The following is a 70,701-nucleotide window of genomic DNA, read 5'->3' on the forward strand; positions in this document are numbered from 1 at the left end:
ATAAAAGTGTCCCTAGCACTCCCATTCAAAATGCCATTTGACCGAAAAACCAAAATACGGTAAATCTTAAAAGTGGCGATTCCGTCCTACATATGCTTTTAAACGAAAGTTTGACTCGGGTACAGTCACAAAAAGACCCTAGGTTGCATTTTGGCGAGAGTTACGTTTTAAGTAGCTGTTCTCAAATCTTGCATATATTCTATAACAAAATACTTGCTTAAAGTCAGAGAACACCATCGTTATAGTATAATTTAATAATAGTTCACCACTCAAAAACTCAGCGTAATCTGCTTCAGGGAGAGGCATACAGAGAAAACACTAACACAAATCTCTCGAAAAGTCACAGAAGCTAAGCTACTCGTAACAACACATCTAGATACTGGGATGTTTGTTTAAGAGACATTGAATAATGCACTTCTTACTTGTGAAATATTGAATTTTTTTACATATTTTGTGCATTCTGTAATTCAACACTTAAAGCAGAGACATGTCAAATGGACTTATTTCAGTGAAATCAGGATTCACTTTTTACCACTGACTGTTCTCCTACAGGATGCCGCCACATGTAGTTTCATAACTTTCAAGAACTGCTACTGTTATGAAAAGTTACATGAATGCAAACATGATTCACTGTATTTTTGGTCATAAAAAGAATATCTTGTCATAGAAATTATCCAGCTACAAAAAACACCAAATATGGTGTCTCCCTGCTTTTAAAACAGTCTGGAAGTAACAGTAGTAGTAGCAGTGTAATACATCCTGCAAGACTTTATGTCACAATTCATCACAGCAGCCTATTTATTTAAAACAATTGATTTATTTTAGTTCATGTGGACCTGCCTCTAAAGTGTAGTGGGTGTTAAAATGTTAAATAGTCATGGAACCAACAAAACATTATGAGAAGCAGACCATCAATCAGATTAAGTTTACTGTGAAGTTTTCTGGTGAACTGCAACACCGGCACACTGATAGAATACTGTATGTTGTAGATGCATTCGTGTTCGCACGTAGTCACACACCATGGAATGCTGGATTTACTGCCACAGGCAAAAAAAATCCCCCGAGGCTCAGTAGAGAAAGGGAGAGAGAGAGGATCAGAGAGGAAAGTCCGTGTTAAAAGAAGAGGAAAAAGAGAGAAGGGCCCAGAGGAGCTGAAGAACAGCTGTTCAGAACTGCTCCTTGGAGAACTTCTGTACATGCTCCAGGCTCCTCCCATTGGCTAACATTACAGCACAGCAGCTGTCTGGAGAATAAAACACACCCACACAGAGACATGCACACTTGTGTTTTTGGTGATGTTTCACACTCAGAAACGCGGCATCCCCACGTCGACACACACAGAAACTAAAGTTACACACACACACACACACACACACACACACACACACACACACACACACACACACACCTCTCCTAAATGTATACTTGTGTTAAACTAAGGCTCCTGAAATGACATACATACCCAGAAGCATGTTGAGTTGTGTAGCCTAATGAAAGAGTAGCCCATTCTTTGCACTTGACCTTGTTGGCCAACTCTCAATACACCTTAAAACACACACACACATACACACACCTGCTTGAGGCCAAACACACACAGAGCCAAGAAAAACAGCGGTTGCATTTTTATCATCCAGCCAGCATTCATTGCTCCTTCACTCTCCTCACTTCTCTTGGTTTCCTACACACATGCACACATTGCGAAAAGTGTTGGTTTCCCTGCTGTATTGTAACAGTAATAGCGGTGGCAGTGAGAGGGACTTAAGGCATCCCAAGAGTACACCTGATAATTACTATCATATGCTCCACTGACTTACTAATGGAGCTTTGCTATTATATCCCACCCTGTCCTCCTTTTTTTTCATTCTCTACCGCTGTCGCCCTTGTCTCGCCTGCTGTCGGAATAAACAGGATCTCATATATCGCTTGTTGTGTTAAACAAGGGCAAGAGTGTTTGGAACAACCGGGATATGTCTTCTTTTTCCCCCTCATTTATTCCCTCTTTTCCATTTTCAATCTCCCCCTTAGACCTCAGCTTCTATTTTATACCACTCATTCGCTCTTGTGACCTTCCCCACTTCCTTTAACTTAATGGAAATAAACTACCAGCTATCTAGTGATGAGAGTGCCCTGCTTATTACAGAGCCAGAGGGGTCCCATCAAGCTGCTCTGTGCAGTAATGGCAAATGCTGCACAGCGTTCACTCGCTGACAGCTGCTGTGCCAGTGTGTCTATCTGTGTTAAGGTTTTCCTTCCCCTGCGTCGCCTTTTTGTGTGTGTGAGTGAGGAGCCCTGGCGTTTCTCTGAGCTGTGTCCTTATCAGCTTATCAGACCTGTCCACTTTATTTGATGCTGGATTAGAGGACATAGCTCTGCATAACCTCACACACACATACACAGGAGAAAAAGGTATGTGTGTGTGTGTCTCATAGACTGGGTGTGTGTAGTGTTTTGTGTGAGATGTTTTGCAGATGCTTAACTACTGTGTTAGTGTAAATTATTTACTTCCAAAATCCCCCAGACTCTTCTCCCTCTTCCTTGCACCGCATGGCCGTGTCTGTACCTTACCACCCTGTTAATGCCCACAAACACACACTTTATAAATCTGCAGTATGTACTGTATATTTCCTTCCCATATTTTTTTCCCCACAACTTTGACCTATGTACAGAGAATGGCAAGAAAGTTTTCTGGTCCTCTGGTCACGACCCATACTGTATAAAAAAAAAGCTGTCTGAGCTGCTTCTTTTCTGAGCCACATGCTGCAGGGTAAGGGGCAGCACGGGTGGGGCAAGAGGGGCTAACATTCCTGACTAATTGTATGTGTTCTCTGTCCCACCCTCAGTATGTGTGTGTGTGTGTGTGTGTGTGTGTGTGTGTGTGTGTGTGTGTGTGTGTGTGTGTGTGTTGTCTGTGTTTGTGCTTCGTGGTGCAGAATAGTTTGGAAAATTTCCGCCAAGACATGCGTTTGTAAAGTTGACCTTTGCCACACAGGGTCAGAGCCGGGGTTAGGTGTTATGTTTCAAAGGTTAGCTGTTACGCTACAGTAAGAACCAGGTTGGGGGTCATATCAGGGGACATTTGTCCAACTGTGATTCTGCTTGAAGGTGCTTACTGTGTCTTGTAGGAATATATTATATATATATTTCAAAATAATAATCTGGCCATATGAGGCGACGTTAGTTTTGCTACATTTGCTGCTCTATTGGCAAAAGACGTAGAGCAACATTGATTCAATCTATGCACAGCTCATGAAAGATTTTACATTTGCCTGTTTAAACCCTCAGGAGAACAGGTCTTTCCAAGTAGAAATCCTTTGCTGCACGGGAAATTATGCATTAATCCATGTGACAGCAGCAGCAGTTTGTTTAAAATAGATAGAAGAAGAAGTTGGCTACACAGACAAAGTTATTGCTACAAAATATCACAGAAAATGTGGAAATGTAAATGATCAAGCATCAAGTTTATGTGTCAGACAGGATATTCTTTAGATAAGTATAAGAACCCACTCTCACTGATAAATCCCAATGATTCACTAGTATAAAGGTTGTAGTTGATCATATGCCTAATATGCTCTCTTTCCTTTTTACTCAAGGTAACATAGTAACAAGCTGCTTTTTTTTCCAAAATATTGTTATCGAGCGGAAACCAGATATAATCAACCTGTTCAGTATGTCCATGTTTGTTAATCATACATCTTTTGTGTTTGCTTTTCTTACAATTCTACAATAAGGAATTGTACAGGCTCTACTACTCCTGCTCAACTATAATTGTATGTTACTGTAAATTATATACTCCCCAAACCCACAGACTCTCCTCCCTATTACTTGCACTGACAAGTTATCTATTGTTTAAATTTAATTACAATTCTTAGGAATAAAAAAACAATTCTGACATTAAAAACATAAAAAAAAAAAAAACCATGTCATTGTTTGTGGAGAGATCAATTGCTCAGTGTGCAGAAATAATCTTGCCAATTGATGTATTATTTATGTCTCTCAGGCATGAAGCAGGGAACATTGGCTACAACAGAACCACTGATATGAAATAAACTATGATCAGCCAGCCGTTCACTCAACATACCTTTTGTTAACTCCCAGAAAAGTTACACTGTCTGTGGCATTTTCAGTATTCTGTGGAGGGCATTTTCTGCAGGCGGGAGTTTCCAGGTCTGCAGTGATATATGAGTCGACTTTTCTCCCCTGTGTGACAGACCTATCAATGAGTCCCGGCTTAGCTCAGGGGAGTTTGTCAGGCTCACCTGGTGTAAGCGATGAGACATCTCTCACTCTGCTTGGGGTTGTGTGTGAGTATTGAGAATACATACACATTCCATATCACCTGTTTACTGCAGTGAGCAGCTGTTAACAGCATTACACACTATTTATCTATTTGTGTAGGATCTGTGTGTAGGTTTCCCTGAAGTAAAGTGTGCCCTCAGGTGATGCTTTCTTGCTGCATTCCTCACACATAAACACTTTTAAGACATGCTTACATGCAGGAAACCACTTGTTCTGGTATGTCGCAGGAGTGTTAACCAACCCATAGGGATTACAGGTCTTCTAGAGAGATAGAAAGAAGATACGTTGGAAAAATGACAGAGTAAGAGGGAGGGATGAAGTGGCATGTATCCATGGTAACGGCACCAGTTCATGGTGTTTTTAGAGAAGTGTATGATGATTGCAAGGGAAGGCAAATGCATGCCCTGTGGGGTTTACTTCTTTGTAGCTGTGGCCCCTTTTGAGAAAACCATTACTGAAAGTGTGTGTGTGTGTGTGTGTGTGTGTGTGTGTGTGTGTGTGTGTGTGTGTGTGTGTGAGTGAGACATTTTAAGTGTGTGTGTTCTCTCAATCCTTTTTATGGCATAAAAGCACCCTCACTTCTAAGGCTTGATTCCCTATTTGGATCGCAAAAATCAAGGTGTGAAAAAAGTCAACTTGAAGGTATGAAAGACATTTTTGGGATTTATTTTCCAAAGTGGTGGTACGATAGAGTGCAACCTGATCCCACACTGAGAAACTGAAAAGATTTAATGTGCCTAAAAGACGAAGAGTCTATGGACAAAGAAGAAGTTTATTGCATGCTTATAACTGCAACGAAAATGTAAAATGTGAAACAGTTTCAGTACAGCATGGCTAAATGATTTGTCAGGTACCCTTGATCTTGGAAGAATCAGGTTTTCCCTGCAGGATAAATTTGATTAATTTAGAAAAATTGTGTGTGTCCCTTATTGCTTTTGTTTTGTGTTGTGCTGGCTTTACTTTATAGAAATTGGAAGTAATTCAAGTGCATGTGAACATGCAGATATTCAAAACAATATGTATGATTTTTATTAAAAATCACATTCACATATGAAAAACATATGAAAAGAACAGTACAATCAGACTGAGTAAAATAAAGATTATTATTAATTCATATGTTCATTTGTATTGCCAAACTGTGTTTATGTAGCTCTGTGGTCATTTTTGCAGGTGTGCATTGTGTTGATGTATTGAGAGTGAAGCTAGTGTATAGCATAAAATGCTCCCATTATTGTATCCACCCCCTATATGTAAGCACTCATGGCACTGCAATGCACTTTGTAACTGCATTTACTAAACAGCTTGTGTCCATCAGAGTGCACATGCTCATTTAAATTCACAGCAATTTCCAATATGAATGCATAATGCCTCCCCGACCTCGCTCTCTCTTTCTCTCTCTCTCTTTCTCTCTCTCTCTTTCTCTCGCTCTCTTTCTCTCGCTCTCTCTCTCTCTCACGCTCTCCCTCTCTCTCTCTCTCTCTCTCTCTCTCTCTCTCTCTCTCTCTCTCTCTCTCTCTCTCTCTCTCTCTCTCTCTCTCACACACATAAAACCTGCTCAACTGTAGTGCTAACTATGATGGAGGGAGTGGGAGAAAAGTAGAGTAAAACTGAGTGAGGGATTGTGCTAATAGCCACAATATTCATTATCCCATTAGCTTCCATATTATCACCACACACACACACGCCCTCATAAACACTGGTAACAAAACATAATTTTAATCACTTATTCAGTCACTTACAGCCTCTCAGAGGCACATCCCACACCTTTAGACCCACCACATACATGCACAAATACACACACTTGTACACACTGTTGCATCGCAGTGTGCTCTTGTAGCTATTAGGCTAGTATCATTAAAGCTCTTCAGTCTAATTATCTCCCCTGATGAGCCACAAGTCTCAATGGGACGATGGGGAGAGATCCGGCATGATTGACTTGACCTGTGCTCTTTTCAATGAGCTATTAGTGAACAAGAACACAGAGTATATACACACACTCACACACACACACACACACACACACACACACACACACACACAGACCTGTGCTAATGTAAGTCAGCTGCCTATATTAATTTACATATTTGTGAAAAAAACTGTCAGTTGTTTGGAATAAAAAAATGTGTGTGTGTGCGGTGTGCACTTTCTCTCTGTTTGTGAAGGTGCATTCGAGTGCGTGTTCGTCACTTTTCCTCTCTCATGAGCCAGGTGCCACAGGGGAATGCTGGGAATGTAAGCCGGCGATGAGTGATGGCGACAGTTTGCCACAGAAACAGAGCGATGGAGGGAGATGGAAGAAGGGAGGGAGATGCCTTGTGCTTACTCTACAGATATTGTACCAACCACTGATGAGCACTGTCACGCCCCAGGAAAAAGATTTCCCCCTATGTATCATCGTTCATTTTAATTCCCTCATTAATCAGTTTGTGCCACGGTGTTTGGGCAATTGAGGATGATATTTGTTTTCAATGTGGGCCGTGCATGCCTGAGTTATGAAAGCCAGTAGAGAGAGAAGGTTGGAGGGTGGACATTTAGAAATTGGGAAATCATTTACAGAAGTTGGAAGCAGGGAGTGAGGTAGGAAGGAAAGGAGCGATTAATAAATGTAGGCATGTTATGACTAACTGGGCTTGGATGGAGGGTTTAACAGTCTATACACAATTTGTATGTGTGCACAAAAAAAGAAATCCAGTGGGACTTGTGTCTAGAATTTATTCCAAGGCATAGAAATCCCTGACCACAAAGGTCATCTTATCTTTACAACTTCTGATTATGTTGGTCCATTAAATTTTGAGTGGGAGTTTTGAGAGATGCATCTGACCTCTACAGGTCAAGAAACAATGTGTCATTTTGTATCCCTCTGTCACACACACACACACACACACACACACACACACACACACACACACACACACACACACACACACACACACACACACACACACACACACACACACACACACACACACACACACAACTGTGCTGCTTGACACTAATTATTAAAGTAAAATTTAAGATTTTCTTTTTTTTCTTATTTTGGACCATTAGGCAGAGAAATGTTGAGCTAAGATGTAGTGAATGGCACTTCCTCCTTTGTAATTTGTGGAATTGACTTTTTTTAATTTGTCTAATACTTGACCAAAAACCTGCTTAACTAATGGTATTTATATCAGTCTCTACTATACTTTGGGCTAATTAGCAAATGTTAGCATGCTAACAGGCTAAACTAAGATGGTGAGCATGGTTACTATTACACCTGCTAAACATCAGCATGTTAGCATGCTGACATTAGCATTTAGCACAAAGCACCACAGTGCCTAAGCACAGCCTCGCAGGGCCACTAGCATGGCTGTAGACTATTAGTCCTGTTAAGTCTCAGGCATTTCCCTTCTACTTTACTGTATATCACTTTTTGACCTTATTGAATGGCTTTGATTTACTTTACTTGCAGAGGAAATGAAAGGTTGAATTCTAGCTAGAAATGTCAGGGAGGAAATGGGTTGTGGTGTTTGCAGAAGCTCATAAGATAACCCATTTCAATTACCGGAGAGTTCAGGTGGAAATTATTAGGGAGATGCTGTGGATCTCCTAAGCGCCCCGGTAACACAGGAACCACGCCCTCTTTGGAAGGTGGTAGACCACATACTATGAGCCATAACAAACTGCAGATCATTTGGGATTCAGTATACAAAGAGACCAAGGAGGTGTTTGGGGGAAATCCCACATGGTTTCAGGCTTGTTGTATTGGGTATGCTGCCTGAGGGAATGAGTGAAGTACCTATTGTATCTATTAATAAAGCTAGAAATTATTAACAGACTGGCTATTACATTAACTTGGTTTTAGTCAAATGCCTCAGAATTATAAACGATGGCTATCCAAATTGAAAGAAAAAGCTGCAGCTCTTAAAACCCACACCAATTAATATCACACTGCTCTTTAAAGTGACATCCCAGTTACTAAAGTCAGCCCCTCAGTGTGTCCTCTGTCTCCTGCTGATGTGGGAAAAGAGGGAAACAGGGGGGTGAGGAGGAAAGGGAGAGAAATGGTGGGAACAGATGGCGAAGTGGCCCCTATGTTCAGCTGCCTGGGTGATTATGGACACAGCTGTCAGTCATTTTGCATCTAAGTGTGTGTGTGTGTGTGTGTGTGTGTGCGCGCGCGCGCCACGCGTGTATTTGTTTTTGTGCATATATGCAGCGTCTGTGCCTCGAACTCCCCCATGTGTTCTTCAGTCCCTTTGTAATCGTTGCGTCTCGGTAAAGTTACATTAGATCAATGTGTTTATTGCTATGACATATTTTTGCGATCATAATGGTGTCGTGGCAGAGCTCAGATCAGAGTTCACACAAAACCTCGCTAAGAATGTACGATTGATGTCACCTGTCCACACTGTCAAGAGCAAAATCTTTCCCTCTAGCTTTCTCTCTTTGGGACTTTGGCATAATGTGTTTCTTTACCATTGGGGCTTTACCTCCATCTAGTGGCGCTTCACATTAACGCTGCCCACACTTTGTCATATGGGAACATTTGCACAATGCAGAATTCCCAGGCACACCTTATTACCCGGCTCATTCTATTTGATTTGATTTGATTTGATTATAAATGTTATAAGAAAGTGTAAGAAACAGAAGTGTTTCAACTACACATGTACAACTTAAAGGTCAGTTTGCTGGTACTGACATTATTATCTAGCTTGACCAACTTACAGAAAAATTACAAATTATCAAGTTTAAAATGATTAAATTTCCATTGTTTGATCATTTTGGTCACTTAGGGGTAGCAGAACACTGTAATAAGGCAAACTTGTTAGCAAACAGTTCCCGGTTTTACACATGCTGGAAGCTTTTATTTATGTAGTCATTTGATCTATTGTGGCTAATATAACAACTATTAGAGCAGCTTAAAGTATGATTTTGGACATTGTCCTCATTTGTTTTTTTGAACATCAACTTGTCTCACAAATCAAAAAATAAGCTGCTAGTTCTTTAATCAAGGAGCCATCAGTCACAAGATTAAGTGGTTTTAGTGTTCAACATGTGGAACACAAATATCCACTGTAATGTCTAATTCACCATCACTGTCACATACACAGCAGTATGTGTGAAATTATGATCTACTGGGGAAAAAAATCAGAGCTAATTAGCAGTGGCTATTAGCCAGCTGTTGAAACGTTTTATTACGACAAATGAGAAAAAAGGGAGGAGTCACATCGTAAAGGGCACAATCAAATTCATGCATTAGACAGTGTCGAACACATGACATTTTATTTTGTTGTTGTTAATATCTACAATTTTGAGTTTGCATGCAGATTTTCTTTTGTAGCTTAGCGTACTCCATAATGTTTATGAATACCTTCATAAACAGAACCCCTAAACTTTGGGTTTAAGTATAGTTTCCACAACACTGAACCTTCCCAGTAAAGTGGTCAGTAGGTATCATATAGTTACAGTATGTAATAGTAGTTACATTTGTTTTGTGAACACGTCTCTCAGCTGCCTTACGTCATCACTGGAGTGGTTTCAGTTGGCAGAGTGGGCGCGTAGCGGTCCATCACATCGTGGATCCAGTCATTGTACATGCATAGCTTGGTGTAGACGCTGGGGTCAGCTGGGTTTCCGCAGCCGTGACTGTACCACTGCACACCCTGCAGCTGGCCATCACACACCATCACACTGCCACCATCGTGCTGGAGAGAGAGAGGGGAGAGAATAGGAGGCTGTGTTGGGGTTGTGCGAAATGGTTGCGAGTAAGTGAGGTAAAACGAAAATGCTGTGATACAGTGGGAGGTAGAGAAATACAGCTGTGTTTATCCACCGTTTCTCTGGGTTATGACCATTCTCACCATGCAGTTATCTGTGTTTGCTTGTCCAGCGCAGACCATGCCCATGCTCCAGAACAGGAACTCAGGGAACGTGTACACGCAAGTCTGGTCATCCACAATAGGTACAGTTATACACTTCAGGCGTTGAGAACGCTCATCTGTTTCCAAGAGCAAGAAGGTGGGTTATTATTACCATAGACTGTAAAAACAAAAAAACAAAAAAAAGGGTTATTTCTCTGATTCGTTCAGGTACTTCAAATCATAGGTATCTCATCTGAGTGTGTTATATTCTGTACCATCACTCATCAATCTGTTCATCATTCGTTGAAAAAGGCTTCCTCCCTTCCCCTCTTCAGGTCTATGGATTACTTCCCATTTTTACGCATTACCACTTCTTGCACTTCAGCATTAAGGTCTAAACCTTAAGTAAATACTATTGTCAAGGTTTACCTCATATAATTAGTCCTGATCACTGACATGGGCATTTTGACAAGCAATTAAAAATGCCTCTGATTAAAGAAAGCCATTTGTAGCAGTTATTAGAACTGAATGTTCACGCCTTGTTAGCATTGCAATGACCAGAATATTGATGAGCTTTTTAGCAAGTACTAGCAAGCTGACCTGTTGATCAGAATCCAACATTTCCCTGAGTCACGGTGCAAATGTAAAAGTAAAAGTAGTGCAGTTTGAATTTATGTGTCTTTATAGCCTACATTTCCGATAAATGATTCCTGTTGAAGCGTGAGTGGTGCTATTTGTTCCCTGGTGTCACTCTATGTGCATTTATTTTAAAGCGCACTAGAACTATTTGCGACCAATAATAACAGCAAGCATTTCAACATGCAAGGCAAGCTATAGCACACATCTAACACTGCATTAATGTACTTCAGTAGAACAGGAAGATCCATTAAGTGTAGGACTTTACAATACATGTTTTGTTTTTGTTTGAATTGTTAGTAAAAGTCTGATCCATTTAGTCCAAAATATGTTTCACATTAAGTTTATTATTCAGTTTTGCTGCTTGAATTCAAAGTCTCACAGTATTTGCAGTAGTGGCATATTTGTGGGCGTCGAAGCATTCTCATATACAGGACGCAACCTCTCTAATCGTTCACAAAATATGACAACAAGATGTAACAATGAACACACATTTTGCCTTAAATTAATGTAGTTAGATAAACCTATCATTACGGGTGGACAGGACATTCAGTGTTTATTTGGGGCATTATTGTGTTGTGAATCTTCGTGCCTCACAGAGATGAAACTTTTTCCCTATAAATTTCCCTATAAAAAGGGTCAGTTTACCCAAATTACTACTAAAATTACAATTTTCTAAATAACTTCTAGTGGTATCTAGGATAGGGTTTTTTTGTCCATGATTTGTAGGTTTGTATCAATGGAATTTCATTTGTTGCACACAGCATTTAAATAAAAACATTTAAAATGCAACATATACAATCCAATACAATGGATCTGAATTGATAATCTACAATAATACACTATTTTCATGGTAATATTTTCTACTGAAGAACCAGTCTGTAACTGTCCACACGAGGTCTGTTTAAATTCCCATCTCTGTCGTATTGGGGGACATCTCTAAAATTCAAAGCAGGTTTGAAAACAACCAAAAATTGATTTTTACAAATGTATTCAACAGTTTTTTTCAGGCCTCAAAGATGCACACAATGCATTTAGAATGTAAAACAACTACTACAAGAAAAGCTCTACAGTAGACCTTTAGTTAGATAGGAAACATGGATAAAAAAATCTTACAGAACAAGGAATACTTGTGGACTGGATTAGGGAACACTGGCATTGCAGCAATTCTATGAAAGTCGTAGAATTGTGGTGGCGAGTTAATGAGGTGTAATAGCCACAGTAGCTCCTTTAAATCCACTTACATTGATTTGGGATGGTGGATCCCCAGCCGCTGACATGGCAGGTCTCTCCAGGCTGTGGGCAGCGGCTAGGCAGAGGGATGGGCTGGACGTGCTGGGTGAAGCGGGCGGGTTCGGCCAGACGGACCATCGTGAGGCTGTGGAGGGACGAGCGGTAGGGACTGTGAGGGATGACGTCAGCAACGTAGATGTGCTGCTCGGTGCCCTCTTCCACAGTCACGTCATGTTCCCCAAGAGATGCGATGGTGCTGTAGGATCTGCTGGGACAGGGGAAGAAAGACTCTAATTTGTTAAGCGCAAGCAGACCTTTCATGCCTCAGGCAGAAACAGACCCATGACTGAGGAACAGTACTCCTTAATCAGACATGAGCAGCAGGTCAATGAATGTGGTTTAATTAAGGAGGAACACGAGTGAAATGTGCACTGGTTCTGCCAACAATATCAAGTCTTTCTAACACTGACTGCCCAAGTCATTGCTGATTGAGTTGCCAAGACAGATTATAATGATGTCTCTAGACATAAACGAGTATTAGAACAGCATGAGCAGTACTACAAAATGGTTAAAAAAAACAGCTGACAAAAATGCCTAACCCTTTTTATGAATCACCTTTGTGAGCGAAACAAATACAAAACATTTTGCTTTTTATTTCTTCAGGAAAGTTGTGCCAGACGCTGGCAAAGCCGAAGACTGAAGGTCATGCGGAAAAGGCTGCAGGAATGTTATTACAGGTAAAAATGAAACAAAGCAGACTATGTCAAGCACCTCAGCCAGGTCTTACCAAGCACTAATGTAATTTTTACTGCTGATACTTAAAATTGGGAAAAATTGGACGCACATTAAATTGCAGTACTGCTATAGGATGAAAATGATGCCTAACCAAAACAAATGTAACTTTTTACATTAAATGTTTTGTTTGGACTCTTTGAACAGTCATAAAGAGCAAGACACAAAAAAAGTATGACTTTAAAAGTAGGACAACTTCAGCTGTACGTTTTCATTTGGCACTAACATTCACTAGTACCTACGTGGGTGCACAGTTGAAAGAGGTTACTATCCACAATGCGTCGATAAGAGCTCCACTGCAGGATACTCCTCCGCCATGCAGATAGACCTGCCAGGGTCTGGAGTGAGGCTGGCACACCTTGGAGTCCCCCAGGGGAGACGCTCCTGTAAAACACCAACAAGACCAAAGAGAAACTAAATGACTACTCTAAAATGAATATCTTTTATTTGACACACAACATGGTAAATGTCTACCTGTGAGTCCCAACGCAAGCAGCAGAAGGAAAAGATTCATGTTGTGTTCTTCTGTAGCTCTGTTAGTGTGTGATGTTCAGATTAGTCTGGAGTCTTTATACCTGCAAACCTTTTAAGGACAGTGGGAGGAACAGACTGCTTTATTACTATCCAGCATCATTTCCAGTCCAATCTTTGCAATAACCTTATCAGAGACATTTTCAACACAATATGTTCAGTTAGAGTGACACACCTTGTTTACAAGGAACCAGGAAGATCCTCATTTATGGTTTATGAAAGATATTGTTTAGACATGATAGATTACAGTGACAGTTTTTGTACTTTGGGGACGTTTATGTCTTTTCCATAGCAGAAATCTGCTTTTCACAGATTCTTTTAGCTTATTTTTTTTGGCTAGTCTGTGCAAAGTGCACTCTAAAATGAATAATGGTGTCATAGATAAATGAACATGCTTTTGTGGCACCACCAGAAGTAATAATAAAGGCGATACGAGTGGAGACTGCTGTTTGTAATGTTAATATTTTACCATGATGCAATTTGAAAAGGCTTGTCACAGATTGCATAACTCAGACTGCAGTTTTGGGAAACGAAGTTATGTAATAGTTTTCTCTTCTTCTTTGAGTTGCTGAAAAGATGATTAAAAATAAGTCAGTTGATAAATAATGACTTCTTTATTTTTATTTTATTTTATTGGTTTATTTGATAGTGACCATGCATATTCATGAACATTGTTGTATAAAAACACCATGTAAATATGCCAGAATTAGTAAAAATAACTACTTTTCATCTGCAGTCCCTAGGCAAGTAACATAGGACTAACATAGAGACAGTCAGCAGTCATAGAGCACTCCTTCACTATACATTAAAAGGTATACATAATGGTGACATATACATTGACAAAACAAAACAAAAATACACGATGACAAAGAAATTATTCATCCACCTCTATACTGCACTCAATTTAACAGTGAAAGTGTATGGGTGGTGAAATGTGTGACAGTTAAAAGTGAGTGCATCTCTGGTTTTCTAGAAGCCACTGTTTTAAGTGAGTTTTAAAGGTGCTGAATGTAGGACCCTCTCTTATTGGGAGGGGCAAGCTATTCCAGAGTTTACCTCCTATTATTGACAATACGTTTTGTCCAAAAGTGGTGCGTCTAAATGGTATCACAAAGTCCCCTTTTACAGAGGCCAGTGTACTACCTCCGCTTTCAAGTCTTTTGAAAAAGCCATGCAGCGGAGGGGGGGGGGGGGGGGGCAAGATTATGTAGCACTTTATATACCAAACAAGCATACTTGAAATTTTTAGAATTTAAAGCTTAAAAATGTATGTCTCTTTAAGATATCGCAATGGTGATATGACAATGCCTTTTTATCAATTGTTTCTATGGCTTTCTTAAATAGAGATTATTAATAGAGAGATAAAGATTACAGCATCATCTGCATACATCTGGACATCAACATTTTTACATGCCTCTGGCAGGTCATAAATCTTAAAAATTCTTAAATTATTGTTCTGGTAGAGGTACCCTTACAAAGCTGGTTTACATTTCATGCGTTTAGTTTTGAATTGATTGAAGTACAAATTGTGGTACTCAGACTAAGGAACAACTGATTAAATTTGTACATGTTCGTATGTTTTGTGGACACTTTTTACTTAAAGATCAATTTGACCCCAATCGCCTCCCTAAAACTTAATGAATTACTAATGTTTTGCATATTATTACCTTCCTCAGTTGTTTGTTTTTTATACAAAGAGCACAATTGGTTTATTTATTTTGTTTATTTTATTATTATTATTTTGGTTCCCCATTAACTTCTGACATAGCAGTTCCTACTCGTCCTGGGGTCCATGAAAGCAAGGTCCCAAAATATCAATAATTACAATAAATGAATCAAATTACCACATATAATATAAACAAAATAAAGGCAAAACTGATCATTACAACAATACAGCTCCATTTAAGCACACAAAGTGTGTTCAATCAATATGCATTTGTTTTTTTTTTACGTGTAAGCACTTTTGGATTCTCTACAACTAATACTGTTTGATAACTGGTTCCTCTCCAAGCCCTGTACATCACTGTGTTCTCTGCATCTTATTGTTTTGGATACTTTCCACTGAAATGACAATACACTTGTGAAACAGATGTTTAATATATGACATGTGGGAAAGATTGCCAAAGATGGGGGGGTCATTAAAAGTCAAACTACATTTTAATTTCCCAATTTTAGCAATATTTGAACCTTAAATAAGATATTGATTAAGGTAATTGTCAATATCTGCTCACTCACGCATACAATTATACCCATGTCCACACTTACTCACATGGTTCAGGCACAACAAAGCACATGGTGACTCCTACTCACTCCTTCCAGGCACCACTCACTTGGGACTTTAAAGTGAGTATTCACTCACTTTAAAGTCCCACTTCTTTCAGTGTGACTGCTTCAGTGGCGTTAAAATGAACAGCTCTAATTAAAGACACCCAAATGCACTCAAATCAAAGCTGAGATTGGAATCCAAATAATCAAATAATCATAATACCAAAACCTCAGTTTTTGGATTGCCAGAGCAGTCTATAATTAGTTTTTCCCTGTTTTGCAGCAACTGCAGATGCCCACAGATTAAATCATGTTAAGGTGGAAGTTAAATCTGATCACAGTCTGCAGTTGAGAGAAAACTTTGACACAAATTCTGATACCAAACACAGAGTGCAGTTCTTCTCAAATTGATCTGGATACAAATACCAACAGGGCTGCAAACACAACAATCAGCATTTGCCATTATATATAAATTATATAATTATAGTAGTTGTATCGTAGTAGCAGCAGCAGTAGTAGCAGCAGCTAGAATACTGTTGTCTTTAAAATACACACAATTGTGTTTGTCCTGCGTCTGTCTGCTACCGTATACATCTTTTGTAACACCTAAACAAGATGATACTTTCTCTCTCTCTCTCTTGTTTGTGTTGGTGAAAGCTTCAGAAGAGGCCACATGTTGTGGATTTATGCACTAATTAAAAATTGCAACATTCTTGCATCATTGCTTGTCAGAATCCTCAAAACAGACCTCACAGTGTTGTTTATTCATCTCCGCGCTCACATTTTACATGTTTCTTTTCATCCATTATTAATCGCAACAGAAGCCTCTGTTCTGGTGCTGCCTCCGCTGATAAAAGCAGGGCGCCTCATTGCAGATTCATACAGACATAAACATGTGATCGTTTGCATCAGTGAGATTAAATGAAACACAGGTCTTACACAGCGAGACAGGAGAAATAGGCACAATTTACTATATCAAACAGTAAACTAAATTCTCATTTATCCACCATAGACACCAGCTTTGTTTTTGTATAAATATTTTATTTCAAGATATGACACAAATATTTAAATTTATTCAGAGGTGGGATGACTGAAAACACCAGTAGGTGGCGATAGATCATTACATTATTTGCATGGTTGTTTCTTTACTCTGAAACCCAGGAAGAAATTCAGTGGTACATGATAAGGTGCTGTGTGCTCTTTCCCTTGTGACCGCCAACTTCTTCTGTCCTGTTCCTCTGTACAAGCTGTTAGTTGTTGTTGTTGTTTTTTTTCCAAAGGATTACAGTCCCCGTTGGGTGGTTATCATCATTTACCACCAGTGCAGTGGCCCAAGAAAGCGCCACAAAGAGCAGGGGGTCCACCATTTTTCTTTTTGAAGATGCTGTTTGTCGGTTTTGAGGCTGGGGTGAGGTGAGATATGAGCAAATTCGAAATGCCAATTGACGTTTGGGCCTTTCGTGTGGAGCTTGAAAGTTCTCATGTTGTCAGAAAATGTAGCTGAGGTCATTGGAAATCAGTTTTTGTTTAACTCTGGTAAAAGATGTGGTACATCTGGTCGTGTAAGATGCCAGCGTATGTGCTCACGACTGTGGTAGTATCAGTGTAAAGATTCCTGTGGGCAACATGCAGAAAGAGAAGAGTTTAAATATGAATCCACACATCTTTTTTTTATAAACTGCATCAGTGAATATACATTTAAAATCTCTTACTTTGCCTTCTCCTCCAGCTTCAGACCCTTGATGCTATCCAGGTATCCATTGGCAGTGTTGACAGCGTTGTCATAGTAGGACCTTATGGTGCCTGTGATCTTGGTCAGGGTCCCCTGCTCCTCCTCAGCCTGCCTCGGCATACGGAAGCTTTCAGCGCCTGAGCAAGACAGGTCAGAGGTGTCAAAGGGTTCCACATTTTTACCAGGAATACATTACATATTATCCATCACTGATTTATACTATTCTGAATTCAATTCTATGTTCTGAGAATGTCCTTACTGAGAGCGAGGAGCGCTACCAGCCCAGTAATGACAAGCAGCTTATTCATGGTGTCACTCGTATCTGTGAGGAGAGAGAACAGAAAGGGGCATTTAAAGCTTACCTCACTTCATCCACTAGGGTGAGACATTGGCATACATTTCTCCGCTCATGTGTAGCTGATAGATTTGTGGTGATATCAACTTTCTATACATGAAGACATTTTTTTTTACTCTTCTAGCATGAACACAAACATTTTTTTTTGTATTTGCAATTCTGTTGAACATGCAGCTTATGTCTCAAAATATGCATTCAAATGTTCTCATAGCTACCGCAACATTCATGCTTTTCTCAGACTCTATCCCACTCAGTAACTGAAGTAAAAGTGTGAGTACTCACTGTATTCCCTCTTCTCTAGAAAACAGAGTAAGAGGCACCACTGGCCCAGCCTGTTTATATAGGAGGGTGAATGTGTTGACTTGTCGCCCCCAGAGACAAAGTGCACTCTGTGGTAGATAAACCAGCACTGTTGCCTGGTGTGTGTTTGTGGGAGTATGTGTGACATTGCGTCTTGATAAAACGGACATAATGGCTAACTGTGTAAACACAAGGATTAACAAAGTATAAAAAGTTGCATTAGACGTCATCAAAAGCCACTGATTGGATTTTCTAAGCACAGAGGCTGATGGGGTCGTCATGTTGGTACACTTCCCACTAAGTGTACAGTATGTATGTGATGCTAATTTTGATTACACCCCAATCAGTTATATTCCATTGATTAGGTTAGTAGTTCATTAATGCAGCACACTCTTACACGTTGCCCTGTTCTCATTCTCTATGAGGAGGCACTACTTGCATAATGGTGGTGATGCGTTCATGTCACATTACAATAGTCCTAAGTCCTATTAAGATGGCCTTAAGTCTAGAGTGTGTTGAACACGTCATCCGGGTTATTCAGGTTATGAAGTATTTAGGTCAGCTATGAGATTTATTGGGCTGCAGTTTAAAGACATCTTGCAGCTCTTTTTATGGAAGTATTATTTGTTATGTTTTCCACTTGTCTGTGTCAAAGATCCCTGAACAACTCCCACTCATCAGTGTAATCTTAATCAGAAATAGAGGAACTGTTTTAGTACAGGGTTTGCTGGCAAAGGCGCATATCATTTTTGGTTTGTTTTATGGTAATTGATATCAAATGAGTACAAAATGCAGACACATTTTTGTTATTTTGTGGTGTGCTCATGCACATTACTTATATTGATTGTATAAAAAAAATGTCTCTCATACTCCAACCAAAACAATACATTTTTTATTTTTATTTTTTTATCCATCTGTTTATTTATTTTTGTTTGTTTTGTCTTTTTAGCCCCGATGTTTTGACTCTATATCGATGGTAAATATTTGCTTTTTTGTTTGCCGTGGCAAAACCTTTGTTCACAATTTTGTGAAGAGCAGTCACAGTGTTTGCTTTTGAAGTTGTTTTTGTCAAAGAATCACAGAGAAAATCGAAACCTACAGCACACAGGCTTTATAGTTTACAGGAGCTTTAGGTTTATTTTTTTGTTAATAAAAAAACACTATTTTGTATCTAATACTCAGCAAACTTCAGCACAATAACTTTATTAACTTCCCAGCTACCTGTGATCTTCATTGATTACAAAGAGTGACGGTGAAGTCTCAGTTTTAGAAGTCAATTTCTCTGTAATGGCTATGTTGATCGAGTCCTAAGTAAATATGTGATTCCGCCTCACATGTCATGTTGCCTGTTGACCCGAGGACTCGGGTCAGTTTAAGGACAGCTGTGGACAGCAGTGGGATTCAGATTCCAGCTGATTCAGTGCTGTGCTGACTCGGCTTTGCTACAGACGACATTATGGTGCATAATGGAACTGTCAGTGGTTACGGAGACACTGATCAGTGCTGTTGGCTGTTGTGTCTTGAACTCTGTAATTAAACAGTATGGATATTTGTATAATGAATTGAAAAAAAGTTACAATAACCACTGTCAATGTCTGAAATGAGGCCAGAATGAAGATTTAGCACATCATGCTGCTCTCACACAACATGCCGTCATTCACACCTCAGGCTCGGCCTTCTGGGAACATCTATTAATGCTAAATAACAGAAATGCTATAGTGAGTTGTGATTCATTGAGGTCACTGTAACAACACTGAGAGGTTGTGTTCAACACCTTCATTTCAAGTAAATAATATTAATAATAATTCTCTTGGAGGAATAATGTGTGTGCTTTGACTTAGTAGGCCCAAACTGAGCTCAGGCTCTGATTAGAGCAAAGATAGAAACAACTATACAAACAACTTAATGTCTTAAAAGTAGTGTCTTTGGTAATACTTTATAACAACCATTATTAAGAAATGGTACATTGATAGTTAAATTTTTTTCCGATCGCTATGACAATTTTTTCAATACTTTTAACAACTTTCCTAAACTCTTAACACAGTTAGCACAACATCCGTCTGTATAGGCTATACATTTAACACATTTCTTGTTGCTTTGACACAAAATGCATACAGTTAACACAAATGTAAAATGCTTGAACTTCTTTTACACACAAGCTCAACCAAGGACAAAACAATGGATTTTTACTGACCAATTTGCAAATGCTTTCACACTGTATGTCAGAACAGATAACATCATGTTCTAAACCTAACGTATAGGCTAAAGTCAAAGTGAACAGCTGTTCACAAATAAACACAAATATACCCCCTTCATTGTAGTCCATTGATACTGAGAAACAGCTGATTGAAGCTATGCAAATAGATCAATCACAGCTGATTCCCATCTAGGAAACACACTCAGGTATTGAGGTTCTTTCAATCGCATGACCACATGTTACTGTAGTACATACAGTAAAAGAGGACCTATTTTGGCTGATTTTGTGTGGAAAAGGAACAATAAAGATGAACACAAAGAAAGTAAGAAAAGTTGCTGCACGAGTGAGAGGAAGACGAGTACCAGGACAATTCTGTCTCTGTCTTCTTTTTTTCATAGACCGTACTTTCTATAAAGCTACGTCATTCATTTTTTGTACTGAATTTCTGCAGCAAAAGAAACAAAATGCATGCATTTACTAAACTCAACAAAACAAAAATGTAGAGAGGCTTCAAGAGAAACTGCAGTGTAAAACACAATCTATGATCAATACAATATACTATTGTCTATTATTATTGTATAAGGGCAGACCTGACACATATAAAATAATGCAGTTTCTGTAAATCCACTCGATGTTAGTGTTTTGTATGACATTGTGCAGTCACTGACTAAATGTTCCTGTTGGGAGAGAACATGTGTTAGTGTTTTGGAAGAATTATTTGATTTTGAGACATGTTTGCATTGTTTTGGTGGACATAGTGTATTGTGTTAGTAAATTATTGTATTTTGAAAATTAGTGTTAGAGTTTACTTTTCAATGTGTGATTTTGAGCATTAAATTAACTGTTTTGTCAAGTGTGTGTTGTAGGTGTGTCGGTGCGTTAAGAGTTTAGGAAAGTTGTTAAAAGTATTGAAAAAATTGTCATAGCGATCGTGAAAAACTGTAATTGAACTCTAGTTACATTATTTTACTGTTAACAGTTAACAGTTTATAATGTTTACTTATTATTAGTACTTTTATAATTGATGTTATTTTATCATTAGTTTAGTGCAATATATATAAAATGTTTTTTTTACGGTTTACAAACGATTTACATTCACATGATTTACAGATCATGTGGTAATCATTAACAAATACTTAATGTAACAAATAACATTTTATGATGTGTGCAACAATAAACTGTTAAAACAACATAGCTATTAAAGAATATTAATGAGTTTACCATTTATTAGTGATGGTTATTATAAAGTGTTACCGTGTCTTTGTTTACTAATGTAAAGCATTCATTTTAAATTGCAGTTCCATTTGTATCAAAGTGGAAGCTCTTCATATTATAAACCAAACACCTTCATAATGTTTGATTTGAATGATCATAATGTATCTGGCAACACACTGACGTGATGTGTTTCATATATCTTAATTAAAATGTATAGCTATGATTGAGCTATGAGCTGTGATGAACACAATGATTAATGGAGTCTGGAACTACTTTTGTTCTGCTCATAAAATGATATGATAGGATAACTTATGACACAAACTGAAGTTTTGTGAAATCAACTGTGGAAGTAAACCTTGAATCTCTTGATGAAGAAGCACATCTCAAATAGTTTCCAGTTCATTTTAATGAACACACTCACACATACACATACACAATCAATCACACAGAGACTTTGGTTAGTGTATCAAACACAAAATACTGTACATGCACAATTTGCATAGGTGGTGTTCGCCCTGCTTTTAACTCTGCATGATTTGGCAAAGATGTTGATTTGAAAAGAGGCAAAGGATTGTATTTGCATTGTGCATTGCTCTTCTCAGCCTAAACTGGTGTTTATCTCCTATGATCTATCATCTATTAAAGGCTGCTGACAGGTGCCTTGCTCTGGTTGTTCTTCTTTACTGAGCGGGCAGGTATTTGTCCAGATACACCTTGATGCTGTCGATGGTTTCGCTCAGGTAGTCACCGGCGTAGGGGCGCACGTAGTGTCCGTACACACCCAGCACTGCTGAACGGGCCTTGTCCACCAGGGGAGATGCCTCCTGGCCCAGACCACTGCACAAATCAGGGAAGATAGGTTATTTAAAGAAATCTCCATAACAAAAAGATTAGTCAGCTAGCTCAGTGCCTGAATGTTGTATTCTCAATAGAAATTGTGATTACATAGCAAAGTTGCAGTTGACGTGGACACCTTTCTTAACGTAGCAGTTGGGGAAACGTTTTCTGTCCGTTTCAGGTTCAATAATACAGAGTTTTGAATGGGAAGAAATTGTTTTCAGTGAACACTCACGAGGCAACCTTGACGACGGCTTGGAACTCAGGCTTGGTCTGCAGCACCTCAATGTAGTCTTTGGCAGCCTGTCCACGCTCACTGTCTCCGACGCTCTCAAGCATAGGAGCAGCGGCGGCCTGCAGCTTGCCGTAAGCTGTCAGCAGCCTCTGGTAGAACACAGATTTCATGGAATCATACTTTTCAACAAGATCCGCCGATGGTGTGGGAATCTCACACAGGCTCACGGTGACTGGAATGAAATCAGAATGGTAGGATTGTTATGATAGAACCAGTGTTGTAAAACAAAAACAAAAAGCAGATGACAATAAGTCGATAAAGAGCATCAAGAAACGTTGAATTGAAAAAGATATCCATGTAAATTCTTGCTTTGGAAGAATCATCAAAGAGCAAAATAAAAGCTGCTTTTACCTATTTTGGTTTCTCGCTCTTGGTAATTGTATCCAAACTTAGATTTCTTTGACCAGTATTATGATTAAAAAGCAGTCTTTATCTTGCATGCCAACCACAGATAAATCAAAGTAGGAGTGTTCATTAAATTACTGCAACATGAGGGAATGTAATAAAAACATGTTATATTTGATCAACTATAAAACAAGGAATGCAGAAAAATGAGAAGCACAAGTGCATTGCTCCAAAGGGCTGTCTGTCTTTATTCTGCATGATATTCTCTATTTTTCACACAGTCACATAGTAGTAAAGCTTTAGTTTAAACAAAATCCATACACTGCAGTTGTTCAGATTGCATTATGTTGCCTTACCCTGCAGAGCGAGGATCAGTGCCAAGGCGTATTTAGCATTCATGTCTGAAACAAAAGAAAAGAGGAACAAAACTTAAAAGTGAACCCTCCGTTAGGTGAAACGAATATTCTTTTCCTCTTTTCCACTCAGGAGACAATACACAAGTTAATAAAACTGCAAAGACTGAATGCAAAATCATCATAATGTTTTATAAAATATAGGTTTTAGTGAAATCTATTCAGAATAAGCTTCAGAAGAGAAGCTGAACGGGCTGCTGCAGTAAAAAGAGTGCTTACCTGCTGTTGTGTTGGATGTACAGATCCAAGAAGTGACAGTCTTCTCTGAAAGTGAGTTGTCTGTAACTCGGAGCTCACATCTGGACAGGATGATATAGGGGGGGACTGCAAACAAACGTCATCTGATGACCATACACACAATCACACACACACCCATGCATGCACATGCACACTCACACACACACATGTTCACCTAAACAAAGTCCAGTGTACGTGATATTCACTTTAAATATCGTATGTTGAAATAGGACTAAGTGGTTATGCAATGTTCCTCAAATGTAAGTTTATCTGTATTCATATGGCGATGCACTTAGAGCCCTCCTGATAATGCTGCATAAGTGATGTGTTGGCAAAATGCCACACTGCATGTATATCATAAGCATCATTTCTTACGTGGCAAAAAAACCCCGACTTTAAAGCAGTTTACGTGTTGTGCACCTGCTGCAATAAAAGATAATATTGAGTATATTTACTAATTAACATTTATTTGATGGCAAGTCAGAATCACCTAATGTCTGCTCAGAGATAGATCAGAGTCAAATGGTCAGCAGGTCAATCAACCAGGACCATGTCTAGACACATTGTACTATACACAGAGCAATGCATGCTGGGATTACTGCTTCACCTTTCACCCTCATACCCTGAGACAGACTCCATGCAGGGTGATAAAGGACCATTTTTATAATGGATAAAAGGTTTTCCTTTTTCTTCTTTTTTATTAATACTTTTTGTTTCTCCTTCCCTTTATCTGTAGATGTATGCAGATAGTAACACTATACTGACAGCAGCAGCCAAGGAAAATAGTAAGATTAGTTTTTTCAATAGCAGAACTAAATGCAACTCATTCAACAGCTCTCTAAGGGAATTGTCACCTACAGCAAAGGAGCATGATTATACTACAAAAATGCAGATTATGCAAGTAAATGCTGTATATATCATCATATCATCAATCATATCATGTATAGTATGTTGGTGGATTTACCTTCTGATTACATAATTGTAATAAATGCTGCTTTTAAATATTCCATTATGATCTTTACATCTCTCTTGTTGTCTTTCCTGCAGGACAAGCTGGGCCCATACAGCAACATGTACAGAGGTTTATTATAGATTATTTCTGTGTTTCACACAAAACCTGGTGAAACCTTAAGACATGAGTTCAGCATCAAGTGGTAAGAATTGCAGAAGAATGGTAAGAGTATTAATTTATTGTCAGCTTTTCTTCATATTTGAGTGGGTTGATCCGTTTGATTAGTTGCTTTCAGTGGAATGAGTTTGTCAATGGTTGTCTGGATCTTCTCCCACACAGAGCTTTTGACATTACAGGCCCATTCAACGTAGCTGTCAGTCACAGGTTGGATGTGGTCTTCATAGTAAGTACCAATGAAGCCCCTCAAATGTTTGACTGCTATGTGGCTTCCCTATGAGATGCACAAGTACACAGATGAGTAAAAAGGTACGTATAACATGGGCACACAAACACACCAAAGGGCACGCAGACAAAATATTTTAACAATTCTGATCACTGTCATTTACAGAGAGGTCCAACGTGCTTGCATTAATGATGATGATACTGATAATGATACCTGGTTTTCTCTGCCAGCCTCTGCAGTATTCCTGGAGAGTCGGGTTGTATCGAGGTCGGTGTCTGGGCCAAAAGTGGTTCACATGCTGCAGAGGAGGATGTTTGTCAGTCACCAAGAACAAAGACGCGACTAGCTCGGAAATAAAGGAAGTGCAACTGAAGATGTAATAATTCTTTTTAAAGGCATACCTTGCATCAGTAAGATGAGACCGAAAACAAGTTCTTTCATATGCATCTGCCATGAGAAACACAGCTGACAGCAGTTTGTTATAATATTATTTTAAAATGCTAAAATTGTCTCTCTCCCTTTTCTACAATTAAAAACCTTTAGAATACTAAATTAAATCCCTGATTTTAAAATAAAATGTGTTAATTTACACCACAACAAACGTTCAAAGGAGTGACAAAAGGTATTTTTTACCTTTTCCTCTGGCTCTGGTCAGCAGAAGTTGAATAAAACAAGTGTTATTGAGCTATTTTATTTGTATTGAGTGAGAGTAACAGCTTGTACATTGGTCCAAATCAGACTAATACATAACAGGTATGTAGAGAGATTAGATGGAGGCGTTCTTTAAACTTATATAAGATTTCAAAGATGCAGAACTTCAGGGCAATTGTTTGATGTGAAATTTGATCTCCATTTGAGTCACATGAGAGCTACTGGTCATTAGTTTTATCCATCTTGGATAGTTATGTGATTAGTTTTTCTTTTCTCTGTAATCTGTTATCTTGATGTCTTTTCAAGATCAACATTAGCTGAGTTCATTAACTGTCCGGGTGCCCTTTGGATAAGATATGTGTACAGGCCAGTCAAAGTCTCTGTTCTGGCAGGAGGTTTGAGTGAAGAGTGAAGGGGATGGGGGTCAAATTAGATAAACATTTTCAGCCAAGCAAAGCATTTCTGTGTGCAGAGTCCACCACAAAATCTATTTAATCTTGTCAGTTCGTAGGCTCTGTGCTTGCTGCATGTTCTGAATGGAAACAACTCAACACTTATGTTGAGATTTGAGTTAACTATGTCGCATTTACAAACCTGATCTAACAGCTGTCTGACCAGATGGAATCAAATTTCTTCCTTGTTTTTAGATTTTGTGTTGGGTTTTAAACATCTGTACTGTGTGTGTGTGTGTGTGTGTGTGTGTGTGTGTGTGTGTGTGTGTGTGTGTGTGTGTGTGTGTGTGTGTGTGTGTGTGTGTGTGTGTGCGTGTGCGTGTGAGAGAGAGAGACTACAAAAAAACATATATATCTTATAAGAAAACTGACACTTCTTTTTAGAAAAACAAACTGGGGTAATTTGAAATAATCTCAACCCAGAACTCTGAATAGATTTTGAAGGCGTTAGGAGGTTGGGAAGGAAATTAATTGCTGAGATTTATATACATAATACAGTTGTGTTCAGAATAATAGCAGTGTGTGTAAAAAAGTGAATAATGCTCAAAATCCTTAGAATAGCTTTTAATTCCATAATATCAATGCATTGGGAACACTACACATTCACTTCCAAATCAAAACATGACCAAAATTGATCACGTTTGTGTTATACCTTTACAGAAAGTGAAGAAAAAGGAATATTAGGTTGTTCAAAAAAAATAGTAGTATTTGCATTTTTCTTTACAAACTCAAACATTTACTGTATAAACTGAAAAATGTCTCAAGGGTTTGCTTTACTTTGAATCACTGCACTAATATTTAGTCGCATAACCATTATTTCTGAGAACTGCTTCACATCTGTGTTGCATGGAGTCGACCAACTTCTGGTACCTGTGAACAGGTATTCCAGCCCAGGACGATTGAACTACAATTCCACAATCCTCTGCAATACTGGGTTTTGCCTCAGAAACAGCATTTTTGATATCACCCCACAAGTTTTCTATGGGATTGAGGTCTGGGGATTGGGCTGGCCAATCCCCTAGCCTTTTTGGCTGAGCAGCCTATAATTTTCTGCACTTCTTTATATGTTTTCCCCTCTCCAATCAACTTTTTAATCAAAGTCTGCTGTTCCTCAGAGCAATTTCTGGAACGACCCATTTTGCTGAGTATTTCAGTGTGAAATGCACTATAACCAGCATGCACAACATTTGCTTCCTTCCTTCCTTAAATATGGGCCATAATTGACACCTGTAATTGAACAAAACACTGCTATTATTTTTGAACATGCCCCTTTCAAATACACAGAATGAGCAGCACGCATGTCATGACTGTTGGGTCTGTTGGTTTTCTATGACTCTACAACACTTACTAGTAAATTATTTGCCATGTAGAAATATCACTTCTACCAAAAAATTTGATTTATGAGTTTAGTGACGTTGGACTGTATTATTTTGAACACAACTGTATATGGAGGCCATACTCTCATAGACCAGAACTGTTCATTAATTATTTCATTTAGTACAATCAGAAGTTATTATTTTCTTTCCATTGAGAAATACTGATGCTTACACATGATGCATCAAAACAAAAACTTTATTTTAAGTCTTTTTTACATTGCTACTTTCAAAAGATTACATTTACATTATAAAGAAAACATCCCTTTACAGAGAGGCAACGTAACCATTTTGTCTGGTCAGCAGAAAGAGAGTGTGATGTGTGACCTCAGCATCGCAACATGATAGAGTGAAGAGGTCAGCGGTCAGAGGCGGGGGTGGGGGGTGGGGGTGGTTGTAGGCTGGAGACAGGGACCTGTCTACTGGCTGATTTCCCCCATCTTGGCCTTCAGACTCTCATACTGTTCGCGGAACCAGTTCCATAGGAGGAGAGGACAAAAACCACTTGTCACACAGAGTAAAAGTGTGCATGTGATATCTTTTCATGTAGCATGTGTGTGTGTGTGTGTGTGTGTGTGTGTGTGTGTGTGTGTGTTTTATATTTATTAGAAAATGTATACATTTCATAATTACAAATCAAGAAATACACAATTTAAAACATTTTAAAGCTACATTAGAGTATTTATGTATTATGTTTTGCTTGGATTAAAATTATGTTAAAAGTCAAAATACAAAATATAGTGTATAAAGTATAAAAATATACTGTTTACTGCATAAATCTTGAAAAAAATAGTTAGCATTTAACAGCTTTGTGATGGCTTTTAGACAGGAGTGGTCACAGACAAGACAAAACTTACGTTAACTTTAAGTTTATCCATTTCAGGAAGTCGATTTTCCACCAAATCAAACTGTTTTTTGAGGGTGTGCAATATATTCTCTAACTAGTGAAATTACTAGAAGTGAAAGGGATTTAAAGTTAATTTCAGCCCACACAGCTGATGCAATATGATCATAATCTGGTACCTCTGGACAACAGCTGCTGACCTCTGTCACTCTGTTCTCTTCACAGGAACAGATCTCAATGAACTGGGACAATTGGTGGATTATTAACCCAGCATAAACAGTGACTTTAGCACAGGGGTTGTGAAATTACAGAAAAGCAGCCATGTTGGCACTTGCCCTTTGGTACAAGCTATTGACACAAATAAACTATTATCTATTAGATGCTGCTGGCTATTCTTTGGTTAAGTGATCAGCTTTAGTATCATATGATAATGACCCGAGTTTAGAATAATCTGTTGGTCATAGTAAAAATGGCTGGTGTTTAAAACCATTAAATCCCATTGTGATCAGTCAGTGATTGGTTGTTTAATGAACTCAAGGCAAACTTGGTTTTTTGACGTTCAGGAATTGAGAGTTTTATATTGAATGTGTCTCTAGATGTTATAAAAGAAATAAAGCATCAACAGCCCCTTAGCTACAGTTAATATGCAAAGGCCCCTGCACTTTACACATCCTTTACAGTATTGGTCAGTTTTTCAACAAGACAGTAATATTTTGCAGATCTGCTCTTAAGTAATTTTCTCAAAAAAGAAAAAAAGATCTCATTAAAATGGGACTTGATTATCATTAGCAGGTTTTAGTGCCATGAAACATAGATGCGCCTGGGTTTAACATAACACTGATTGTCCTCTGATTGCATGAGGAGACATTTTAAATGATGAACTGCAAGCCTGGATACTGTGTTTATGTCTGTGCAAAGGCCTCTTGCAGTTTTCATGTTGGCCTTAGATTAGATTTGTTTCCCTCCCAATAATCGTTAAAGATCAGGTAATTGCTTCATATCTTGTAAATATGGATTTATTAATTCATGACAATAGGTGATTAATTTAAAATAAAATCCAGAGAATTAGCCTTCATTTAAATGTATTGTTCTGCCTGCAAAACGCAATATTTAAAATAAATAGTGTCAATTGGCTGCGTTCATCCCACTTCCTTCCATAAATTTCCCCCTGTCTAAGGATTTAAAAAAACATATATATATATATATATATATATATATATATATATATATATATATATATATATATATATATATATATCTTATAAGAAAACTGACACTTCTTTCTAAAAAAATAAAAAAAAGGGGTAGTTTGAAAATAATCTCAACCCAGAACTCTGAATAGAATAGGTTGGGAAGGAAATTAATTGCTGAGATTTATAAACATATGGAGGCCATACTCTCATAGACCAGAGCTGTTCATTTATTATTTCATTTAGTACAATCAGAAGTTATTATTTTCTTTCCATTGAGAAATACTGATGCTTACACATGATGTATCAAAACAAAAACTTTATTTTAAGTCTTTATTGCACTTTTTCACATTGCTACTTTCAAAAGATTACATTTAAATTATAAAAAAAAAGACATCCCTTTACAGAGAGGCACCGTAACCATTTCGTCCGGTCAGCAGAGAGAGAGCGTGATGTGTGACCTCAGCGTCGCAACATGATAGAGGGAGTTGGGGGGGTGGTTGTAGGCTGGAGACAGGGACCTGTCTACTGGCTGATTTCCCTCACCTTGGCCTTCAGACTCTCAATCTGTTCCTGGAACCAGTTCCTCAGGAGGAGAGGACAAAAACCATGTGTCACACAGAGTAAAAGTGTGCATATGACATATTTTCATGTAGTCTGTGTGTGTGTGTGTGTGTGTGTGTGTGTGTGTGTGTGTGTGTGTGTGTGTGTGTGTGTGTGTGTGTGTGTGTGTACGCTTACTTTGACTGGACTGCCAAGTCGCTGGTTTGGAACTGTTCAAAGGTAGTCTTGGCCTTTTCAGCCAGGCTCTTGCTCATCTCAGTCATATGATCGCGAAACGCAACGAACTTCTGCTCGATGGTGTCCTCCTGGGCCTCTGCAGGTGAGAGCGATGGATAAATACAGACAAAGTTACGCAACATGGAAGAAGAACACTTAGCTGGGACTTTTTTTTAAGGGCGTAATAAACACGGGACATACCTGTGTATGCGACAAAAGCCAGCATCAGCACGGCAACTGCAAGGTACAGTCTCATCTTGGCTGTGACTCTCTAGGAGGAGGAATAGAGACGGATTGCGGTTTATTTGTCATGCAAACAAGACGTTTTCATGGAAGAAACAATAAAAGTATTTTTTGTCTTTAAAACAAGCGCTCCCCTACGTCAGCACCACCGCGACTGGACAGTTCCGTTTACGCAATACGTTCGTTACAATTTAATGATTAACAACAAATACATAGACCTATATATCAGACTATCTTTATGGTTGCATTTTCTCAATTATAGTTTTGCCATATACTCCTTCCAACACGCAGGTGTCGCCATGATGACAATATTAAGAAATAATTCCCCTGAGGTTAGTGCAACACTTTTGGATAAATACAGAAGGCCTTTCATAGTTTTTTATGCTATACATTTAATCTTCACCGTCCTATAGTTAATAGAGTAACACAGACTATGTTTTTGCATCAGTTCTAGTCGTAATTCAAATGAAATGTCAAACATACCTGTTGGTTGTCTCAGAAAAGGTGAAAAAAGATCAAGTGTGTTTGAGCGTCTTTGTGTGTTCCTCTTTATAAGCCCGCTGAGGGTGACGCACAACACCAGACTTCAGTCACCATGCACACGTGGAGTCCTTGAGGTTTCACTGCCCCCTTTATTGATCAGCACCGATGTAATTGCATTAAAAGATTGTGATTATGATATAGACACTGATGAAAATGATTTAAGTGCTATTGCATAATGCTGTAAGATAGTGTTCTATTCAGCACACTGATGAGATGAATCTAGCAGCACTGATAGCACCGTTACTAATAGAGCTGAGCTATTTGGAAGTTCCTTTGGACCTGAAGTGTTGGCCAAGCATGGACTCGATTTCAAAGAGTCTTACATTTATTGGAAATGGCTAATCAAGATGTTTGATGTCAAACAACTGGACTCCTTCAGAATCAGATTTAACTATATAGGTCTGACTGGTTTGTGAGAATGATGCACATTCATCACATGTAGATTTTCCATTGAATTAGATTTATTTTTTTTAACTTCCATGTCCCTATTTGACCTATTGCATACTTCATACTTTGCAGTGGTGTTTACTTTTAAGTAGCAAAGCCACACTATAAAAGTACCCTAGTACAAATAAAAGTCCTGCATTTAAAAGTAAGCATTAGGAACAACATGGACAACATGGACTTAAATAATTAAAACTAAAAGTAGTCATTATGCAGAGGGGCAGTGTCAGTATTATATTATTTTTGATGCATTAACATGTAAGGGTAATGTTGTATATGAGTCATATTTTTGTATGTAAAATATCAATTGGAAAAGTAACTGGTTAACTATAGCTGTCAAGTAAATGTAGTGGAGTACAAACTTCAATATTTATGTATGTATATGTAGTGTAGTATACGCTTAAATTAGCAAAAAAAATGGTAATAAGTAAAGTACCTCAAATATAGTTACTTTCCACCACTGTCCCTTGTTAACATTTCAAAATGTATTGATTCCTTATTATTTTTGGCCAACTCTGCTAATTTGAATAGTAGCCCTGATGTCCTAGGACCTACATTTTTAAATGTATTTATGTGCAGAAGTTACTGATTGCAGACTGCTTTTCTGCATTGTCCTGTTTCTTTTTGGTGTATTTTTCCATTAACTGAGAATTCCATTGCCTCATTAAATGTCTCTTTTATCCAGACCTTCCCTTTCTTAAAAAGGAAGTGAGTCAGACAAAGTCTAATATGGTCCATCTTGTAAGAAGGCATGCAACAAAAAAAAGCAGTGCAGTCGGTTGAACTGCAGTAACCCCTCAATACAATTGTGACCTGAGTTAGATCCAGGAAGTCTGTATCTGATGGTTTAAATGCTTCATCACTGCTGAACATATCTGTTTTCACACCAAGCGGTCTGCTGCAAAGGGCCAAATGCCCATTTGTTGCTGATGACTTGTCCTATCACTATGATGAATAGCCCTACAATTGAGATAATGAGCCTTCACATGCCTTACCACCCACACATTACCTCTGAAAGACTAAATCTCCATCTCTTTGCCATGAAGTGGCCAGTGGGTTTATGTATGAGTTTGTGCTTGCGTGCATATAAGCTCCTCTTGAATAATTGTAGGAGGCATAGGGCTTGAAAGTGCATGTCTTGCATGCTCCCAATTTGCAATAACAAGCTTACAAAAATGCTGTTTTTGTGTTTGGCCCTTGGCTCCTGTGGTGACTGATTTTGTGTGCCAGCCCTGAAGGGATCGAAAGGATGGAAAGAAGAGAGGGGGTTGTAATAGGAGGTAAAATCTCTGCATGGTGTGTTTTTGGAGGGTTACTTGCGGCCATGGGCTAGCTAGCACCTGCTAGTTTGCTGGGACTTTTTTTTTTGTTGCTGGGCAGTAATCGGAGTACAGACACCCTATAGGAGCAGATGGCGCAGAAGTGCTGAACTGGCAGGATGCTTGTGGTTTTCCTGTTTTTACAATCCATGACTGATCTTTGTAACAATAGACATTTTAATGTAGGAGTTTCACTTCAGTCTGTTCTTTTCTAAATAAACACTGGTTCCTGAAAGGAGTGATATCATAGGGGACAAACACGTAGTCATGGTGTTAGTCATTCTTTCACTTTACATGCAATGCCCTTTAACACAGATAAAAAGGGTAAACATGTTTACAGGTTGTTTTGTGGAGAAACAAAGCTGAAATTACCAATGAATTGACTTTTAGAGACATACCAATGTACAATTAACTATATGTCACTATACATCTACATATACATACAATTCTAAACCACCCTTTTTTAAGAATATTTTTGGGCATTTGCCTTTGTTTCTGATAGCGTGCAGTAGAGAGTTAAACATGAAATGTGAGGACAGAGGGAGGGAGGTGACATCCAACATATGTCTCCAGTCTGATTTAAACCATGGATGTTATGTGGTATACATCGTAGATCCCTAGGCCACCGTGACACCGCAACTTAAAATAACTATTATGGCTTGCAATCATCAATCATAATTATATTGATTCTGTAGTTGTCAATTTATGTGACCTTTATAAATTTGTATATCATAGTTTGTATCTTCATTTCACACACCTCCAAGAGATGTTTAAGCAGTTGAGAAAAATGTGTGTTCTGCTCTTGAAACTCACATAGTTTGTGTTTCTTTATGAGGCAAATGTAGTTTACTGTATCTTCCAAAAAAAGAAAACACAGCTGCATGTTCATGCAGCATGGATTCAAGCAGAGGGGTCAGAGGAGGGGAGAGGAGATGAACAAGGGACAAATGGTGTCCTCTACTGGCCTCTGCTCTGCACTTCAAAGAAACAAACCCTGCTGAGTTTCATAAGCATGACTTTTTTTTGATTGGAAGAGTGAATTAATCTGAGTTTAGGACAATCATGACCACCGTTTCCCCCTAGGCAGGTTCAGATGTGTAGCAAGCTAAAAAGGATCTCCTAATTTTGGATTTACATCCTTTGCATCTAGTAGTGTAAGGTTTCTGATTGGGGTGTTCAGTGTTTCTTAATGGTTGCGAGACCAGAAAAAAGAAAGGTAAATTTAGATTTTTTTTGTGGCATTTTTGCCTTTATTTTATAGTGGAGAGAGAGAGAGGGTATGGCATGCAACAAATGATTTCCTTCCTGGAACAGACAATGCAGTTTAATGATATGCATCTTAAGCCAACTGGATGCACATGCTTGATAACATATACATGCATGTGGGCACACTGTCTATAAACAGTATGTGTGCATGTACTAATATATTTTATTGGCATGTCTGAGCAAATGTATGTGTACAAATCCACTGATGCATGGCTTATAATATGGTGTGAGCCAAAAATAAAGGTAGAAATGATAGTTTCAACATAAAGGTAATTCAATCAAAAGCACAGCGTGTTCCCAAATGCCTGCTTGGATCAAGAGAAAGGAATCTGGAAACAGATCTTAACAAGTCCAACCTAGAAAAACTGTAGACAAAGGGTTGTGGTGGGTAGCTGTATGAGGAGAGCAAATTGAGAAAGGGAAAGGACTTTAAGATTCATTACTTCTGTATATTTAAGACACTATTCAACAAAGAAGGAGAGGTCTTTGTGTGTCAGGAGGAGGTTGGGAAAGCTCTGTAATGGGCCAATAGCTTTATATGAATGCCCTTTATATTATTAGCCCCTGAAGCCTAACTTGCTAAATGTAATGTGTAAGGATAGTTACATTTAACTTCGTTAGAAGTTGATTAGGATGATAATTTCAGCATATTTGTGTCATTCTAGAGATTATTTAAGACATTTTCAACATTATTAAAATTGCTATAGAGACTTCATGTACACTAGCAATCAGGTGTTGCTTTGTGAAGTCTCCACTTGTTAGCATAACTGAACTTCTTCTTAAATAATGGATGACTCTTTAATGTTCGATCAGAGAAACAAACAGTGGAAACAAATTATATTTTCTATGTTCTTTATTCACTCAGCACTGTTCAGCACACTTGGCAGTGCACATACAGTGAGCAGCATAGTGGGCATATGACACGGGACACACAAGGGACACTCTATAGTCAGACTGAAGGACAGACAGGCAGCATTACACTCATTGATTGTCTATAATGCATCAAGTCATTTAACATTCCACTTCTGTGAAGCACGAGAAGACATGCAGACAATACAGTTCACTGAGCAGACACATTACAGTAGGTGCCTCCATCTTTTGATCATCATCATTCAGTACATTTATTGAAATGAAAGACACTTGTGTTTGGTGCATTTGGGGATTATATCCCTACCTATCCCTGCCTATGAGGTTTAGCAGTTATATTTACAACCAAACAAAATGTAGAAAACTAAATACAAAACCTTGTGAGGGTGGGATAGACAGCTAGAACAGTAGAAAAGCAAAGCATATTACAAATAATTGTCTCCTGTTCGTGTATTAAAGGCTGTTATTGAATGGGGTGCTTGTGTTCAGTGATCAAGGGAGTTGATAAGAGAAGAAAAGGTGACTATGCAGAAGAACCTAAAACCGATGTTTATCTGCTGTTTTGTAAAAGACACACCTCATCCCCCCCTTCTTCATCTCATCAACCTCCTTATCCTGAACAATAGAGCACCCACATGAAGATATCATCAGGATCTCTCAACTCCCCCCTCTTTGCCATGGTATTAAGAAATCAGAGTCTTTCTTTATGCAGCGGCGGCAGTCTCCTTGACCTTCTCCATGATGTTCTCAATCTGCTCACGGATCTGGGTGGCAAAGGGGGAGATCATGTCGGTCAGCTGGTCGATCTTGCCTTCCAGGGAGGTGCGCAGTTCCTGGGCGGTGGCCTCCAGCTGGGTCTTGATGCCCTCAGCCTGGGTCTCCAGCTGCAGGCCCAAGTGATCAGCCTGGGTCTTCAGCATGGTGGAGATGTCACTCATCTTCTTGGATGCGGTGTCACTGGCCTGCTGGACGTAGGGCTCAACATTCTCCTTCACGGTGTCGATGTTCTGGGAGGTGCGGGACTGGAGCTCACCCACGTAGGTGGCCACAGTGCTTGGGGGGGGGCAGAAGAGAGAAGACATTTACTTTTCATATTAGCAAAGACAAGAAAGAGTTTGAGAGTGTGAAAATCCTCCACCCCACTTACTTGCGAATCTCCTCGGTGTCTTTGTTCAGGCGCTTCTTCAGCTTGTGGGTGTAGGTGCTGATGCGGCTGCGGACGTCATCGGTGTTCTGCTCCACCATGGCCTTGAGCTCACCCAGATATTCAACGCTGCGCTCTTTGGCATCCAGCATGTCCTTCTGGAGTTTGTTGCCCAGAAGCTGCATGTCTTGAGCCAGCTGGCCAGTGGAGCTATCGGTGTAGGGGGTCAGCTTGGTCTGGATGTCATCTCTGTATGCTGCCAGCTCTGCCATACTGTCAGAGATCAGAGTGCTGGAAGCAGAGGAACAAGATGGTCAGACATGAGGACAGAATAGGGCTGTAAGCATAGTGCAAGGATGAGAGGTTAGAGAGAAGTCAGGTTTGGAAATAAGAGTAAGAGAAATGTGTGAAGGGAAACCATTTGCAAGTAACGAATCACTGCCTATTGAAATTAAGAAGGCATGAGAATGATGAAGTTAACTTACTCTAGCTCCCTGGTGAGCTGAGAGGCCTTGAGTTCCTGCACGACTCCATCGGCTTTTTGGTTCAGCTCAGAGACGTACTGCCAGAAACGATCCACGGTGTCCTCCCAGCTTTTTATGGTGGCATCAGGGAGCACAGCACGGGCATTGCAGCCTATTATGGGCACATTTGGAAAAATTGGATAAATATACAAACATCAAATTTAATTTAATTAAAAAAAAGTTAGTGGTGGTAAATTCCATACCAGTAGTACACTTACCAGTGATGACTGCCAGAGCAAGGATCAGAGCTACAGTCTTCATGGTTGTTGGACAGATAGATACACCTGTGAATTAAAAGTTGGGAAAAGGTAAGCAATAAACAATGCAATACAAACAGATGAAGAGTTTCTGCCATGAAGTAGTACAGTTTTAACTTCCTCCTCTACAGTTTAAATAAATATAATCCAGCTAGGGCGTTAAACAATTTAAATGAAATATACATTAAATGTAACACAGAATAGACTAAGCAGAATGTAGTTTCTTTACACTGGTATTAAGTCAGAAGAGGTATCTCTGCACGCTGTGCAGCCCTGTCACTCACCTGAGAAGTTGAGCTTCCTCCGTGCTCCCTAAACAGTGACTGAGGGCTTTTATACAGTGACGGGAGACTGTCACTGCCGCGCGTGGAGGGGTGGGGTGGGGGCTGATTGCTCGCGCGCGTTCACGTGGTCAACATGATTTGTCTGCACAGATTGCTGTTTTCCTCCACGCAACGTGCCACCAACGCCGCGTCCGAAGTTCCGACGTTTTCACAGGTTTGCATTGTTTGAGGGGGTGATTGAGCAATCTGGCAGTCACAAGAATAACGGGGTGAAAGTTTCACGTGTCCTTAAAAAATATCTCTTTGTTTGGATATTTTTCCCCACCGGTTACAAATCTTCAACAACAGTGAACTGCCATAGGTAGAAAGTAGCAATGCACAATTCCTAAAGAAGTTTTTGGGGTAGGCTACTTTATATGAACATGTATTCTATTCAGAGGTGGAAGTAAAAGTAGCCACACCACAATGTAAAATTAGAAGTAAAAAGCTAGTGAAATGAAGCTACCTTGTGCTCTGTTGCCAATTACATGTTGTTTATTTCCCTCTAAAATGTGGAGTAGAAGTATAAAGTAGCATACAAATTAAACACTCAAGAAAACTACAATTACCTTACATGTGTATGTAGATACAATACTTGAGTAAATGTACTTGGTTAAATTCCACCACTAATGCATGAGTTACTTACACATGTACACATATAACACAATACACTTTAAAGCAGGATGCCGTGATTTAGAATATTATGCAACAGTATATAAATAATTATAGATTTAGTGTCATCTCAACAGTCCAACTATTGTAACAAGTGAAGTTGGTTGTTAAGTATATTTTGCTGCTGATTTCATTCTTTTACTGTTCTTAACCTTTACTTTTTATATGGTGGTATTGCAACTTTTATTTATTGCAGGTTTTGGTGTTAAGTGACCACAACTTTGCAGGATTTTCTTTGATCATTATCACCAAGTGGTCTCATCCGAATATAAATCCTCCTGACGCCAGGATGCAAATAAGCCTTTCACACATGCATTGCAATTCATGGTCTGGCTCTCACGTATCCACCCCCTACAGACACACAACCCCCAACCCCCTACAGACACACAACACCCAACCCCCCCCATACTGCATCTTTGCATGTCAGTCTCACTCACACATTGCAAGTGGTGAATTAGATTTTTCTGTATGAAGATCATATGCGCCAAATTGCATTTTCTATGTACTGTGCGTGCTGTACTGTACTGCTTTATGATGTAGAGCTCTACATTACCAGTAAGTGCCTGAAGTGAAAAAAAATAAAGTGTCAGCTCTACAAGTTGGGCATGTTTGGGCTTGGAGGGACAACACTTGGGGTACAGTGAGCCCACTTTACAAAAGAAGGATTACAGGTAATGAAATACATTGAACATAAACTATTGTATTACCTGTAAACGGGGCACTGAACAAAAGAAGTAGATTATACAGGAACCATAGAGGGAAGAGACTGAAATCATATCTGTTTTAATGTTGTAGGTTTCCACAGAGGACAAGGCATTTCCAGGATTATAAAATTGGCACAGGAAAGGGGATGTTTGATGTGGAAAGAAAAGTGATTACCTCAGTTTATTGAGCAACACATATTTATTCAGTGGTAGAACATCATGAGCCCTGGTGCATATTTTTTGTCAGACAAATGTGTCTCCATCAGACAGAACTGTTATTTTCCTGATATGACAAAGATTGCGGATGGATTAGCAGGGAATTAAAGACAGGCTTCCCTATTCACAGTAAACGCTTTACTACTGGACTACAAATTATGTCAAACCCAAAGACTTGTAAAGTCAATCCCAAACCCTTAAAGGCTGTTATATATCAGGCAGTATACACACAAATGAAACTTATTTATAGGAGCATGTCAGAATTTGTTGTGCTATCTTGCTTTTACTGCACCATGCTGCTTACATTTAAATTATTTAATTTTAGCCTGTTTTGAATAAGTTTGTAGTTATTATGTTGTATGGAAAACTGGTTTAAGATGGGAGCAGCGAAGATCTCAGTCTATCAGAGTATTTTACCAGCATCGGACAAGAGCATTGGCTTATTTTAAAACGTTTGCCCTTTAGGACTTGGCCTCTTTGTTGTCAACCATACAGTCTTTTCACAGAAACCTGACTTTACACAGGAACAAAGTTTGAATGGGTTGGCTTGGTCAGATAATTAGTGGGAGAACATGATAACATGAGTGTGTGATAACCCAAAGGGGTCAACTCTGTGTTAACTGATTTAGAGACTGTACCTAAATGAATAGTTCATCTATTTTGAAATAGATAGAATGGTTCTTTCTGTTCTGTTTAAATGGTAATCAATCAACAATGAGAGGAAACAGGTTGATACGTTTTCCGGTTGAAACTCATTTAGGTGTCACTTTTCTGTTAAAAAAACAGAAGACCTTCGACCTTGATATTCCACGACAATAGTGTGTTACTACATGAGGTGTGTCATACACAGAAAGATGCCGCATGTACAGCTAGATAACAAGTCCAGTCCAGTTCAAACACACAAACAAATCAAGATCAGTAATACCATCCCACCGTTCTGCGCAAAACATTGTCACGCAACGACTTTTTTTTTATTTTTTATTTTTTATTTTTTTTGGAATATGTTTATCTCCTGTGTGAAACATTCACCTACTCTAGCCCCTACAACGTGTTTCCACTATGGAGATAATAGACATAAACTAAATAGTTTGTGTTTCTATTATGCAGACGTGATGGACCGCAGTACCCAAACTACACACATGGACCAACAAAGGTCACAGGCCTGACAGCACAAACCCACAATGCCGTGCCTTCTTTTGCTGAACCTCCAGGATAGAGAGGCAGATGGGGGAAGTGAAACAGAGAGATTCAAGAAGGACCATGAGGTAATACAGTATGAATATCTGACACAGTCATCTAAACTCCTGCGGCTTCTCCTTTCTCGCCACAACAACAGAGGCAATATCTAATGTCTATCAGGAGTGAGTGTGAGAGAGTGCATCTTTAGATGGTGTGAACGAAAGTAACCCTATAGCCTGAACATGTTGTTCTCTGGAAGAATTTGGATTTTGGTTAGGTCACGATGATCTTACCCCTCCATACAGGCAAACATCTGCTTAGATGAATCAGCGAGGTTACTACAGTTAGCATCTGTGGGTGAAGAGTTGTTGAACTGGACGTTCAAGTTCACAATTGAGTTTTTTTTCTGCAGCATTTACCCCATCATCTAGTTCTGAATCAGAGTGCTATCAGCTGATTGGGGGATGTGTGTGGACAGAGCTAAATGTCTGAGTAGGTCTGCCTTGTTTATAGCATCGTCTCACTGTATTAAAGCGGTCACATGGTTTGATGCAGCAGATCATGCATGTCCATCAAAAAAGTAACCTTGAGTCACATTCCCTCCTGCTGTCATTCCCTGTACAATGCTAGGGTAAGCTAAGTGTATCCTTTTAGGCTAAAGGACAAAAGCCTCATGTCTACCAAGGAGTTCAGAAACGTGGTTGGTTGGCAACATGTTCCTTAATGTTCACAAATATTTTATTTGTGCGAGTATTATTTTAAATCAGCGTAAAGTACATCTAATTAAAGGATTAGCTCGACATTTTAGAAAATGCGTTTGTTGGCTTTCTTGTAGAGACTTTGACTGATACCACTGTCATTACTGTGTATTAAAATGAAGCTACAGAACAAAGAGGGGGTGAACAGCTAGTCTGGCTCATAAGAGAAAAAAATGGGCCTACCAACACCTCTAAAGCTCACCAATTAAATAGTCCCAGACATAACACTCTTTAAAATAACAACCTGACGTTTTTACACATAGTTTTTTTGTACAGAACCAACAATCATGATACAATGCATTGCTTAGGTGCTGCTTTTACCTCTGGACAGAGCCAGGCTAGCTGCTTCCCTTGTTTCTATTCTTCATATTAACTGTCAGGGTTCGTATGGGTGCTTGGAATCCTTGGAAATGCTTGAATTTTGATGTTGTGTTTTCAAGGTTTGAAAAGTGCTTACATTTTGGATAAAATGCTTGAAAATGCTTGAAATTGTAACTGTATTTCTTTCACGACAAATACTTATCTAACTGAAATAGTTTGTTTATTAAATGGAGAAATAAAATGTTGGAGAGCTTAAAATGAAACCTGCTCGCTTGTGCATGTGTGACTGCGATCTGCCAGTCTGTTTCCATATGTGACTCCGCCCCCTGTTCAGGTCCCATCCCCTGACCAATCGGCTATCCTAACCTTAACCACTCAAGGTAAAATGCCTAACCCCAACCAATCGTGCTGCTTCGTAGGGCGGGTCTTGGCGTGGCCATAGTGGGATTCGTAATATCGCCGGCAGGTTGTCATTTCAATGAACATTGGCTGGAAGATGAAAAATACACATTATGGCTTAAACGGGGACAAACCCCATGAGTTGCCTCTCGTAAAGTCTGCAAAAAAGACGTGCAGCTTTTCACAATGGCCGAGTCTGCGCTCTCGAGTCACATGAAGGGTAAGACTTTTCAAGTTAGCCAACCGAAGTAGCGCCTATTTGTTTACACTAGTAACTGCTAGCTAGGAATTCGCAGACTTAAGGCCATTTTATAGTCGTGCGTAAAATCAACGACGTAGCCCCGCAGACCCCTCTGCGTCTACGCCGGACCCTACACCGTAGCCTGACGTGCACCTCTCGAAAAATGTAACTACACGTCGCAGCGACGCACGTCGCAGCGACGCACGTCGCTCGGCTGTGGCTTGGTAGAGTTGCATTTCCCCCGGCTCATTTCCTGGTTCTCCTTCTCCATAAACAACATGAAATCAAGGAGAGGGTTAACTTTTCCTGCTCCAGATTTCCCACCGTAGTCAGAAAGAACAGGGGAGACACTTTTGTTTCTCTCACTATGACTCTAGAGTCGGTACTCGCTCCAAAGTTAATCGCCGTCACTCTCTCACGTCTCCCTCGCTCTATCACCCACTCCCCACAAACACACATGCTGGCTCGAAGCATACACCAGCGCACAAGTAAAAACATCAGGCCACTTACGTAGGCTACGGCGAGAGCTCTGCGTGGAGCCTTCGCACAACTGTAAAACGGCCTTTAGTGACTGAGAGTACTTGGTGTGATAATGTAATGTTAGTGTAACCAAGGGTTTCTTATACTGTCTAGACTCAGGTCAAAGAGTATATAAGTTACTTCTATACTCTTTGCTCAGGTTTGGCTGTAAAATAAAGACACAGGCTTCCAATGCTGGAACCAAGACGGCACTGCACGTCTCACTTTATTCAACCCCGACACAGTCGTACGTCAGAAAATACAACACTTTATCCACTTCCATTTTTCTCGTCACAATAAAAGCTCTATGTTAACTGTAACTTCCTCTTAAGCCTCAACTGACAGGTTACACAATAAAATACCTTATATTAGTATTGCATGTCCGTTATGACACGTTCATTTGGGGAATATGCAGTGAACGTAGCCAAAGTTACATCAAAGTAATTATAATGTTAACTACCCACAAATTAAAACCTGCGAACGTTAGCCCAGTGCATAACAACAGTCGTTGATTGCTGAACAGAAATCGTGTCAGATGGAGTGTCATACAACGATACTAGTAAGTAGCCTACTGTAAGGTTGAGGATGGCCTTATGCAATATTTACACTGCATTATTCCAGTAGATAAATGTATATGTCTTGGCAATGAAATACATTTTTTTTTCAATTACATAATATAGGCTATTTATCAGGCATGTGCCTGTGCACTGTCAGTCTTCTGGGTTAAAATGGAATTACAAGTTGTTGTTGCACTGTCTCAGATTTTGTTCAAACCTTGTCTATATCGAGAATGTGTCCCAAAACCAAGGCCTGTGAATATATTTCTGTTCAAATCCTATGTCTTTATATTTTCAGCCCTTGGAATTACTTCAGTTTTACAGCCTGAAAATCACAATATCTGGGAAGCAATATTTGGACATCAATATAGGATATATTAAGTAAATAAGTATTATTCATAGGCAGCCCAAACTTTGTAGGGTGGAAGACAAACGTGTCAATATGACTGAACTATTACAAGTTTGTACGGTATGCCCTAGATTTGGAAAAAAAAGTGTGAAAAGACTGACATTAGGGGTGGCATAAATTTTGAGCAAAATCTAAGAGGGTGCAGCACTTGTTTTCCTAAAGGTGATAATTCAGGGTTAGTGAAGTGAACCTGTCTAGTGATTTTGTTTGGGGTAATTGTTTTTACATTGAATCAGGCAGGTGAGATAGCAAGCAAAGTCTACTTAGACAGTGATAGTGATACATTTTGAAAAATAAAACTTGTGTTTTACTTAAATATCTGATCCTTCTGCTATTACGGAACACAATTTTGGCTGTTTATAGCATTATCTCTTTTAATGTGATTAAAAACACTAAATAATATTTTTGACTATATTGGTATGTATTTTATGGTGGTGTAAGGTGCTGGAAAAAGCTTTAAAATGTACCTTGAAAGTGCTTGAAAAGTGCTTGATTTTGACCTTGGAAAAGGTGTACGAACCCTGAACTGTACTGACAGGAGAGTGGCATCCATCTTCATCTAACTCTTTCTGCAGACATTGCAAACTCTTATCAAGACAAAATACTTGTAATAGAGTAGAGTAAGAAAACTACAAGAAAGGGGAAATAGTTGGGTCATTAATCCAGTGAAACTCAGTAAGCATTTATTTTTAATAGATCAGCAAAGTTTTTACATGCCGATTTGGTACATAACCAAAAACATGGTCACCTCACATAATCAGACATAATAAGAAATCAGAGCTGTGTGTGTGCTTGGAGGGTTAATGGTGAGCGTAGTCTGTGGCAGCTGGGGGCAGAACAGAGGAATGTTGTTTGCCACTGGGTAAGGCAGCGTGGGAGCGATCTGGCAGCAGGGATGGAGGCACGAAAGGAAGACTAAAAAAACAAGGTGGATGCAGCATGAAGCAGGATGTGTTTATGTGAACTTCTAGACTTGCAGAGACAAACCTGAACATGCCCCTTCCAAGACCCAAAACTAAATCTTACAGGGGCGTGGCGGGGGGGCATTTGCAACTTGAACAAACAAGAAAGGATTTTATCCCTACTTATGTGGAACTAATATAGAAAGTGTCTTATAACTGTCAAAAGTGAAATCCATGCATTGAAAATGTTGCCCATATCTGCACATGAATATATGCGATGAAGCTCTATATGTTAGCCAGATGCCCCTAATTCTTTTCAACGATTCTTGTTTCATCCAGTCAAGTCCAAAAAAATAACCAGTGTTTTTTTTATGTTTTCATGTATGAGACATTTGTGAATGTGTGAATTTGATCAAGTTCAAAAGAAAATAATTGTCAAAAAAGTGTTTATATGAACAGCATATGCTTGTATAGCTGATTTATCAGACCATTTAATTATCTAGGTGTGAGTAACCACATTGGACTCAGTGTTTCTAGTTTCCATTACCACATTTAACCACACTGTAATTGTTGTTTTTCATTTTTCTTCATTTTAAAATGAAGTAGATATACTGTTGTCATTTGCCTTAATTTGCAAGAAAAACGTTTGGCATCCTCAAACCTTACCTAACACTCATTAAATAACATAACAGACTCACAAGTTTATGTTTGGCTTTTACTTTATTTCCATAATATAACAAGAACACAGTGTACGGTGACAGACCATGTTATTTATCTAATACTTTACTGTGTAAATGTATATTGAAGACATCTTCAACTTTCAAAACGTTTGACTTTTTGTTGTCATATTGTTAAAACATGGACGTGTTCCTGGGATCAGAGAATAGTGTTTCTTTAGATGTAGGTTCTTTCTGTTTAACAGGAGAGGGAGGTTGACTTAGATGGTCTTGACAAAATATTCATAGAGGGAGGTGAGCTTGGCCTGGAGGTCCTGGGCATGGGGGTCCAGGTTTTCCCTCACCGCATCAACATAGGGGGCAGCCATTTCTTTCACCTGCTGGACTCTCTGAGTCAGCTCACCTTGCACCTTCTCGGTCACGGGCGCCACGCTCTCCTTGAAGTCACTCAGGTGCTGGTCCACCTTCAGCTTCAGGTCATCGGTGTAGGGGCCCAGCTGAGCCTGCAGATCCTTCACACTCTGCTCCAGGCTGGCCTTCAGCTCCTCGGTCTTCTCCTTCAGGGTGGTCCTCAGGGCTTCAGTGTCCACGGAGTCTGCGTATGGTGCCAGCTCCTGTTTGAGCTGCTCCACTCTCTGCTGGATCTGGGCCTTCATGTCCTCGGTGTAGGGCTGCAGCTTGTCTTTGGCGGTGTTCAGCTCCTGGATCATACGCTCTCTCAGCACGTCAGTCTCAGTGGTGACTTTGACGATCAGGTCCTGGGCTGCAGGGGGAAGCTGCTCCTGCAGGGTGACTGCATACTTGCTGGCAACATCGGCACTCTCTGTCAGACGGGCACTGTACAAGAGAATGAGTTTTGTCTTTAGTTCATATTCTATTGAGCAGGAATTGCATGTCAGTTACCACTATCCATTATTAGTTTTTACTTCATTTGCATAGCAACAATGAGTCACACTGGTCTTTTCTGACCTACCTGACATCCTGTCCAAACTGAGACTTCCTGATCATCTGGAGTGTGTCATCTGCTGTCTGGGTGGCCTTGGCAACATAGTCCCAGAAGGCATCAGTCAGCACATCCAGCTGTGGCTTGGGTGCATCAGCATATAAAAGGTTGGCATGACTGCCTGCTGGATAGACACAAGAACAGGTTGAAGAACAGTTGAGATTTAAGGCATTTGTACTAGTACACATGTACCCTTAGCAAGGCTTGCAGTTATTTATCTCAATCATATTTTGTTATGCTAAAAAAGAATAATGATATTTTGCCATCATACTCACCACTGAAAAGGGCTACGATGAGCACAACGAGGACCTTCATGGTTCTTAGACCTTATAACAAGGAGATACAAAGATGGTTAGCACAGCATGTTCACCAAGAAATATTTCTGAAATAAAAAGCTCAGCTGCTACACTGAGCCAATTCTTCATCATCTTACCTGAGTTTGCGAGTGTATCTGCAAGTCCACTTGGCTGCGATGGTGTTCAGCTGGTGTGGTTCTGCAGCTTATATAGTAAGCCAGACTGTAATGATCCCAAAGTCCAGGGTGCTAGTGCCTTGCTGTCACCTTGCCTCACCCTGCTATCCTCACGACACCCTGTGCCATACAATCCACGCAGCACGTACGCACAAGCTCATACTGTTAAACACACTGAGTACATTATATTTTCTGCACATTCATATATCAGTGAATATCTGCCAGATACCAGTTTTCTTTACCTTACTTAGTGTATATGACCTAAATGTATGTGTGATTCATCAGTGTTAGAGTGTGACAAAATCCTTAAGTTGAACCTTAAATGAACCTTGTCCTCAGAAGCCTATGTGTAATCACTTAGCTGTTAGCTTTTAGTGGCCTCAGCTAACTCTCTGCCAAGATCTCCTTAATTTCTTTGTTGTCTAGTTTTGATTAGATGTACAGTGGTTGATTTATTGTCTCTACTAGCTTGACCTGTTGCCAGCTAACGTCACGGTAAATCATAGTTCTAGTTTCTGTGTCAGTCGTGTGTCAGTTTGGCCAAAGGTTAGCGGACCCAAACACTGTCAGCTTCTAAAGGACAAAGTAGCTGCTGTTTCACACCAGACATACCATAGTTCACTTCTCTGAAACCAATTTTAATGAGCAGCATTTTAGTTACATGTATTTGGAAACATCCGACACAGTGTTAGTGTGTGAAACTAGAACATTTTATTGAAAAGACTTTGATCCTTTGATCCTGACAGTACTTCAAGACTTTCATACAGGTGTTCTGTCCTGCTTCTTTTGGTATTTTTAAATGTGCGTTCCAAGAAGAAGTTTGAGGAATGTAGATTTGTTATATGCACTTAGAATTTCTTTCAGCACCGGATCTTCCAAATCTATTGGGTATTTTTGTTTACATTTGTCAAAGTAATTACGTAATTGCAAATACCTATAGAAATCCTGTTGATCTAAAGAAAACTCTTCTTTTAAAGTTTGGATGTCCTTTAGTGGAGAATGTTGTGATCCCTCTTTCTATCCATGGTTTAAATCTAAGATCTAGTTGATTGGGTTTAAAGTCGGGGTCATGTGCACTTCATCTAATTATCTGTAATTTATCCAATAATTTATATTCTGTGTTAACTGTGTTCCAAACTTTGAGCTGAAACTTTAGCCATGGAATTTTCATTGTATCTATTATTTGTAACCAATCCTCCTTTCTTGTCCCTGTTGCGTTCTGAGTTTTCCTACTTGACTTCTTACTAGCCCTATATCGATGTCGATATAATATCGATATGTTGCCCAGCCCTACATTGAAGACCCCTGTTTTAGAGATAATTATGTCCAAACTGTTTCACTGCTATAAAATGAAGTCAAACCTCCAACAGAAGACCCTGAATCTAAAGAGAGCTTCTTGTTTACTGTCGTCCAGGTTGTATACAGGGTATTCAGTGCATCAGATTTGAGTATTCATTTTGTAGCTTCTTGCCCTTGTTGAGATTAAATTGAGCAGTTTTTTTTAACCATCAAATACAGTTTTTCAACAGATCTGACACCCTGTCATGTAAAAGAAAAATGTGCTTTTGTGTGATGTGTTCAGTCACTGTGAAGTGTTTCAGAGGTTTGCTCCCCCTCTTTGTAGTGCTTGAATGGCCCTGTCCTCATGAGAGAGATTTGTGTTACTTCAATAGTGCAAAAGTTGACAAAAGACCTTCTGTCTGATAACTCTTTCTTCTTACAGCCCCTATCTATTTATGCCACCTTCTCAGTGAGAGTGACAACACTATGTGCTCTTAAATAGTTGCCCATCTTCCTGTTACTCTAAAAATAAACCTCAACATCTGCAATGAGTTCCAGTATGAAGGCCTGACATTTAAATGTGTCAGGAAAATACAGTAATATTTTTTACAGCCAAATGGAAAATATTGTACCGCAAAAGTGCCTTTTTTACTGATTGACTTACACAAAATTATACTTGCTGGATTCTGTAAAAAAGATTGCATTATGTATGATTATAGTAAGCCTCTTTTATAAGAACACTTAAAAAAAAAACATTGTAGTGCCATGTGCTCCTTTAATCACGTTGCTTAACCCTAATATTATAATACAAAGTCCACTAGTGTAAGCATACCAAGGTTATCTGGAGTTATCTGCAGCCTGTTAGCACACGTACAGCGTGGATAGTTAATTACTATTTCTGAAATGCTTTCTAGAGAGGGGTCAGAGGAGAACTAGTGCAAGGAGTAAGATGGGGTTAATAGTTATGAAATTCCCAAAAGCCACATAACCTCTGTATACTGTAAAAAAATTGTGTCAGTGTGTCTGCATGTAGCCTTAGCAGTCAGTGATAGTAGCCTAGAGAAGCAGCAGAAACAGGAAGCGAGCCATTGTGACAACATGGAAGGGACTCCTGGACTTTGGGCTCTTGACTACAACAGTCATGTGGCTTAGTATATATACATGGAAGCGCCAGTCTAATGCACTCGCAAACACGCTCAACTCTGAGGACACACAAGTCAAAAGCAGGTGGGAATTACAATACATTTCAAAACAAATATAAATGTTGCAACATTTTCAATGCAGCTTAAAAGTTAACTGGATCATAAATGTTTTTCAGCAAGACACAATCATGAAGGTGTTCATTGTATTGGCCGTTGCAGCGCTGTCTGGTAAGTTGCAAGCTTTTGGTTTTTGACTTGTCTTTACTATATTGGCAAAACTATACAGCATTGCTTCAGCAACTAAAAGCTGTCAAAATGAACTGAATGGCTGAAAACCTGCACTCTTCTCAAGCTGTTCTTGTTTCCATCCAACAGGCTGTCATGCCAACCTTTTCTATGCTGATGCACCCAAGCCACAGCTGGAAGTGCTGACTGATGCTTTCTGGGATTACATTGCCAAGGCCACCCAAACAGCTGATGACACCCTCCAGATGATCAGGAAATCACAGTTTGGACAGGAAGTCAAGTAAGTTGTGTGACACACATGACCATGGTGACTGGGCCTATTAGTGGCATGTATCACATGTTGATTAAAATCAATATGGTATTGCACAAACCCCTGATGGTCCAACCATTACTTTATCTGTCTTCTAGTGCTCGCCTGGCAGACAGCACTGACATAGCCAGCAAGTATGCAGTCACCCTGCAGGAGCAGCTTTCCCCAGCAGCCCAGGACCTGATGACCAAGATCACAGCAGAGGCTGAGGTGCTGAGAAATGTGCTGACCCAGGAGCTGACTACTGTCAGGGACAAGTTGGAGCCCTACACCGAGGACATGAAGGCCCAGATCCAGCAGAAAGTGGAGCAGCTCAAACAGGAGCTGGCACCATACGCAGACTCCCTGGACTCTGAGGCCCTGAGAACCACCCTGATGCAGAAGAGCGATGATCTAAAGACCAACTTGGAGCAGAGTGTGAAGGATCTGCAGGCTCAGCTGGGGCCCTACACCGATGACCTGAAGCTGAAGGTGGACCAGCACCTGCAGAACTTCCAAGATAGCGTGGCCCCCATGTCCGAGAAGGTCCAGATTGAGCTGAGTCAGAGAGCCAATCTGGTGAAACAGATGGTGGCCCCCTATGCTGAGGACCTGAGGGAAAAGCTGGACCCCTATGCTCAAGACCTTCAGGACCAACTCATGTCCCTCTACCAATCCTTTGTTGAAGACAAATAAGTCAACCTCCACACCTGCTCCATCATTTATCTGGCTTTGTTTGGTCTACTTCTGTTTGAAGCATGAAATAACAAAATTGCACTGTATACCAAATTAAACTAATATTTATTGCTTGACGCAAAGCAAAACATTGCACTTGTCCAAAATGTAAATACTAAGTTTTTATTGTGTGTTGTGAAGTTCAAAGCTGTAACTTTTTTGTAATTTCTGTAAGTTATAGAAAATAAAAAGATGAATCTGGAAAATATGTATTTGTATTTGTAGTATTTTACAGAATATGAAAATCTACAATAAATCTAATCACACTTTTATTACAACATAATCTGTTTTATAGCACACAGTGTATTGGAAAGACATCCTGAAAGTACACAGCACTAACAAAGTGGGATTATTATATAAACATATAGAGGATCTACTATGATCACAAGCCACAGTGAGAAATGTGCTGTTTTTTTCCCCAGGAGGCAACTAGTATTTCTCCTGTGTCTCAACATGTCCCCAGCTCCACAGTTTCGCCTTCTTCTTTATCCAAAGGGCAGACTGTTCTTATTCTGGTACTTGTCAATGCTTGCCATGAAACTGCACCTTCCCGGTGTCAGCAATAAAATCGAGAAATGGCTGTGAGAATGACCAAGAGAGGCCTATACAAGTCAGTTTTGGATTCATCCCATTAGATTTCATATAAAACAAAAAGTGTGTTGCTCTAAAAATCTGATGCAATTTTAATGTATTCTATTTTAAAGTGACTTATTTGTTTTGACGGTGCTTTGAAAACCACAGAATTTTTTTGTCATAAGAAACTAAAATTGTGCAACTTCTTATTAAATATACAACATAAAGCCTTATCCTCCCTCTATTGACAGTGCTAGCATCCAACGTGGAGGGTCAGAGTCCAATGACAATACTACATTTACACTCACATGCACACAGACAATGCATATTTGTTCCCTGGTTACATCAAAACAGACACCGCAAAAACTGCACTGAAACAATGTGTTAGTCATTTTTGAGATATCTATCTCAAGTAAAATCACTAATTATTAACTTTATCCTTGTGGGGATATTGAAGGGAGAGTGTCTTTGTTTGACAGAGAATAACTTGTTTTTGACTGATTCTTCATAAGGCCGCAGTGAGAAATAAACCATGCATTAATAAAAAAAAAAAGCCTAAATGTGTACTTCTTCTAAACTGTAAGTCCCTAGAGGTCAAGTTGCCCTTTTTTAATTGCAGCATTTTAAAGTCCTACATTCAGTGAGACACAAACTATTCAAACTACTGCAAAGCTCTGTGTGACTTTGCAAATGCTAATCTGATCCCACATTTTCATGCCCTGGCCTGTTTTACGCCTGATTAGCACTTGTGTGGGCACCCAGAAGAACTATTCACACTGCAGTCAAAACAGCCAAAAGGCATTGTTAAGGCCTTGATCCTAACAGCCACTTTTACAGAAGGCCTAGTGTCCGTCCAATTTAAACTCTACGACACAGACCACTGAGAGGAGGGAGGCGTTGTTTGACACACACAAGTTTCTTTGAACAAGACCCATCTTGCTCTAATCACTGTAGTGACAAACAGAGGTTCAGTGTTGTTTTGATGTAGATAGGAGGTTGCTACAAGACTGTTGCTGCTGGTTTGATAAGCAGATCGGTGCCAGCGGAGATTAAATGGTTGTCTCGTGTCGATGAGTCGTGGTAGATGCTCTCAGGCTGTTGTTTGCTCCACCTTGTTGTTCCCTATCAGCTGGTCTGGTTTCAGAACAGGATGGTTATGAGATGTTCTTGGGGAAGTGAATCCCTTAAATATATTACAATCTAACAGCCCTATAAAAAATACGTGAAGCAGCACCATTGTAATGTTAAACCTACATTGTGTAATTTTTTGAGTTGATTCTTAGCAAAAAAACCTTTCTTCTTTCACAAATATGTACTCATTCATGTGTAATTACTTCCACCAACTAATCAAAGTATTCTCGTAGCGTAGAATCTGACATTCAGAATCATTCAGAATACAGACGAGCGACTTGCTCGAATGACGCCAGTCATGTAGCGCCTCCATCTTTAAAATGCATTAGCCAAAGAGGGACATACCTCCGCCTTTCGCACTCTTACACCTATTGGCAGAGCGATTACGCACCAGGGAAGCAAAAAAGAGAATTAAAACGACAACCCGACAGGCAAAGCAATAAGACCAAAGTTAATATTGGAGTGGCTAGAACAGCTGCGTGTAAACGGTGGAGAGAGCTAATTTCGGGTTCGGCCACCGTAGGAGGAAGGGCTAGAAAGTAATATTCAGTTGGTTGTCACATACAATTTCACTGCTAGATGGGAGAAATTCTTACAAAATGTAGCTTTAAGCCTGCACCTTCCTCTGGCCCAAATATTTTCAATCTTGCCCAACATTACTGTCTTTAAAAGGCATGATGGGCCTCACTTTAAAGCTATCATATGAAACTAGATGATCTCAGGAATCCATTTGGTACCAACTAATTACAAGTTTGTCGGGATAGGGGCTAAATAACACTCCATAGTTAGGCTGAATTTAGGGGAACAGGAAAAACTGGCATGGCCATTTTCACAGGGGTCCCTTGACTTCTCACCTCGATATTTGCATGAAAATTGATTCTTCTTCTAAAAAATGGCTATTACTGGAAAGCTGAGCCCAAACGTATTCATACTGATGATGTTAGTCCCCATAGTAGCCGTTTTATTGTAGTGAGATCATTTTTTGATACTTGACATCACTGTATAAATGTTCTCTATATCTGTATTAGTGTCTGTGTCCAAACTGGCAGCGACAGATGCCGCCCACCAAGAGCATGGGTCTGTCCGAGGTTTCTGCCTTAAGGAAGTTTTTCCTCACCACTCAAGGTTTCTGCCTAAAAGGAAGTTTTTCTCAACACTGTTGCACCAAATGCTTGTTCGTGGGAAATTGTTGGGTCTGTCTGAATTATAGTGTGGTCTAGACCTACTTTATCTGTGAAGTGTCTTCATATAACTCTTGTTATGACTTGATACTATAAATAAAATTGAATTGAATTGAATTGAGTCCTATTGTTAATCATCGCAATGCTATTGGATAGTAAATGTGTTTTAGGTCCGGCCATCTGGCAATGAACTCACACAACCTGCGGACTTTACTTAAAGCTCCTCTCTTTGTTGTATTGGACTGGATATGTCAAAATTCAAGTAAGTAAAATTGCTTAAATATTGTTTGTGTTATTATTACAATATCTAGAACATGTATATAATTTTCATTGGAATTATTTGGCCTGGAAAATATCTAGCTCTATAGCTAATCCTTTAGTTTATCTATTGCAACATAATACTCACATGTATTATTTATACATATTTATTTTTACTTTTTCTGTTCCAGAATGCCACCAGCAAAGAGAGGTCTTCTATACCGTGTGCAGGATGTGATTGAAGCCATCCAGAATGGTGAGAATGATTTGGAGATGGAATTAGATGACACTAATGCAAGTGATGAAGAGGCAGATGAACATGCTGGTGAAGTGGATAAAGAGAACCAACAACCCACTTACTGCCCGGCCGGTGATCATGTGGACATCAAGCCACAACCAAACAAACTTGCAGTTAAATACAAGTTCCGCACGAAATCCTGCCACTGGTACATCTACATTTCCTGGCACACCATTATCCTCGCTGTGATCGCCTGGCTCCTCTGCAAAGCTCCCAATATTTCTAGGAAAGAGATACTTAACAGGAGACAGTTTCAGGCACAACTAGAATCCTTTCTCATCCTGGTCAGAATGCATTTCTGCTATTTACCGTTTTTAATATTTTTAATATTTCACTATTTATAATATTTTTTACATGTATCTTAATTGATTTTGTTCTAATCCAATTCAGATAAACACAACTCTCAACACACCAAAGAGAGGGCATCTTTAGGCATTGGGAGTCCAGTAACACAGATGGTGACACAAGGAGTCCTTTGAAGGCTCAGAAGAGACCATTCTAATGTGATGGGAGTCCGCCAAATGGGGTGACAGCCAAAAGGTCATCTGTACACCCCCACAGGATGTACACAAGGACCTAATTGCACATTTCCCAAAGAGAGGACGCTGCCGACACTGCAATAAAGGATACAACAACACTATATATATATGTAATGTTTGTCTTTGCTTTTCAGAGAAAGTTTTGGGGACTGTCATTACAAATGAACATGGCTGAACACTGGGATGAAGATGAAATTCAGTTTTTTTAAATTAATAAATGACTATATATATACTATATATACAAATATTACTGTTGTATGATTACTATTCATGATCCATCCATCTTCTTCATCCGCTTATCCGGGGTCGGGTCGCGGGGGTAGCAGCTCCAGCAGGGGACCCCAAACTTCCCTTTCCCGGGCCACATTAACCAGCTCCGACTGGGGGATCCCGAGGCATTCCCAGGCCAGGTTAGAGATATAATCCCTCCACCTAGTCCTGGGTCTCCCCCGTGGCCTCCTCCCAGCTAGACGTGCCTGGAACACCTCCCTAGGGAGGCGCCCAGGGGGCATCCTTACCAGATGCCCGAACCACCACAACTGGCTCCTTTCGACGCAAAGGAGCAGCGGCTCTACTCCGAGCTCCTCACGGATAACTGAGCTTCTCACCCTATCTCTAAGGGATACGCCAGCTACCCTCCTGAGGAAACCCATTTCGGCCGCTTGTACCCTGGATCTTGTTCTTTCGGTCATGACCCAGCCTTCATGACCATAGGTGAGGGTAGGAACAAAAACTGACCGGTAGGTTGAGAGTTTGCCTTCTGGCTCAGCTCTCTTTTCGTCACAACGGTGCGATAAATTGAATGTAATACCGCACCTGCTGTGCCGATTCTCCAACCAATCTCCCGCTCCATTGTCCCCTCACTCGCGAACAAGACCCCAAGGTACTTGAACTCCTTCACTTGGGGTAAGGACTCATTCCCTACCTGGAGAAGGCACTCCATCGGTTTCCTGCTGAGAACCATGGCCTCCGATTTAGAGGTGCTGATCCTCATCCCAGCTGCTTCACACTCGGCTGCGAACTGATGCAGTGAGTGTTGAAGGTCACAGGCCGATGATGCCATCAGGACCACATCATCTGCAAAAAGCAGCGATGAGATCCCCAGCCCACCGAACTGCAACCCCTCTCCACCCCGACTACGCCTCGATATCCTGTCCATAAATACTACAAACAGGATTGGTGACAAAGCACAGTTCCACGCAATGTTGAAGAGGCGTGTCAACCAAGACAACCCCTCCACACCCAGAGCTTTAAGCATTTCTGGACGGATCTCATCAATTCCTGGGGCTTTGCCACTGTGGAGTTGTTTAACTACCTCAGCAACCTCCACCAGGGAAATTGATGCCAATCCCCCCTCATCCTCCAGCTCTGCCTCTACCATAGAGGGCGTATTAGTCGGATTTAGGAGTTCCTCAAAGTGCTCCTTCCACCGCCCTATTACCTCCTCAGTTGAGGTCAACAGCGTCCCATCCTTACTGTACACAGCTTGGATGGTTCCCCGCTTCCCCCTCCTGAGGTGGCAAACGGTTTTCCAGAAGTACCTTGGTGCCGACCGAAAGTCCTTCTCCATGTCTTCTCCAAACTTCTCCCACACACGCTGCTTTGCCTCTTTCACGGCAGAGGCTGCAGCCCTTCGAGGCCCCTTCGGTACCCTTGCAACTGCCTCCGGAGTCGTCTGGGATAACATATCCCGGAAAGACTCCTTCTTCAATCGGACGGCTTCCCTGACCACCGGTGTCCACCACGGTGTTCGTGGGTTACCGCCCCTTGAGGCACCTAAGACCCTAAGACCACAGCTCCTCACCGCAGCTTTAGCAATGGAAACTTTGAACATTGTCCACTCGGGTTCAATGCCCCCAGCCTCCACAGGGATGCATGAAAAGCTCCGCCGGAGGTGTGAGTTGAAAGTCTGTCGGACAGGGGCCTTCTCCAGACGTTCCCAATTTACCCGCACTACCCGTTTGGGCTTACCAGATCTGTCCAGAGTCTTCCCCCACCCCCTGACCCAACTCACCACCAGATGGTGATTGGTTGACAGCTCCGCCCCTCTCTTCACCCGAGTGTCCAAAACATACGGCCTCAGATCAGATGAAACGATTATAAAATCGATCATTGACCTTTGGCCTAGGGTGCTCTGGTACCAAGTACACTTATGAGCATCCCTATGTTCGAACATGGTATTTGTTATAGACAATCCATGACTAGCACAGAAGTCCAACAACAAACAACCACTCTGGTTTAGATCAGGGAGGCCGTTCCTCCCAATCACGCCTCTCCATGTGTCTCCATCATTACCCACGTGCGTGTTGAAGTCCCCCAGCAGAACTATGGAGTCCCCGACTGGAGCCCCATGCAGGACTCCACTCAAGGTCTCCAAGAAGGCCGAATACTCCGAACTCTTGTTTGGTGCATATGCATAAACAACAGTCAGAGTTTTCCCCCACAACCCGCAGGCGTAGGGAGGCGACCCTCTCGTCCACCGGGTTAAACTCCAACGTAGCAGAGCTCAGCCGGGGGCTTGTGAGTATCCCCACACCCGCCCGGCGCCTCACACCCTGGGCAACTCCGGAGAAGAAAAGAGTCCAACCCCTATCCAGGAGTATGGTTCCAGAACCAAGACTGTGCGTGAGGTAAGCCCCACCAGATCTAACCGGTGGCGCTCCACCTCCCGCACAAGTTCGGCTCCTTCCCCCACAGAGAGGTGACATTCCACGTCCCCAGAGCCAGCCTCTGCTGCCCGGGTCTGGTCCGTCAAGGCCCCTGACCTTCACTGCCACCCATGTGGCAGCGCACCCGACCCCAGCGGTTCCTCCCACAGGTGGTGGGCCCATGGAATGGAGAGATGTCCGCCACGTAGCTTTTTCGGGCTGTGCCCGGCCGGGCTCCGTGGCAAACCCGGCCACCAGACGCTCGCTGACGAGCCCTCCATCTGGGCCTGGCTCCAGACGGGGCCCCCGGGCTTCCTCCGGGCAGGGTCACTTCATCCCTTCCTCGATTTTTCATAGGATTTTTGAACCATTCTTTGTCTGGCCCCTCACCTGAGACCACTTTGCCTTGGGAGACCCTACCAGGAGCACAAAGCTCCAGACAACACAGCCCTCAGGTTCATAGGGACACACAAACCTCTCCACCACGATAAGGTGATGGTTCCCGGAGAAGTAACTATTCATGATATGTACTGTTATGTGACTAAATAAGCAATCAACCCTGCAAATGAACCCTAGGTTGTTCTGTATATTTGTTCAGAAATTGTGAACAGAGATTCTGCTCCCAACTAGGGCCAACGTTGCAATATTACACAATTTCCTTAAAAATGGTGAAAACCCCCTATAATCTGCAGGCCTCCTACAACATCTGAAAGGTGAAAAGGTGCTCATTTCTTTTTATATTTGGGCTTTACACGGTTAAGTACAATTTTATGGTACATGCAGTGTACTTCAATATTATGCTACTTTATATTTCCACTAGATTTCAGAGGGAGATGTTGTACTTTTTACTTTGCTGCACCTAATTAACAGCTTTAGTTCATTTTCAGACTAAGATTTTACATATTAAATAAATGATCAGTTTATAAAATGTGTTTTAGAATAAACCACCACAACACTATTAGGAATTAGTTCAAATAAGCACTACCTCGACCAACTACAACATTAAAGTATAGTGCTTATGTTAATTGTGTATACCTTTAATACTTAAGTTAATTTTGTTGCCAGTACTTTACTTAAGTAACATTTTGAGTAGAGTAATTTTACTTGTAATTAAGTATTTTTACACAGTGGTGTTGCTACTTTTACTAAAGTAAATTATCTGAATACGTCTTCCCCACTGATCTAGGGTTAGTGATTTAACCCCTCTGTCGAGTATTCTTGAGCAACACACTGAACCCCCATGATGAGTGAATGTTTGGGAGGACACCTTGTTATGAAATGCTAGTGGGGGAATGAAACTAAGTACATTTACTCAACTACTGTACTTACATACAATTTTGAGGTATTTGTACTTCAGTATTTTCATTTTATGCTACTCAATACTTCTACTCCACTTTCATAGGCAAATATTGTACTTTGTACTCCCCTACATTTATTTAACAGCTATAGTTACTTTTCAGATTTTACAAACAAAACATATGTTCAGTATAGAAAATATGATGTTTTATAGATATAACCACAGAAAGTATATAAAGCATTTCAAATTTGCTCCACCTCACCTCAGCATTAGACAGCGTTAAAGTACTGTTTACATGTTAATGCATCAATAACAATGGTCCAGTACTATTATGATATAACACTGACATGGCCCATTCTAACAAAGGAATACTTCGAGTATGTTTTGTTGTTGTTTGTTTGATAATACTTTTGTACTTTTACTAAAGAGAAAATTTGAATGCAGGACTTTTATTTGTTTTTGAGTATTTCTATATTGTGGTATCACTACTTTTACTTAAGTAAATGATTTATAATACTGTGTAATGCACCATGCAATACTGGGATGACTGTGTTCCCTGTGCCAATAGAAGAGACTACACTGCCACCCAGTGATGAAACTGTGACAGAGCAGTTTAAGGGCAAAAGTTAGGAGATCTGCAAATTCATTAAAAAACATCACCTGGTACTCATGAATATCAGTAGCAGATTTCATGACAACCCATTGAAAAATTAAAGTATCAATAGTATTAAGATATTTTAGTCCACCAAAGTGACTCACTACAGACTGACATTGCCTTCTCTAGCATTGCTTAAATGTTGTAAGAGTCTCGCCAAACGTATGTTCTTTACCAGGAGACCTTCTTTGATGTCATAATGATCCATTATGTACTGAACTGTGTTGAGTGAAACCAAAACACTTCAATTGTGTAATCATACACATTGTGTGTGGATAGTTGTATTTGACGAAAGTTTTCTGCTGTGCTCAATTGTCTCTACTGCTCATTTAGGTGCCTTAGTGTAGGGTGGGTTAATATTCATCATCCTTCTAACAATATTAGTTTTGCAACAGGCTACTTTATTTTCCAGCCTCGTAATATACCAGTATGTGTGGTGTAACTGACTGTAACTGCTGCCACAAAAACTAAATCAACTGGTTGGAGGGGCTTGTGTCACAAAGTACATAAAGTAAAGAAGAAATGTCACACCTGAGGTCTGCAAACACTTAAATTAAGCTGAAATGTTAGTCCTCAAGTGACGCATAAATGTTGAATAAAATTATTATTATTATTAAATATTCAAATGTCCTTCTTTTTATACTTAGACAAGACAAACTCAGGGGATCACCGCAATTTCAAGTCATCCTGATTTTAATGGTAATGGAAATTATATGGTAATCCATCAAGTGGTAGAGACATTTCATTCAAAACCACAGAAATGTCAACCTAATGGTGGCAATAGAGAAAAGTCAGATGATCACATGTCATTAGGATTCATACTCTGGGCATCATTAATATCTATATCTATCTTAATGGCATTCCATCAGTCCTTTTCTGCTCAGCCCTCGGCTGTATTCTACAGATAGTTATTACCAGGTGTTAATTGCTCTGCGAGAAAATGATTTTACAGTTAATTTTCGTTTATTGTCAGGTGACTATTTTTCGACATACTACATTATCACTTTTTTATCACTTTTTTCGACATACTATACTATGACTTTTGTTCGACATACTATAATATGACTTTTTTATCACATTTTCCGACACACTATACTATCACTTTTTTCAATATACCTTACTAAGACTTTTTAATGGCTTTTTTTGACCTACTATACTATGACTTTTTTTATAATTTTTTTCGACATACTATACTATGACTTTTTTATCACTTTTTTCGGCGTACTACACTATGACTTTTGTTCGACATTCTATACTATGACATTTTTTATCACTTTTTTCAGCATACTATACTATGACTTTTTCGATATGCCTTACTACCATGACTTTTTAATGGCTTTATTTGTCATACTATAATATGACTTTTTTTTATCACTTTTTCCGACATACTATACTATGATTTTTTTCCATATGCCTTACTACTATGACTTTTTAATTTATTTTTTCGACATACTATACTATGACTTTTTAATCACTTTTTTATACATACTATACCATGACTTCTCTATCAACTTTTTCAGCATACTATACTATGACCTTTTTCGACCTATTATACTATGACTTTTTATCACTTTTTCCGACATACTATACTATGACCTTTTTCGATAAGCCTTACTACTATGACTTTTTAATGGCTTTATTCTTCATACTATACTATGACCTTTTTCAACATAATATACTATGACTTTTTAGCAATTCTTTCAACATACTATACTATGACTTTTTTATCACGTTTTCCAACATACTATACTATCACTTTTTTCAATATACCTTACTAAGACTTTTTAATGGCTTTTTTTGTCATACTATAGTATGACTTTTTTTTATCACTTTTTTCGTCATACTATACTATGATCTTTTTTGACCTACTATACTATGACTTTTTATCATTTTTATCGACATACTATACTATGACTTTTTTATCACTTTTTTCGGCGTACTACACTATGACTTTTGTTCGACATACTTTACTATGACTTTTTTCGATATGCCTTACTACCATGACTTTTTAATGGCTTTATTTGTCATACTATAATATGACTTTTTTTATCACTTTTTCCGACATACTATACTATGATTTTTTTCCATATGCCTTACTACTATGACTTTTTAATTTATTTTTTCGACATACTATACTATGACTTTTTAATCACTTTTTTCGACATACTATATTATGACTTTTCATCACGTTTTCCGACATACTATACTATCACTTTTTTCAATATACCTTACTAAGACTTTTTAATGGCTTTTTTTGTCATACTATACTATGACTTTTTTATCACTTTTTTCGTCATACTATGACCTTTTTTGACATACTATACTATGACTTTTGTTCGACATTTTATACTATGACTTTTTTATCACTTATTTCGACATACTATACTGAGACTTTTTCAGTCCTTTTTTTGACATTCTATACTATGACTTTTTTTATCACTTATTTCAACATACAATACTATGACCTTTTTCAATATACTGTACAATGACTTTTTCATTACTTTTTTCGACATTTAATCACTTTTTCCAACATACTGTACTGACATTTTTCGACCTACTATACTATGACTTTTTATCAATTTTTTCAACATACTTTACTATGACCTTTTTCGATAAGCCTTACTACTATGACTTTTTAATGGCTTTATTCTTCATACTATACTATGACCTTTTTCAACATACTATACTATGACTTTTTAGCAATTCTTTCAACATACTATACTATGACTTTTTCATCACGTTTTCCGACATACTATACTATCACTTTTTTCAATATACCTTACTAAGATTTTTTAATGGCTTTTTTTGTCATACTATACTATGACTTTTTTTATCACTTTTTTCGTCATACTATACAATGACCTTTTTTGACCTACTATACTATGACTTTTTATCATTTTTTTCGACATACTATACTATGACTTTTTTAGTCATACTATACAATGACCTTTTTTGACCTACTATACTATGACTTTTTATCATTTTTTTCGACATACTATACTATGACTTTTTTATCACTTTTTTCGGCGTACTACACTATGACTTTTGTTCGACATACTTTACTATGACTTTTTTCGATATGCCTTACTACCATGACTTTTTAATGGCTTTATTCTTCATACTATACTATGACCTTTTTCAACATAATATACTATGACTTTTTATCACTTTTTTCGGCGTACTACACTATGACTTTTGTTCGACATACTTTACTATGACTTTTTTCGATATGCCTTACTACCATGACTTTTTAATGGCTTTATTTGTCATACTATAATATGACTTTTTTTTATCTTTTTTTCCGACATACTATACTATGATTTTTTTCCATAGGCCTTACTACTATGACTTTTTATCAATTTTTTCGACATACTATATTATGACTTTTTATCACTTTTTTTGACATACTATACTAAGACTTTTTATCACTTTTTTCAACATACTATATCATGACTTTTTTTCGACATACTATACTATGACTTCTCTATCAACTTTTTCAGCATACTATACTATGACCTTTATCGACCTATTATACTATGACTTTTTATCACTTTTTTCGACATACTTTACTATGACCTTTTTCGATAAGCCTTACTACTATGACTTTTTAATGGCTTTATTCTTCATACTATACTATGACCTTTTTCAACATACTATACTATGACTTTTTAGCAATTCTTTCAACATACTATACTATGACTTTTTTATCACGTTTTCCGACATACTATACTATCACTTTTTTCAATATACCTTACTAAGACTTTTTAATGGCTTTTTTTGTCATACTATACTATGACTTTTTTTTATCACTTTTTTCGTCATACTATACTATGACCTTTTTTGACCTACTATACTATGACTTTTTATCATTTTTTTTGACATACTATACTATGACTTTTTTAATCACTTTTTTCGGCGTACTACACTATGACTTTTGTTCGACATTCTATACTATGACTTTTTTTTATCACTTTTTTCGTCATACTATACTATGACCTTTTTTGGCCTACTATACTATGACTTTTTATCATTTTTCCGACATACTATACTATGATTTTTTTCGATATGCCTTACTACTATGACTTTTTAATTTCTTTTTTCGACATACTGTACTATGACTTTTTATCACTTTTTTCGACATACTATATTATGACTTTTTTCAACATACTATAACTTCTCTATCAACTTTTTCAACATACTATACTATGACTTTTAATGGCTTTTTACGTCATACTATACTATGACCTTTTTCGACCTACTATACTATGATTTTTTAACACTTTTTTCGACATATTATACTATGACTTTTTTCAATACACTACTATGACTTATTTCGACATACTATCCTATGACTTTTTTTGATATACTGTAATATGACTTTTCCAGTCCTTTTTTCGACATTCTATACTATGACTTTTTTATCACTTATTTTAACATACTATACTATGACTTTTTTCAATATACTGTACAATGACATTTTCATTACTTTTTTCGACATACTATACTATGACTTTTTTCCATATACCTTACTATGACTTTTTAATGGCTTTTTTCGTCATACTATACTTTGACCTTTTTTGACCTACTATACTATGACTTTTTATAATTTTTTTCGACATACTATACTATGACTTTTTTATCACTTTTTTCGACATACTATACTATGACTTTTTTCGATATGCCTTACTACTATGACTTTTTAATGGCTTTATTCTTCATACTATGACTTTATTTTATCACTTTTTCCCCATAATATGATTTTTTTCGATATGCCTTACTACTATGACGTTTTTATCACTTTTTCAACATACTATGCTATGACCTTTTTCGACCTACTATACTATGACTTTTTATCACCTTTTTTGACATACTATACTATGACTTTTTAATCACTTTTTTTGGCATACTATACTATGACTTTTTATCACTTTTTTTCAACATACTATACTATTACTTTTTTATTACTTTTTCCGACATACTATGCTATGACTTTTGTATTACTTTTTTCAATAAAGTATACTAGGACTTTTTTATTACTTTTTTCGACATACTATAATTTCGATATGCGATGCTATAACTTTTTAATGGCTTTTTTCGACATTCTATGCTATGACTGTTTTCAACGTTTTCTATTTGGTATCACAGTGGCTCAGTGATTAACATGACTCCAAATTGCACTAGCAAGTAGGAACTGCACAATCTCACCCAGATTTGATTCCCAGTATTACTTTTTTCGACATACTATACTATACTATGACTATTTTTGACATACTATACTATGACGTTTTTATCACTTTTTCAACATACTATACTATGACCTTTTTCGACCTACTATACTATGACTTTTTATCACTTTTTTCGGCATACAATACTATGACTTTTCTATCAACTTTTTCAACATACTTTACTATGACTTTTTAATGGCTTTTTTTCATCATACTATACTATGACCTTTTTTGACTTACTATACTATGACTTTTTATCATTTTGTTCGACATTCTATACTATGAGATTTTTCCATATACCTTACTATGACTTTTTAATGGCTTTTTTTCATCATACTATACTATGACCTTTTTTGACTTACTATACTATGACTTTTTATCATTTTGTTCGACATTCTATACTATGACTTTTTTTTATCACTTTTTTCAGCATACTATACTATGACTTTTTTCGATATATTTTTAATGGCTTTATTCTTTATACTATACTATGACTTTTTTATCACTTTTTCCAACATACTATACTATGACATTTTTTGACGTACTATACTGTGACTTTTTATCACTTTTTTCAACGTACTATACTGTGACTTTTTATTACTTTTTTCGACATACTATACTAAGACTTTTTATCACTTTTTTCGACATACTATATTATGACTTTTTAATGGCTTTATTCTTCATACTATACTATGACTTTTTTAGCACTTTTTCCGACATACTATACTATGACATTTTTCGACGTACTATACTGTGAGTTTTTATCACTTTTTTCGACATACTATACTATGTCTTTTTATCACTTTCTTCGACATACTATACTATGACTTTTTATCACTTTTTTCAAATATACTATAACTATGACTTGGACTCTTTTCTTCTCCGGAGTTGCCCAGGGTGTGAGGCGCCAGGCGGGTGTGGGGATACTCACAAGCCCCCGGCTGAGCGCCGCTACGTTGGAGTTTAACCCGGTGGACGAGAGGGTCGTCTCCCTACGCCTGCGGGTTGTGGGGGGGGAAACTCTGACTGTTGTTTGTGCATATGCACCAAACAAGAGTTCGGAGTATTCGGCCTTCTTGGAGACCTTGAGTGGAGTCCTGCATGGGGCTCCAGTGGGGGACTCCATAGTTCTGCTGGGGGACTTCAACGCGCACGTGGGCAATGATGGAGACACATGGAGAGGCGTGATTGGGAGGAACGGCCTCCCTGATCTAAACCAGAGTGGTTGTTTGTTGTTGGACTTCTGTGCTAGTCATGGATTGTCTATAACAAATACCATGTTCGAACATAGGGATGCTCATAAGTGTACTTGGTACCAGAGCACCCTAGGCCAAAGGTCAATGATCGATTTTATAATCGTTTCATCTGATCTGAGGCCGTATGTTTTGGACACTCGGGTGAAGAGAGGGGCTGTCAACCGATCACCATCTGGTGGTGAGTTGGGTCAGGGGGTGGGGGAAGACTCTGGACAGACCTGGTAAGCCCAAACGGGTAGTGCGGGTAAATTGGGAACGTCTGGAGGAGGCCCCTGTCCGACAGACTTTCAACTCACACCTCCGGCGAAGCCTCCCTGTGGAGGCTGGGGGCATTGAACCCGAGTGGACAGTGTTCAAAGTTTCCATTGCTGAAGCTGCGGTGAGGAGCTGTGGTCTTAGGGTCTTAGGTGCCTCAAGGGACGGTAACCCACGAACACCGTGGTGGACACCGGGAAGCTGTCCGACTGAAGAAGGAGTCTTTCCGGGATATGTTATCCCAGAGGACTCTGGAGGCAGTTGCAAGGTACCGAAGGGCCCTAAGCATACTATACTATGACTTTTTTCGATATGCCTTACTACTATGACTTTTTAATGGCTTTGTTTGTCATACTATACTATGACTTTTTTATCACTTTTTCCGACATACTATACTATGATTTTTTTCGATATGCCTTACTACTATGACTTTTTAATGGCTTTGTTTGTCATACTATAATATGACTTTTTTATCACTTTTTCCGACATACTATACTATGATTTTTTCCAATATGCCTTACTACTATGACTTTTTAATGGCTTTATTTGTCATACTATAGTATGACTTTTCTATCAAGTTTTTCAACATACTATACTATGACTTTTTAATTTCTTTTTTCGACATACTATACTATGACTTTTTTATCACTTTTTCCGACATACTATACTATGATTTTTTTCGATATGCCTTACTACTATGACTTTTTAATTTCTTTTTTCGACATACTATATTATGACTTTTTTTCGACATACTATACTATGACTTTTTTTCGACATACTATACTATAACTTCTCTATCAACTTTTGCAACATACTATACTATGACTTTTTATCAACTTTTTCAACATACTTTACTATGACTTTTTAATGGCTTTTTTCGTCATACTATACTATGACCTTTTTCGACCTACTATACTATGACTTTTTATCACTTTTTTCGACATACTATACTGTGACTTTTTATCACTTTTTTCGACATACTATACTATGACTTTTGTTCGACATACTATACTATAACTTCTCTATCAACTTTTGCAACACACTATACTATGACCGTTTTCAACATACTATACTATGACTTTTTATCAACTTTTTCAACATACTTTACTATGACTTTTTAATGGCTTTTTTCGTCATACTATACTATGACCTTTTTCGACCTACTATACTATGACTTTTTATCACTTTTTTCGACATACTATACTGTGACTTTTTATCACTTATTTCGACATACTATACTGAGACTTTTTCAGTCCTTTTTTCGACATTCTATACTATGACTTTTTTTATCACTTATTTCAACATACAATACTATGACCTTTTTCAATATACTGTACAATGACTTTTTCATTACTTTTTTCGACATTTAATCACTTTCCAACATACTGTACTGACATTTTTCGACCTACTATACTATGACTTTTTATCAATTTTTTCGACATACTATATTATGACTTTTTATCACTTTTTTTGACATACTATACTAAGACTTTTTATCACTTTTTTCAACATACTATATCACTTTTTTTCAACATACTATACTATGACTTCTCTATCAACTTTTTCAACATACTATACTAAGACTTTTTAGCAATTCTTTCAACATACTATACTATGACTTTATCACGTTTTCCGACATACTATACTATCACTTTTTTCAATATACCTTACTAAGACTTTTTAATGGCTTTTTTTGTCATACTATACTATGACCTTTTTTGACCTACTATACTATGACTTTTTATCATTTTTTTCGACATACTATACTATGACTTTTTTAATCACTTTTTTCAGCATACTATACTATGACTTTTTTCGATATGCCTTACTACTATGACTTTTTAATTTCTTTTTTCGACATACTATACTATGACGTTTTATCACTTTTTTCGACATACTATATTATGACTTTTTATCACTTTTTTTGACATACTATATTATCACTTTTTATCACTTTTTTCAACGTACTATATCATGACTTTTTTTCGACATACTATACTATGACTTCTCTATCAACTTTTTCAGCATACTATACTATGACCTTTTTCGACCTATTATACTATGACTTTTTATCACTTTTTTCGACATACTTTACTATGACCTTTTTCGATAAGCCTTACTACTATGACTTTTTAATGGCTTTATTCTTCATACTATACTATGACTTTTTTAATCACGTTTTTCGGCGTACTACACTATGACTTTTGTTCGACATTCTATACTATGACTTTTTAATGGCTTTTTACGTCATACTATACTATGACCTTTTTTGACCTACTATACTATGACTTTTTATCGACATACTATACGACTTTTTTATCACTTTTTTCGGCGTACTACACTATGACTTTAGTTCGACATACTTTACTATGACTTTTTTCGATATGCCTTACTACCATGACTTTTTAATGGCTTTGTCATACTATAATATGACTTTTTTTATCACTTTTTCCGACATACTATACTATGATTTTTTTTGATATGCCTTACTATGACTTTTTAATTTCTTTTTTCGACCTACTATACTATGATTTTTTATCACTTTTTTCGACATATTATACTATGACTTTTTTTCAATATACCCTACTATGACTTTTTAATGGCTTTTTTCATCATACTATATATGACTTTTTTTCGACATACTATACTATGACTTTTCTATCAACTTTTTCAACATACTTTACTATTACTTTTTAATGGCTTTTTTCTGTCTGGTACCGGACCTCTTGGGCCCTCAGGCCCTTAACAACACGCCTTTTCTTCTCTGACGTATTCATTGATGGTAAGACCAGAAGACACAAAATAACTTCACAGAGATGATGAAAATCAAATTCAGAACTTTAGTAATCAGTATTTCAAGAATTACAAGGTGTATGCATATGGTTTCGCAATTCCAAGACTACACTTGCCCTAGCAGACAGACAATGCTGTACGGGGCCCAGGTTCGTCCAGTCTCTTCCAGAATGTGAGCCCCGTTATCTCACTCTCCTATACTTTTATCATGCAGGCCGCTCCATCAGTCTCCGGGCAGATCCACACTTCCCCAGCAACCGGCTCATCTCCGGTATCCAGGGTGGAGTGATGATTCACTCCTTACTATGAATAAAAAAGATGCTGAGATCTGGATGGATGAGAAGAGGAGCCAGCTCTGGTGAGCTCAGACCTGGGAGCTGGAATGTCGAACCGGAGGTGAACAGGGAGGAGGAGGGTCGTAAAGATTAGCGCTGAGAGAAATGAGAGCTGACAGCAATGGAAAACATTTACATTTAAATATTGACAGCAAGAATGTGATGTGAATGTGATGACTAATTGCCACTGTTCATCATACCCCCAACCGGCACCAGCAGATGACCGCACACCAAGAGCCTGGTACTGTCCAAGGTTTCTGCCTAAAAGGAAGTTTTTCCTCACCACTCGAGGATTCTGCCTAAAAGGAAGTTTTTCTTTGCCACTGTTGCACTAAATGCTTGCTCTTGGGGAAATTGTTGGGTCTTTGTAAAGTATAGTGTGGTCTAGACCTACTCTATCTGTAAAGTGTCTCGAGATAACTATTGCTATGATTGCTATGATACTATAACAATTTTTTAATTGAATTTGAATTGATTGGCTTACAGAGATTAAGGCTAGACCTGGTTGGTTTTAACTTAGAGTAAACGCCCCCTAATCAGCTGATAATGTGAAGCAGGAGTAGAGGGAGGTGAATGAGTTAAGATAAGGTACATAAGATAGTCTTCCTTGATGAACTTACACTAAGCTTTATTATGACTTTTTATGGACTTTTTCATGACATACTATACTATGACTTTTAATGACATACTATACTATGACTTTTAATGATATGCTATACTAGGACTTTTTCAATTGTAATAACATACTATACTATGTATTTTTTATGACATAGTATAGTATGTTTTTTCATGACTCTTTATGACTTACTATATTATGACTTTGACATTTTATGACATAATATACTATGACTTAAGGACATACTATACTATGACATACTATACTGTGTGCTGTTTCTTACAATTTCCTTTTGTAATGAATTCATTTTTGTTGATTTAGGAATGGGTGGGTAGGTGGGTGAATGGGGCTGGGCGGGAGGGATATTGTTTTATCTGTGTATATCTGTGTGAGGGGGGGTATTGTCTGAAACACTTTGTGCTAATTTACATGTATGAAAAGTGCTATATATACACTCACCTAAAGGAGTATTAGGAACACCTGTTAAATTTCTCGTTAATGCAATTATCTAATCAACTAATGGCATGTTGCTTCAATGAATTTAGAGTTGTGGTCCTGGTCAAGACAATTTTCTGACTTCGAAACTGAATGTCAGAAAGGGAAAGAAAGGTGATCTTAGCAACTTTGAGCGTGGCATGGTTGTTGGTGCCAGACGGGCTGGTCTGACCATTTCTAGGGTTTACAAAGAATGGTCTGAAAAAGGAAAAACATCCAGTATGCAGCAGTCCTGTGGGTAAAAATGCCTTGTTGATGCTAGAGGTCAGAGGAGAATGGGCCGACTGATTCAAGCTGATAAAAGATCAACTTTGACTCAAATACCCACTCGTTACAACCGAGGTATGCAGCAAAGCATTTGTGAAGCCACAACATGCACAACCTTGAGGCGGATGGGCTACACCAGCAGAAGACCCCACCGGGTGCCACTTATCTCCACTAAAAATAGGAAAATGAGGCTACAATTTGCACGAGCTCACCAAAATTAGACAGTTGAAGACTGGAAAAATGTTGCCTGGTCTGATGATTCTCGATTTCTGTTGAGACATTCAAATGGTAGAGTCAGAATTTGGCGTAAACAGAATGAGAACATGGATCCATCATGCCATGTTACCACTGTGCAGGCTGCTGGTGCTGGTGGTGTAATGGTGTGGGGGATGCTATCCTATCAATATGGGCCAACATTTCTAAAGAATTCTTCCAGCACCTTGTTGAATCAATGCCACAAAGAATTAAGGCAGTTCTGAAGGTGAAAGGGGGTCAAACACGGTATTAGTATGGTGTTCCTAATAATCCTTTAGGTGAGTGTATATTATATTTTATGACACACTATGTACTATGACTTTTTAATGACATACTATAATTTTTTTTTTTTATGACATACTACACTATGACTTTGACATACTATACCTTTTATGACATAGTATGCTATGCCTTTTTTTTTTTTTTCACAAACAGTTTTTATGACATACTACTCATTTTAAGTTTTTATAACATACTATAAACCGACCGAATTGCCTTCTTAGTATCAAAAAATGCCTCGTCATTCAATACCAAATTTCAATACCTAAGGAATAAATCTCATCAGCGTCAGTGAGCCAAAAAGCATGGACCATGCTTCTACCAAGATTTAAAAATGTTTGTGATTTGCTGTCTAATGTTACATGTTGTAGAAACATGCAGGAAAAACTTTACGTTACACACAGAGACGGGGCTCACTTAGGTGAAAAATAAAAAGATTTGTGCCGTAACGTGTAATGTAATTTCTTTTTGTTAAAATGGATTTATGAAATTTGTATCGAACAATGTATCGTTCAGGAACTGGTAT

The 70,701-nt window shown here is 38.7% G+C and overlaps 8 protein-coding genes across 11 annotated transcripts in view; 1 reads left to right on the forward strand and 7 right to left on the reverse strand.

Annotated features, from left to right (window-relative positions):
* Positions 1–9,516: 9,516 nt before the first annotated feature.
* Positions 9,517–13,359, reverse strand: LOC144518945 (trypsinogen-like protein 3). 2 transcript variants are annotated; one of them, XM_078251830.1, is made up of 5 exons: positions 13,275–13,359; positions 13,043–13,184; positions 12,020–12,273; positions 10,140–10,276; positions 9,517–9,983 (listed from the first exon to the last, which is right to left on the reverse strand). In XM_078251830.1, the coding sequence occupies exons 1-5, from the start codon at positions 13,312–13,314 to the stop codon at positions 9,795–9,797; spliced, it is 762 nt and encodes a 253-aa protein (XP_078107956.1). In that variant the 5' UTR covers positions 13,315–13,359; the 3' UTR covers positions 9,517–9,794. The 2 variants fall into 2 exon arrangements, with proteins under 2 accessions (XP_078107956.1, XP_078107955.1); XM_078251829.1 differs by having other exon boundaries at positions 12,020–12,276.
* Positions 13,360–17,002: 3,643 nt separating this feature from the next.
* Positions 17,003–18,040, reverse strand: apoc2 (apolipoprotein C-II). Its single transcript, XM_078252475.1, has 4 exons — positions 17,966–18,040; positions 17,588–17,650; positions 17,309–17,465; positions 17,003–17,211 (listed from the first exon to the last, which is right to left on the reverse strand). Exons 2-4 carry the CDS (start codon positions 17,634–17,636, stop codon positions 17,124–17,126), a joined length of 294 nt encoding a protein of 97 aa, XP_078108601.1. The 5' UTR covers positions 17,637–17,650; positions 17,966–18,040; the 3' UTR covers positions 17,003–17,123.
* A 3,728-nt stretch (positions 18,041–21,768) lies between these two features.
* apoa2 (apolipoprotein A-II) lies at positions 21,769–24,576 on the reverse strand. Of its 2 annotated transcripts, XM_078252474.1 has the most exons (5): positions 24,487–24,576; positions 23,505–23,609; positions 23,229–23,273; positions 22,468–22,699; positions 21,769–22,232 (listed from the first exon to the last, which is right to left on the reverse strand). In XM_078252474.1, exons 3-5 carry the CDS (start codon positions 23,269–23,271, stop codon positions 22,076–22,078), a joined length of 432 nt encoding a protein of 143 aa, XP_078108600.1. In that variant the 5' UTR covers positions 23,272–23,273; positions 23,505–23,609; positions 24,487–24,576; the 3' UTR covers positions 21,769–22,075. The 2 variants fall into 2 exon arrangements, with proteins under 2 accessions (XP_078108600.1, XP_078108599.1); XM_078252473.1 differs by having other exon boundaries at positions 23,505–24,576.
* Positions 24,577–29,601: 5,025 nt separating this feature from the next.
* On the reverse strand, positions 29,602–30,959 carry apoc1 (apolipoprotein C-I). Its single transcript, XM_078251831.1, has 4 exons — positions 30,894–30,959; positions 30,369–30,438; positions 30,129–30,264; positions 29,602–29,973 (listed from the first exon to the last, which is right to left on the reverse strand). Exons 2-4 carry the CDS (start codon positions 30,421–30,423, stop codon positions 29,913–29,915), a joined length of 252 nt encoding a protein of 83 aa, XP_078107957.1. The 5' UTR covers positions 30,424–30,438; positions 30,894–30,959; the 3' UTR covers positions 29,602–29,912.
* Positions 30,960–34,817: 3,858 nt separating this feature from the next.
* Positions 34,818–37,101, reverse strand: apoeb (apolipoprotein Eb). Its single transcript, XM_078252477.1, has 5 exons — positions 37,059–37,101; positions 36,736–36,801; positions 36,479–36,629; positions 35,997–36,284; positions 34,818–35,902 (listed from the first exon to the last, which is right to left on the reverse strand). The coding sequence occupies exons 2-5, from the start codon at positions 36,776–36,778 to the stop codon at positions 35,554–35,556; spliced, it is 831 nt and encodes a 276-aa protein (XP_078108603.1). The 5' UTR covers positions 36,779–36,801; positions 37,059–37,101; the 3' UTR covers positions 34,818–35,553.
* Positions 37,102–44,722: 7,621 nt separating this feature from the next.
* LOC144518948 (uncharacterized) lies at positions 44,723–45,969 on the reverse strand. The gene is made up of 3 exons (XM_078251832.1): positions 45,933–45,969; positions 45,625–45,778; positions 44,723–45,488 (listed from the first exon to the last, which is right to left on the reverse strand). The coding sequence occupies exons 1-3, from the start codon at positions 45,967–45,969 to the stop codon at positions 44,912–44,914; spliced, it is 768 nt and encodes a 255-aa protein (XP_078107958.1). The 3' UTR covers positions 44,723–44,911.
* Positions 45,970–48,439: 2,470 nt separating this feature from the next.
* On the forward strand, positions 48,440–50,021 carry LOC144518949 (uncharacterized). Its single transcript, XM_078251833.1, has 4 exons — positions 48,440–48,634; positions 48,726–48,777; positions 48,925–49,075; positions 49,204–50,021. The coding sequence occupies exons 2-4, from the start codon at positions 48,738–48,740 to the stop codon at positions 49,778–49,780; spliced, it is 768 nt and encodes a 255-aa protein (XP_078107959.1). The 5' UTR covers positions 48,440–48,634; positions 48,726–48,737; the 3' UTR covers positions 49,781–50,021.
* A 17,940-nt stretch (positions 50,022–67,961) lies between these two features.
* The window catches only part of tomm40 (translocase of outer mitochondrial membrane 40 homolog (yeast)), an 11,940-nt gene continuing 9,200 nt past the window's right edge, over positions 67,962–70,701 (reverse strand). The window contains exons 9-10 of one of the 2 annotated variants that reach the window (XR_013502108.1): positions 69,854–70,701; positions 67,962–68,305 (exon numbers count right to left, since the gene is read on the reverse strand). The exon at positions 69,854–70,701 is cut by the window's right edge and continues 1,180 nt beyond it. The gene's annotated coding sequence lies outside the window, so the exon portion shown is untranslated. The other variant, XM_078252480.1, reaches the window with a different exon arrangement.

Source organism: Sander vitreus, chromosome 6 (genome assembly GCF_031162955.1).
Source record: "Sander vitreus isolate 19-12246 chromosome 6, sanVit1, whole genome shotgun sequence".
Lineage (NCBI taxonomy): Eukaryota > Metazoa > Chordata > Actinopteri > Perciformes > Percidae > Sander > Sander vitreus.

Bases quoted from the DNA above. Each gene is read 5' to 3' on its own strand.
- LOC144518945 (XM_078251829.1), bottom strand. From the start codon at position 13,314: ATGAATCTTTTCCTTCTGCTGCTTGCGTTGGGACTCACAG. The intron at 12,277-13,042 runs GTAGGTACTAGT...CCCCTGTCCCAG, and splicing joins TCTTTCAACTGTGCACCCAC to CAGATCCTACAGCACCATCG. The intron at 10,277-12,019 runs GTAAGTGGATTT...TCTTGGAAACAG, and splicing joins ATCCACCATCCCAAATCAAT to ATGAGCGTTCTCAACGCCTG.
- apoc2 (XM_078252475.1), bottom strand. From the start codon at position 17,636: ATGAATAAGCTGCTTGTCATTACTGGGCTGGTAGCGCTCCTCGCTCTC. The intron at 17,466-17,587 runs GTAAGGACATTC...TGTCTTGCTCAG, and splicing joins GGTAGCGCTCCTCGCTCTCA to GCGCTGAAAGCTTCCGTATG. The intron at 17,212-17,308 runs GTAAGAGATTTT...TGTTGCCCACAG, and splicing joins AAGCTGGAGGAGAAGGCAAA to GAATCTTTACACTGATACTA.
- apoa2 (XM_078252474.1), bottom strand. From the start codon at position 23,271: ATGAATGCTAAATACGCCTTGGCACTGATCCTCGCTCTGCAGG. The intron at 22,700-23,228 runs GTAAGGCAACAT...ATTTCATTCCAG, and splicing joins ACTGATCCTCGCTCTGCAGG to TCACCGTGAGCCTGTGTGAG. The intron at 22,233-22,467 runs GTGAGTGTTCAC...TGATTTGTGCAG, and splicing joins GCCGTCGTCAAGGTTGCCTC to TGGTCTGGGCCAGGAGGCAT.
- apoc1 (XM_078251831.1), bottom strand. From the start codon at position 30,423: ATGAGACTGTACCTTGCAGTTGCCGTGCTGATGCTGGCTTTTGTCGCA. The intron at 30,265-30,368 runs GTATGTCCCGTG...TCTCACCTGCAG, and splicing joins GGCTTTTGTCGCATACACAG to AGGCCCAGGAGGACACCATC. The intron at 29,974-30,128 runs GTAAGCGTACAC...TCTCCTCCTGAG, and splicing joins GACTTGGCAGTCCAGTCAAA to GAACTGGTTCCAGGAACAGA.
- apoeb (XM_078252477.1), bottom strand. From the start codon at position 36,778: ATGAAGACTGTAGCTCTGATCCTTGCTCTGGCAGTCATCACTG. The intron at 36,285-36,478 runs GTAAGTTAACTT...CTCTGCTTCCAG, and splicing joins CAGCTCACCAGGGAGCTAGA to CACTCTGATCTCTGACAGTA. The intron at 35,903-35,996 runs GTAAGTGGGGTG...CCCCCCCCCAAG, and splicing joins GACACCGAGGAGATTCGCAA to CACTGTGGCCACCTACGTGG.
- LOC144518948 (XM_078251832.1), bottom strand. From the start codon at position 45,969: ATGAAGGTCCTCGTTGTGCTCATCGTAGCCCTTTTCA. The intron at 45,779-45,932 runs GTGGTGAGTATG...GTGTCTATCCAG, and splicing joins GCTCATCGTAGCCCTTTTCA to CAGGCAGTCATGCCAACCTT. The intron at 45,489-45,624 runs GTAGGTCAGAAA...TCTCTTGTACAG, and splicing joins CAGTTTGGACAGGATGTCAG to TGCCCGTCTGACAGAGAGTG.
- LOC144518949 (XM_078251833.1), top strand. From the start codon at position 48,738: ATGAAGGTGTTCATTGTATTGGCCGTTGCAGCGCTGTCTG. The intron at 48,778-48,924 runs GTAAGTTGCAAG...TCCATCCAACAG, and splicing joins GGCCGTTGCAGCGCTGTCTG to GCTGTCATGCCAACCTTTTC. The intron at 49,076-49,203 runs GTAAGTTGTGTG...TCTGTCTTCTAG, and splicing joins CAGTTTGGACAGGAAGTCAA to TGCTCGCCTGGCAGACAGCA.